Source organism: Aotus nancymaae, unplaced genomic scaffold, assembly GCF_030222135.1.
Source record: "Aotus nancymaae isolate 86718 unplaced genomic scaffold, 86718_ANA_hifiasm-v0.15.2.pri h1tg000018l, whole genome shotgun sequence".
In the NCBI taxonomy this organism is placed as follows: Eukaryota; Metazoa; Chordata; class Mammalia; order Primates; family Aotidae; genus Aotus; species Aotus nancymaae.
In genome coordinates, this window is record NW_026988430.1 from 8,639,858 (window position 1) to 8,700,805 (window position 60,948).

The following is a 60,948-nucleotide window of genomic DNA, read 5'->3' on the forward strand; positions in this document are numbered from 1 at the left end:
TATTTGAATAATGTCATTATCAGAGGAAAGTAGAGGCTGAGTCTAGGGTAGATCATTAAACTTATGTGTGTAATATGTCTATTATATATGTTATATAAATGGTATGTATCTGTATATTATATATGTATATAGTTCTAATATATGCCTTTGGAAAAAGTTATTTTTATGTCCGATGGAAGAACTGCAACTGAACGTATTAATGAAAGAGCTAAACACACTGAAGCCAGAAGATTACATGACTTGTCCAAGTTCACACAGTAAGTAAATGCAGATATTTTAATGGCAGGAGACTGAGATTCTTATCACTTATCCCAAGAAAGAAATTACCTTTCCAAGAATTTTTGTGTTTGAACCATACTCATCACCATCTGTACTATTTCAGCAGGTTCTTGTTGGAGAAAGTGTTAAAAGAGGCCACAACCCTCATCCATGTACTGAATTCACTAGGCCTTGCTAGTTTCACACATACTTAAAAGATTAAAAATATGTTTGCTTGTTTAAGCCAAGGTCATCAGAAATGGCAATCTGGTTCGTGTGTGATTCAGCTCTGATTGCTGATGGAGTCCTTTTTTTTTTTTTTTTTTTTTTTTTAAGAGACGGTGTCTCATTATGTTGCCTAGGCTGGAGTGCAGTGGCTATTCACAGGCGTGATCCCACTACTGATCAGCATGGGAGTTTTGACCTGTTCCGTTTCCTACCTGGGTCGGTTCACTCCTCCTTAGACAACCTGGTGGTCCCCCCCTCCCGGGAGATCACCATATTGATGCCGAACTTAGTGTGGACACGCGATCAGCATAGCGCGCTACAGCCCAGAACCCCTGCGCTCAAGGGAGCCTCCCACGTCAGCCTCCCAAGTAGCTGGGACTACAGCACGCGCCACCGCGCCCGGTGCTAATGGAGTCTTTAGGGCAGTATTAGTGGTGGGAGAGAAGACCTGAACTACCAGAGGCCTCTGTACCTCGCGTTCATGACTTCCAGGAGGCAGCCATGTGATCCACATTCCAATTTAAAGTATGTTTCCTTCCCTCCTGCCAATTGTTCTAATTGTGAATGCTTCCTACGCTCTACTCATCCCCCTTTATCTGCAATTTTGTTTTCTATTGTTTCAGTTATCCATGGAACACTACAAGATATTTTGAGAGAGATCACATTCATTAGGTTATATCGTTATAATTGTTTATTATGACTTTTTAAAAAATCTCTTACTGTGCCTAATTTATAAATTTACTTTCTGATACATATGGATGTATAGGAACATTCATAGAATATATAGCGTTTGTTATTATCTGTGGTTTCAGGCATCCTCTGGGGGTCTTGGGATGTATCTTCCATGGATATGGGGAAACCACTGTATATAAAAGTAGGTAAAATGGCAAATAGAAGGGAAAAGCAGACATCATTTTATATATGCTGAAGAAGGCTAGTCATGGGCTGAATCCATCCTTCATTACTCAGGTCCTTCACTCACAGGATTCGAGTCCACAGGTGATGACAATGTTTTTATTATTTTAGGTCTTCCTTTACTGTATAGCCAAATGTTGATACTTTCTATGCCTTCTTTTCTGTCTCTCCGTTTCTAAAGCCCACCACCAGTTCCAGATTTCTGCAAGCCTGGCCATCTTTTTCCTCCAGTGCACGTGGTCTGTTCCCTCTTGGCCTCATGCTGCCTCTTCCATCTAGAAGACTTCATTCCCCTCCATTTCATTTATTCAACTTCATTCCCTTTATCGTGTTCCTAATCTGAATGCATGTCTGTTGTTTTTGCTGAAATTATGGAGATGAGACAAGTTACTAAAAATGTTTGATTCAAAATTTATTTGGTGGAAGAGACACAATAAGAAATATACCAAAAGGAGCAATAAAAAGAGAGAGAAAACATAAAATAAGTTGTGTAATTTATTAGAAGGCAATAAGTGCTTTGGAGACAGAAGCTCCTGCTGGTTTGCGGAACTTGGTGCAATTTTAAATAGGATATTGAAGGAAGACTTCATTGTGAAGTTAATATTTGAGAGAAGATATAAATGATACGAGGAGTGAGTTGTAAAAATATCTGCAAGAGACTGCTACAGCTGAAGGAGGACAGGGTACAAAATTCCTATAGCTGAAAAGTGCTGAGAAGGAAACTTCAAGAAGGCCAGCATAACTTCAGTGGAGAAAGCAAAGTGGAAAAAAGCAGCAGGAGAAATAGCTGGAAAGGTACTGAGCACTGTATCATAATGGACTTTGCAGGCCATTTTAAGGATTCCAATTTTCAGTTGAAGTACGATTAAGAGCTGCTGGAAGGTTGTGAGCAGAGGAGTAATACGATTTGACATGTATCTTTAAAGGAACATTCTGGCTGCCAGACTGAGTGACTGCAAGCATTAATGGGAGGCAAAAGCAGACACAATAGGGTCAGTTGGAGGCAATTGCTGTAATCCAGTCAAAGACTGTGCTAGTTCCAGCCAGGTAAGTATCAGGGACAGGGGATACGTTTAGATTAAAATTAATAATCAAAATTATAATTAAAACCAAATTAACATGCACAATTGAAATACCAAAAGTAAAATAGAACTTAGAGTCTGATGCAATTAGTATATTTGTTGGAAATAACTTACCTTCATTTATGACCAGATTAAATGTCTCCAGTACAAGAATACAGGGAAAAAGCTAGGCCAATAACTACATCACATGAGAACAATTAGATTTAATTGGCAATTCAGGTTAACTGTGTAACATGAAAATGATCATTATGTGCTTTCACTGAATCATCTTTTTGTTTGAACAGGGTAACATCTCTTTGTCAATCTGTCCATTGTTACTCAGAGGCGTTAAGTTTTCTGGGATAAGTTATGGAGTCTAAGTGAGAGTGAAGTTTATTGCATAAGTAATTGCAGGGTGGGTGGAAAAAAGTTTCTAAAAGTTAAGGAAAAAGCAAAATGGTGCCATTGTGGATTAATGAGGTGGCAGACACACCCTTCTCTCTCACACACATCTGCATTTTGGTCACCACGGCTCCCTCAATGTTTGTTAAGTTGTGTATGTGTATTTTTCATCTTGACAACAAATAACACACTCCTACTAGAAAGATAAGTCATGGATGTAATATTCAACTAAAAGAATAAAGGCATAATTTTAAGAAAAGCAAGGCAAATATTAGTGCAACCCAATCGTGTCTGATAAAAATAAATGCTTGATAGAAAATTACCTTTAAAGGAATATGTTAGGGTTCTCTGGAGAAATAAGTGATGCAGATGATACAGCTTAGATACAGGTATAGATACATACAATCATCGGAGCTAGTCCCTTAAAAGTCCAAAAGACTATAGGGTAGGCCAGCAGGCTGGAGACCCAGGGAAGAGTTGCTGTTTGTGACCAAAGCAGTCTGTCGGCACAATCCCTTCTGGGCTTGGGAGAAGTCAGTCTTCATTCTGTCAAAACTTTCAGCCGATTGGATGAGGCACACACACAGAATGGAAGGTCATCTGCTTTACACAGAGTCTACCAAGTTAAATGTTAATTTCATCCAAAAAACACATTCACAGAAAAATCTGCAATAATGTTTGACCAAGTATCTGGGCACTGGGCCCACCCAAGTTAATACATTAAACTTTACTGTCACAGGCATAAGGCTTGTGAAATCTTCATATGCAAATAGGACAGAAATAAAATACTATGCTTTATAGAAGGCATACTATGCAAATAGGACAGAAATAAAATACTATGCTTTATAGAAGGTCCATTCCCGGGCTCGCTGCTGGAAAAACACCTTGGCCCACCGGAAGGGCAGGCACATGGGCATAGGTAAGCGTAAGGCTACAGCCAATGCCCGAATGCCAGAGAGGGTCACATGGATGAGGAGAATGAGGATTCTGCGCCGGCTGCTCAGAAGATACCGGGAATCTAAGAAAACTGATCGCCACATGTATCACAGCCTGTACCTGAAGGTGAAGGGGAATGTGTTCAAAAACAAGCGGATTCTCCTGGAACACATCCACAAGCTGAAGGCAGACGAGGCCCGCAAGAAGCTCCTGGCTGACCAGGCTGAGACCCGCAGGTCTAAGACCAAGGAAGCACGCAAGCGCCGTGAAGAGCGCCTCCAGGCCAAAAAGGAGATCATCAAGACTTTGTCCAAGGAGGAAGAAACCAAGGAATAAAAGCTTCCCCTTTGTCTGTACCTACTGGCCTCCGTGATTACACAGATCAGCCATTAAAATAAAACGAGCCTTTATCTGCTAAAAAAGAAAAAAAAAAGAACTTATTCCTGTCAATTTATTTCTTTTCTAATTGTTTTGTGGTCTTCCTTGTTTCCTTCTATGTCTTCCTCTAGTGAAAGTGATTTTCTCTGATTATATTATTTATTTTTATTTTTTGTGTACCCATTGTATGTTTTTTGGTTTGAGGCTACCATGAGGCTTGCAAATACTATCTTATAAACCATTATTATACTCTGATAACAACTTAACACTATTTTCATAAACAAACAAGTGAAAAGAAACCAATAAACTCTACATCTTAACTTCATCCCCATTTTTAAACTTTTGTTATTTCTATCTTATTTTATAGTCTATGCCTTGAAAAGTTGTCATAGTTATTATTTTTGATTGGTTCATCATTTAGTCTTTCTGCTTAGCACAAGTAGTTTCTACACCACAGTTACAGTGTTATAATGTTCTGTGTTTTTCTATTATCTTTATCAAAATCACTATTACCAGTGATTTTGTACCTTCAGATGATTTCTCATTGCTCATTAATGTCTTTTTCTTTCTCACTGAAGACTCCCTTTAGCATTTCTTGAAGGACAGGTCTGGTGTTGAAATTCCTCAGTTTTTGTCAGGGAAACCTTTACTTATCCTCTACCTTTGGGAGTTTGACTATTAAATGCCTTAAATAGTCTTCTTTCAGTTAAATCTGCTTGGTGTTCTATAACTTTCTTGTACTTGGATATTGATATCTTTCTCTACGTTTGGGGGATTCTCAGTTTTTATCCCTTTGAATAAACTTTCTACCCTTATCTCTTTCTCCACCTCCTCTGTAAGGTCAATAACTCTTAGATTTGCCCTTTTGAGGCTATTTTCTAGATCCTGTAGGCATGCTTCATTGTTTTTTATTCGTTCTTGTCTCCTCTGTGTATTTTCTTTTTCTTTCTTTTTTTTTTTTTTTTTTGAGTTGGAGTTTTGCTCTTGTTGTCCAGGCTGGAGTGCGATGGTGTGATCTCGGCTCACCACAACCTCAGCCTCCCAGGTTCAAGCAATTCTCCTGCCTCAGCCTTCCAAGTAGCTGGGATTACAGGCATGTGCCATCACGCCCAGCTAATTTTGTATTTTTAGTTGAGACAGGTTTTCTCCATGTTGCTCAGGCTGGTCTTGAACTCCCGACCTCAGGTGATCTGCCCACCTCAGCCTCCCAAAGTGCTGGGATTACAGGCATGAGCCACTGCGCCCAGCCTGACTGTGTATTTTCAAATAGCTGGTCTCAGGCTCACTAATTCTTTCTTCTGCTTGAACAATTCTGCTATTACAAGACTCTGGGCTGGGTGTGGTGCCTCACACCTGTAATCCCAGAACTTTGAGAGGCTGAGGCAGATAGATCATTTGAACCCAGGAGTTCAAGACCAGCCTGGACAACACAGCAAAACCCTATCTCTCCAAAAAAATACAAGCCATGCATGGTGGTGTATGTACACCTTTAGTCTTAGCTACTCAAGGGACTGAGGTGGGAGGACTGCCTACACCTGTGAGGTTGAGGCTGCAGTGAGCTGACATCATGTCACTGCACTCCAGCCTGGGTAACAGAGTGTGACCTTGTCTCAAAAAAAAAAAGATTCTGATGCATTCTTCAGTATGCTAATTACATTTTTCAGTTCCAGAATTTCTGCTTCTTTTTAATTATTTCAATTTATTTGTTAAGTTTATCTGATAGAATTCTGAATTCCTTCCTTCTGTTATCTTGAATTTCTTTGAGTTTCTTCAACATGGCTATTTTGCATTCTCTGTCTGAAAGTTTATATATTTCTGTTTCTCCAGAATTGGTCTCTAGTGGCTTCTTTAGTTCATTTGGTTAAGTTATGTTTTCCTGGATGGTACTGATGCTAGTAGATGTTCTTTAGTGTCTGGGCATTGAAGAGTTGAGTATTATCAGAGTCTTCACTGTCTGGGCTTGTTTGTATTTGTCCTTCTCGGGAAGGCTTTCCAGATATTTCAAAGGACTTCAGTGCTGTGATCTAAGCTGTATCTGCTTTAGGGGGTATCCCAAGCCCAGTAGTGCTGTGTTCTTGCAGACTTGTAGAGGCACCACCTTGGTGTTCTTGGGTAAGATCCAAGGGAATTCCATGGATTACCAGGCAGAAACTCTTGTTCTCTTCCCTTACATTCCTTAAATACGCGAAGTCTCTCTCTCTGTGCTAAGCTGTCTGGAGCTGGTGGAGGGGGTAGGCGGGGTTTACTCCAAACCCAGTAACACTGTAGTTCTTTGAAGTTCTTGCAGACTCTTACAACCTTGATGGTCAAGGACAGCATCTGGGAGAAATTCTCTGGATTACCAGAGACTCTTGTACTCTTACCTTACTTTCTCCCCAACGAATGGAATTTCTCTCTGTCCTGAGCCACATAAAGCTGGTAGTGGAGTGACAGAAGTACCCCTGTGGCCACCACCACTATGACTGCACTGGGTTAGAGCTGAAGCCAACATAGCATTGGGTCTCACCCAAGACCTGCTGTAACCACTCCCTGGCTACTGCCTATGTTCACTCAAGACCCTGGGGCTCTACAATTAGCAGGTGGCAGAGCTAGCCAGGTGTTTGTCTTTCCCTTCAAGGTGGCAAGTTCCCCCAGGCCCTAGGTAGATCCAGACGTACTGTGCAGGAGTCAGGGACTAGAGTAAAAAATGTTAGAAGTCTACCTGGTGTTCTATGGTACTGCAGCTGAGCTGGCTCTCAAACCATAAGACACAGTCCTTTCTACTCTTCCTTTTCCTTTCCAAAGGGAGACTAGCCTCACTCTGTAGCCACCACCACCACCACAAGCCATGGGAAGTACTTGCCAGACTACTACCAATGTTTCCTTAAGGCCCAGGGGCTCTCAAGCCAGTGTGTGGTGAATGATGTCTGGCCAGAGACTCACCCGTCACGGCAGTGGGCTCTACTCTGGACCAGGGCAGGTCAGAAATGCCATTTAAGAGTCAAGACTTGGAATCAGGAACCCCAAGGGCCCACTTGGTGCTCTACCCCTCCGTGGCCATGCTGGTACCTGAAGCCAGCAAGTCTCAGAGGATCACCCAAGGTCCACAACGTAGTACCTGGGTATATCTGCCGGTTATTTAGGGCCCAAGGGCTTTTCAATTAGAAGGTGATGAATACTGCCAGGACTAAGTCCTTCTCAGGACCTCCTAGTCCATCACACACATCTGAATAACTTTCAATCTGAAAGCAGTGAAGAATGGATCAAGAGGCCCTTTCATCCAGAGTCCCCTTCATGACTACACACATTTTTTAATGTCTAACTCAGTGATACGGTTTGGCTCTGTGTCCCCAGCCACATCTCATCTTGAATTGTACTCTGATAATTGCCACGTGTTGTGGGAGGGACCCTTGCCACATGTTGTGGGAGGGACCCAGTGGGAGACCACTGAATCATGGGTGTGGTTTCTCCCATACTGTTCTCATAGTGGTGAATAAGTCTCACGAGATCTCATGATTTTATAAGGAGAAACCCCTTTCGCTTGCCTCTCTTTGCCTGCTGCCATTCACATAAGATGTGACTTGCTCCTCCTTGCCCTCTGCCATGATTGTGAGGCCTCCTCAGCCATGAGGAACTGTAAGCCCAATAAACCTCTTTCTTTAGTAAATCGCCGAGTCTCGGGTATGTCTTTATCAGCAGTGTGTAAATGGACTAATATACTCAGCATTTAAGGTTTACACAGCAATCAATATGTGTGTCTGACATACCTTTACCTGTTTACAGGACCTTACTACAGGTCCTGATTTAGCCAAAATGTCCAATAACATATGCATTCAATTTCAGGGGATTCATGGATCCCTTGAGGTAGGGTTGCTGGATAAAATACAGATGTCCAGTTAAATGTGAATTTCAGATGAACAACAAAGTTTTTTGTTGTTTTTTGACACAGGGTCTCATTCTGTCACCCAGGCTGGAGTGCAGTGGCATGATCATGGCTCACTGCAGCCTCAACATCCTGGGCTCAAGTAATCCTCCTGGCTCAGTCTCCTGAGTAGCTAGAACTACAGGTGCATGCCACCACACCTGGCTATTTTTAAATTTTTTTGTAGAGATGGCAGTCTTGCTATGTTGCTCAGGCTGGTCACAAATAAGTTTTTAGTATAAGCTTATCCCCTGTAATATTTGTAGAGATAATAGATAATTATTCTTTTTTTGTGGGGCAGGAATCCTGAGCTTCAAAAGCACCAGCGTCTAAGAAGTGATGAAGGATTTGCTGACTGAACTGAAGGCATGAGCCAAACTACTACATGGACCATACTTACATTTCAAAACTATTTGTTTATCTCACATTAAGGTGTGACTGGGCATTTGTATTTTTTTTACTTGCTAAATCTAGCAATCTGATCCTGAGGCCATTCACAGCTTTCCTATGTTCATAGATTATAGAGGAAGAATTTATATAGACTGAAGATTAAATGTGTTTCTTTTTTGTGGAATTATTTAACCATTTAACACTTAAGTACTAGGTGAAGGGTAAACCGAAAAAAACTCTTTCCGCTTCTTTTATCTCTAAATGTCAATGAGGACATTATTATCGCTGTTTTCAGGACTTACATTGTAAGAGTGACTATGAGTTTGATAGTCTCACCAACACTATGGCCAATAATTTCCATGTTAAATTCCTAGAACGGAAAGATGTTACATCAAATTCTTGAAATTGCAGACTTAGAAAATTAAGTTACAGAAACAGCAGATGTTCATGCTGGGAAGGAAAGAAGCTGAAACAAGTACTTCCAATTATTCAACAATCCCCTGAAGCCGCCACTGTAACTCTGGGAATTGGAATACCATTAAGTCCTATCACGGCCATCACTTAGCCTTTTTTCTCTTACTATTATTTGTAATTCCATAGTCAAGCTAGCCTTCCTACTAAGTTCTGGGGCAGGAGTTTTCTTTTTTCGGAAACTTTATTTGGATAAAGAAACATGGTCAAAAAGTTAAAACGGTGCAAATAATTATACAAAGAAAAGTAAGTCTCTCTTCTGTCGTTACCCCTAGTTCCTGGACCGTGGGTTCTTAACTTGGGTTAGGAATTGCAGTCTAATTCTAGAGTAATGTGAATTTTCTCAATGCACAATTTTTTTTTTTTTTTTTTTTTTTAAGAAAAAACATCTGTTATTTATTACACTGAACAACTCTGACCACCAGAGACAAATGGGGGGGCGGAAGAGAAGAACATTTTGCTTCTCAATAAACTCTCCTTCCTTGTTTTAACATTTTTGAGGATTCTTTCCCAACCTATTACATCTATATTATAATGGTTACAAATTTTCCAACTCTGCCACTCATTCCAGTGCATTATTTTTATTATCTTCATTAAAGGTGGAAAAAAAAATAGATCCCTACTTGTAGTAACAAAACAATGTAAGAAACTGTCATTAAATCAGGACAAGTGAAAAACAGATCTGTTCCCAGACTCACAGGATTATAAATTTAGGAAGTACACACACAAAAAAATAAAAATTATACTCAATAAGATACATTAAATATGTACAGCTTTTTGTATGTCAGTTACACCTAAGTAAGTAGTTTTAAAAAAAGTATGATCCAACCCACACCACCAACTAATAAAGAAAAAACAAATGAGTAATGCAAAAGAAAAATCGCGTTTCGGTTTACTCCTACTTTAAGAACACTAACAATAATTTGCATGCAGTGAATAAGGTTCCCTAAATACAACAGATGAATTATGTTCTATACATATTTATTTATGGAGAATTGGTTAATAAACACATTTTAAATTCAATATATTATGTATTTCTGAGTGGGGAAGCAATCTTAAACACTTTAAACACCAGAAATATACAAAATTTTAAGTGAAATAATACAAGTGCCTTGTGTTTTGATTCTGTAGTCACACCATAAAAATCTCAGATTAAGAGAACTCTGAAAAACATTGTTTTGAACACTAAGAATCATGTTTTGGGGGAGGGAGAGAATTAGCGGCCTTTCTTTGCCGTAAAATACTTTTTATGAAATGTTTTATGAAATTGCAATTGGAATGAAGCAGCTTCTAAAGTCGTCAGTGTCCAGAGGAGGAAAAATTGAGCACAGGAGCAAACTACTGTTTTACTCAACTCCTTCCAATGCTCAGCTGAAGAAGTTCTCACTTAAAAGAGCTGCTGAAAGCAGGCACAGTGGCTCATGCGCGTAATCCCAGCACTTTGGGAGGCTGAGGTAGGTGGATCACTCAAGGTCAGGAGTTTGAAACCAGCCTAGCAAACAAGGTGAAACCCCATCTCTACTAAAAATAGATAGCTGGGTATGGCGGCAGGCGCCTGTAACCCCAGCTACCCGGGAGGCTGAGGCAGGAGAATCACTTGAGCCCAGGAGGCGGAGTTTGCACCGAACTGAGATCGCACCACTGCACACCAGCCTGGACAACAGAGTGAGATACTGTCTCAAAAAAAAAGAAAAAAAAAAAACACAACAAAACAAAACAGCTGTTGAAGTCTTCTCTATTTTAGAAAGGTAGTATGAGTAAGTTTTTCTACATATTAACCACAATTTATGGTAATTTGTGAAATGTTTTTCCGTTTTTAAATGCAAGAGTCTATCTTATCTCTACTCACAAAGCAACAGGCACTGCTAGGGGTCTTAGGCTAAGATCTGCCACCCCAGCAATCTGCATGGCCCGTAAGCAGGTACGGAGAGGATCAAGTTCACCTGCCAGCAGCACCACGGAATCCGACTCTCCAGTCTTTCTGCCATTAATTACCATAGATACGGACTTTTTCCTGATATTCTATTCCCATTGGAGGCTTTTTATTAAGACCTTGTTCCTGTGAACACATTTGGGGCACAACATATTGTCTTCAAGGTGCGGGGGTGGAAAACTGGAGGCAGGAAGCAGGAAGAGCGCACTCACTCTCCCTTCTTGCTTTTCTGGAACTCAGGCTTGACCAGCATGAAACTGCAGGTGCACCCAACCATCTGTGTCTGCAGGGAGACTTTTCCCATGGACCACACACCACCTGACACCACTGGTTTCTTGTGGAGATTCCACTGCCTCTGGCGTCCTTGCCCTGGCTGAAATTCTTGCCCAGGAGGCCAGCACAGCCTCTGGGGCAGAAGTTGTCACCACAACTGTATTAAGTCCCTCAAGAGCAGTGGGCCCTTCCAGAGCAGGCAGCCCCTCCGCAGGGGGAAGGGCCACTTGAGGAGGCTGTGTCCCAGAACTCTGCAGGCACGTTTTGCCTTTTTCCACCTTTAATTTATTTTGCAATGACTTCCGGATTTTGGCCTCTTTTGCTGTGCTAGGGAAATCCTTTTGGTTTGGGTAGGCAAAGGCACACGAGTGCTTATATGCATCCAGTTTCTGGCCTCTGGTGCTCAGCTTTAATTGCTGACACCAGGCCCGCACGATGTCCCGGTGAATCAGATTAACAGGTGGCAGTTTAGAGGGTAAGGGAGGGATTGGTATCTTCTGAGGTCTGGGGTTATCATAGTCTGCCTTCTTCTTAGGGCAGAGCACTTTGTCACTTTTGACAGACGCTTTTCCTTTGGTTACCCCCTTTGCTGATGTTCCCGGCAAAGCCATCGTGTTTGGTTGATTAGAAACCTGCTGATCCTCTTCCCTCGCCTTCTCTGTGGAGGTCCCCTCCTTGCCTTTTACCTTCTCCATATTCGGACGGGAAGCGGAGCTTGGCCAGATGCTTCCAAAATGGTCCCTGGCCCAAGATTCTCAATGCACAATTTTCAATGTACAGATAATTTTGCTCGTTTGTGGGGAGACGATCCAAACTTTTACCTGAGCCCCAAGAGTCCGTGACGCAGAGAACCTGCTGAACTAACCGATGCGCCAGAATGACTCGGAACGGGGGGTGCAAATATCATGTAATAATTTGTCCCCTGTGTGAAAAGTCTACCCCTATCCACTCCACTCCACGCCACTCCCCGGCCACTAGGAAACGACGCTCTCCGTGGGAGGCATCCAGCTCTTCCTAAGTTTTCCGCCTGCCGCATTCCTCCCCTTCGGGGCGTCGGCGTGCGCTTACGTCATGACGCCTCACACGCAGCCCCGCCCCTGCAGAGATCGGCGGTGGGACGGAACCTGGGTTTCTCTCTAACCGGGACTGTGAGGCTTTGGCCTGGCCGGCCGCTGTTCTCGGTACCACTTTTTACCCGGGGCTGCGTCTGCTGCCGCCGTCCCTCAGTTCGCCCCCGGAGGCAGGGCAGCCGTGCCTTCTGCCGTGCGCCCGCGTGGCTGCCACCGCCCCTCCGAATCCTCCGGGGCCGCAGAGGGGTTCGCTACGGAGAGGTGGGGACCTTCGGGAGGAGGCGGAGGAGGCGGAGGAGGAGGGAAGGAAGATGGCGGCCGTGGAACTAGAGTGGATCCCAGAGACTCTATAACACCGCCGTCTCCGCTGTCGTGGACAACTACATCCGCTCCCGCCGAGACATCCGCTCCTTGCCCGAGAACATCCAGTTCGATGTTTACTACAAGGTATGCGCCGTGGGCCTGCTCTCTGCTCTCCGCCCACAACCCCGGGGTCCGCACCCCCTTCCACGTCTGCGAACCCCCGCAGTTAACCCCTCACCCCTCGCAGTAGGCTTGCTTCCCAAAACGTCTGATGCGGTGTCCGCGTTGCCAGTTGAGAAGCACCTTGTCTCCCCATGCCCTGTCTGTTAAGCTTTGGGGCCTTGAAATGATCTTCCTGAGGAGTCTTGCCCCCTTTTGGTGTTGCCTTCTACACAGTGACCCTCTTGGGTAGGCCGTTTGCGTGGACTTCCTCTATCGCGCCCCTGCCCCACCTAGCCCTTTCCTTCTAGCCTGTATCTTCAGGATATTTTCCACCCTCTCCTTCCTATTAAGTGTCAGCATCAGCTAGACTTTTTTCCCTGCTCCTCCCCCGACCCCTTCCTACTTTCTTATCTCACCGCCTTCCTTCCCCTAGTGTTTTGGTTTTTTGCCTCGTGTTCCTTCGTTTCTCCTTTCTTTTCCCAATTGGGAAGGAGTTGGGGATTATTGGAAATAATCTGTGTGTTTTATTTGCATATTCTTTAAAGCTTTGATTTTTTTTGTGGGAGAGGAAAAGGTTTATACTTGCAGTTAAATTGGGAGTTTTTGAAGATGGGAGTGCAGATCAACTGTTTGAAGAGGACAGGGAGAGATCAAAAAAATACTTTCGATAATGTTCCTGTGTTTGAAAGTTGCAATTTTGCAGCATTCTTAAATTGCTCCCTCTCAAAAATCTGAACAGAAAGTCTCCAAGCCACTCTCCAAGGAGTTTCAAGGGTAAATGTCCTTAGATGTGGACTATTTTTGCACTGTTTTGAGAGTGTGGAGAACTTCATGAACTCAGAGCCTGCCTCTTCTCTCCCCCACATTTGAATGTGAACACTGGATTTATTATTCAGTCCTCCTTGTCTTGAATCCGCGTCCATAACTCTTAGTCTCGAGTAGCCACCCATGCAAAATGTGACCAGAAGTAGCACGTAATTTATTTTTTAGATCTTAAATACTTCTTCTTGATCTGTAGTTTGGCTTTAGCAGTGTAAACTGATATTTTAACAGATGTGTATGTTCTTATGTAGGTACAGTTTATGGCAGTTGTTTTATTGGGAAGATTGCCTGCTTTCTCCACCCCTAGAAAATATATATATATATATATTTTCAGAATTAGCAGTTGATGGGCTGCATTCTGCTAAATCCAGCTGCTTTGCACCAATTCTAACAATTAAAGTGGAGTTTCCCCCCTAAATACTTGGAGAAGATTCGTTTAGGTCATGCATATTATTATTTTGGATTTAGGAAAAAAGCTTCCTTTATTCTTAATCCCTTTGATACATTGATTTTCTTCTGTGTATATCTAAGGAAATTTTGTTCATTCAAGGTACAGTCCCCTGCAGGAAGGACAAATTAGATTTGTCTTTCTCAGTCTGGGAGACTGCAACTTTGTGTGTGCTCTCTGTCCATTTTATTAAATCATATGTTATCTTGTACCTCATATGTAATCTCTTCAGAAGAAATTATTGGGAATGTGATCAAAGTATAGTTGAATTCGTTCAAAATACTTGAATGTCTTCTAGTAACTTTCACCTCTAATTGAAGCTTTTCATTTGAAGATTGTTAGTACAAACAGACGGTGCTTTTGTCAGAATTTCTGTTTGACGTAGTTCACACAGTTTTAATATCGCTCCTTTTTGGTACACTTTTACTTCTTAATAGTTGTATGCTTATTGGGAGTATGGCACTGTGCTAAGATGAAGGAAGTATTACATGTGCCTGTAACTGTGTTAAGTGCTTTTATATATGTTATCTTGTTTAATCTTCAGAATTAAACTGTACTTCTGAAGTAGAGTACAGTATTACCCTGCTTTATTGGTGAGAAAGTTCAGTAATTTAATTAAGGTCTTAAGCCTGATATTTAGTTCCTGAGTTCCTTGCTTTTTTACTTAGGTACCTATCTTAACATAGTAGATTATTTTTGTGAAAGATATTATAACACTAATTTTTTATTAGCTTCCATAGAAATAGAGTGAAAGTCAATCCCAGGAATCTATTCTAATCTTTAGTGGAGATATAAGAAGAAGTTATTCTTCTTATTAAAATTAAAAAAAAAAAGAGAGAGAGAGATGGGGGCCTCACTATTTTGCCCAGGCTTGGGATCTTGAGCTCCTGGACTCAAGCTATCCTCCTGCCTCAGCCTACAGGCATGTGCCACCACACCTGGCTTTTCTTCCTTTTAAACACTGTATTAACACATAAGTATAAGAAACTTTTTTTGTATGGAGACAAGATCTTGCTCTGTTGCCCAGGCTGGAGTGTGGTGGTGATCATAGCTCACTGCAACCTTGAACCCCTGGGTTTAAGCAATTTTCCCATCTCAGCCTCCTGAGTAGCTGGGACTACAGGTTCATGCCACCCACACCTAGCTAATTTTTATTTATTTATTTATTTTTAGTATAGATGAGGTCTTGCTACATTGCCCAGGCTGGAGAAAGTTTTTAAAGCAGTATAATCGCACACATAAATATAATACACTAATCCTCTGCCCAACTCGTGAAAATTTTAGGAAGGTTTACTATTTACAGTTGCCATTTTTCTCCACTTTAAAGCCAAGGAGAAACTCATCACTACATCTCTCTTGCAGTCCAAATTTCCATCAGTAGGCATAGTCATAGACAAAATTGTAGTATTTGTGGAGTCAAAAATTTCCCCATTCTGCTTGTTTGGTGTAGTACAGTATGACTGTGTTAATTTTTGTAATAGCTTCAGATAAAGGCACAGTCATAAAGCATTAGGAGATGGGGTTATGAAATGAATGGAAGGTAAAGAAGTAGGAATGTTGACTGCTCCATAAGCAGGGAAGGGAGAGAGGAGTTGATAAATAGGGTAAAATATGAAGTATTTTATCTTTTTTTTTTTTTTTTAAAGAATGGAAGACATTACAATATATTTGTTGGCTGAATGGCAGAAACCAAGAGAGTGAGCTTGAATATCCAAGTGAGATGGGAAATAAGTTATGGAGCAAGGTCCCTGAGCAGGACCATGAGTTGATGTGTCTTGCCCATTTTTGGTCTTTCCTCCTTCATGATACCTAAATTAAGGTATTATCCTTATATTGGAGTTGGGGAAAGAATTTTTCTTCTAAGATCAGAAGGAAATAATTAAAGATATAAAGGCACGGGGCTCACACCTGTAATCCCAACACTTGGAAGGCTGAAGCAGGAGGATCACTTGAGCCCAGGAGTTCAAGACCAGCCTAGGCAACATAGTGAGACCCCGTCTCTAAAAAAAAAAGTAGAAAAAATTATCCAGGTATGATGGTGCATGCCTGTCATCCCAGCTACTTGGAGGCTGAGGTGAGAGGATTGTTTGAGTCCAGGAGGTCAGAGCAGGCAGTAAAGTTTGATTGTGCTACTGCACTCCAGCCTGGGCAACAAAGGGAGACCCTACCTCAAAACAAGTCATGAATATAGATAAGTTTGTAAGAATGATTGTAACGAATTAGGAGGTGAGTTCATTTGCTGAGGGTGAGTGGTAGGAGTGGTAGCTTTTATGTAGGAAGTCTAAACAGAAGTTGGGAATGGCTACTGAGATGTATGAGAAGGAAAGGTGACTAAAAATATGTAAAAGAATTGACAGTTCAATAAAAATCAGTACCCTACAAAATACAGTCATGTGTTGCTTAATGACAGGGATACGTTCTGAGAAATGCATTGTTAGGCAATTTCATGCTTGTGGGAACATCGGGAATGTCAGAGAGTATACTTACACAAGCCTAGATATGTAAGCCTAGATGGTAAAGTCTACTGCACACCTAGGTTATATGGGATAGCCTATTGCTGTTAGGCTACAAACTTGTACAGTGTTCTTACTTTACTGAGTACTGTAGGCAGTTGTAACATAGTAGTAAGTATGTCTGTATCTAAACCAGGAGTGTCCAATCTTTTGGCTTCCCTGGGCCATGTTGGAAGAAGATAAATTGTCTTGGGCCACACATAAAATACACTAACGATAGCTGATAAGCTGAGGGGAAAGAAAAAAGGAAAAACAACTCATAATGTTTTAAGAAAGTTTATGGATTTCTGTTGGGTCGTATTCAAAGCTGTCCTCGGGGCCAGGTGTGATGGCTCATGCCTGTAATCACAGCTCTTCTGGAGACAGAGGCAGGAAGATAGCTTGAGCCCAGGAGTTTGAGACCTGCCTGGGTGAGATAGCGAGACCCCATTCTTCACAAAAAGGAAAAACAAAAAGTGTAACTGAAAGCTGTCCTGGGCCACATGTAGCCCGCTGGCTGTGTGTTGGGCAAGCTTGATCTAAACATAGAAAAGTTACAGTAAAAATGCAGTATAAAAGATAAGAAATGGTACACCTGTATGGGGCACTTAACATAAATGGAGCTTTTGGGACTGAAAGTTGCTTTGGTAAGTCAGTGAGTAGGTGGTGAGTGAATGTGAAGGCCTAGGACATCACTGTACACTACTGTAGATGTTATGAACAGTGTATACTTGGACTACTCTAAATTACTGTTAAAAGATAAAGTAATTGAACTGCAATGTCACTAGGCAATAGGAACTTTTCAGTTCTGTTAAAATCTTATGGGACCACCTTTGTATATGCAGTTGGTTGTTGACCAAAATGTTAGGTGGCATACGATTGTAGTGGCTTGGATTCTGAAAGTTTTCTCTCCAACCATTTTGGTATAAAAGCAGATAAGATGAAGTGAAAGAATTGTAAGCCAGATGCAGTGATACATGCCTGTAGTCCCATCCTAGCTACCGAGGAATCTGAGGCAGGAGGATGGTTTGAGCCCAGAAGTTGGAGGTTGTAGTGTGCTAGCTGTCGTTGTGCCTGTGAATACTGCACTTCAGCCTGGGCAACACAGTGAGACCTCGTCTCTTTAAAAAAGAATTGTAGAACTCTATACAGAGTGAAAGAAAATAGACAGGGGGCTGCATTCTTATTCTAAAGAATGAAGTTTATGGTCAGGCATGATAGCTCACACCTATAATCCCAGCAGTTTGAGAGGCTGAGCTGGGAGGGTCTCTTGAGTCCAAGAGTTCAAGACTGGCCGGGGCAATGTGGTAAGACTCCATCTCTTTAATAAAATGAAGTTTATGATCTTTTTATTTTAACTGCTGAAGGTCTATTTTGTGTTTTGTTCCAAATACAAAGTATGCCATGCAGTTAAGCTTTACCTAGGTGAAGTGTTTCAGTAATGTGTCCTATTTATTATGTTCACAATCTTGATTTTTTTAAAAAAACAGTCTCGCTCTGTTGCCTAGGCTGTAGTGCAGTGGCACAGTCTCGGCTCACTGCAACCTCCGCCTCCCGGGTTCAAGTGATTCTTCTGCCTCAACCTCCCGAGTAGCTGGTATTACAGGCACCTGCCACCATGCCCAGCTAATTTTTGCATTTTTAGTAGAGATGGGGGTTTCACCATGTTAGCTAGGCTGGTCTTGAACTCTTGACCTTAAGTGATCTGCCAGCCTTTGCTTCCCAAAGTGCTAGGATTACAGGAGTGAGCCACTGCACCCAGCCTCCTTAATGATTTTTTAAAAAATTATTTAAAGTATCATGCTGAAAAGAAAAAACAAAATAAAAATAAATATCATGCTGAAAACCGTACTAATTAGGTTCTGATTTAGGATAAGAGTTAATTTTTTTCTTTTTCTCTGTATTTGTATAGCTATATACAGCTTGAACCAACATTCTGTTTTCTGAGAATTTTAAAAAATTCACTGATGGCCAAGCATGGTGGCTCCTGTCTGTAATCTCAGCACTTTGGAGGCCATAGTGGGAGGATTTTGCTTGAGTCCAGGAGTTTGAGACCAGCCTGGGTAACATAGTGAGATCCCATCTCTACAAAAAAGAAAACATTAGCTGTGTGTGGTGTTGCATGCCTATAGTCTCAGCTACTCAGGAGCCTGAGGCAGTAGGATTGCTTGAGCCCAGGAGGCTGAGGTTGCAGTGAGCTGTCATTGCACCACCATACCCTAGCCTGGGTGACAGGGTGAGACCTTGTCTCAAAACAAAAAAAAAGATTAAATTTGGCTACTGAAATTATAAAAGTATCAAAAGAAATTATTGGGTCAATATTTTGGAATGGGAAATGACCAAAATTTCTTCTTTAGAGAAATTGTTTTTCTTTCTTTTTTAAGAGACAAGGCCTCCCTCTGTCTCCCAGGCTGTAGTGCAGTGGCATAATCATAACTTACTGCAGTGTTGAACTCCTGGCCCCAAATGATCCTTCTGCCTCATCCTCCTGAGTAGCTAGAACTACAGGTGTATGCCACCACACCTAGTTAATTAAAAAGTTTTTTTCTCCTTCTTGTAGGAGATAGCAACAAAAATACCTAAAAAAAATTTTTTTCATAGAGACCAATCATATCTCACTTTGTTCCCCAAACTGGTCTTGAACCCTAGCCTCAAGCAGTCTTCCCGCCTCAGCTCCTCAGAGTGTTAGGATTACAGGTGTGAGTCACTGCGCCTGGCCTAAAAAATTATTTTTAAGGTAATGTGCAAATTATGAAAATGTCAAACACTATAAAAATAAGTGGCCAGGAGCAGTGGCTCATACCTGTAATCCCAGCACTTTGGGAGACCAAGGCAGGAGAATTGCTTGAGCCCAAGAGTTCAACACCAGCCTGGGCAACATAGTGAGACACTGTCCTTACAAAAAAAAAAAAAAAAAAATTATTCAGGCTTGGTGGTGCATGTCTGTGGTCCCAGTTGCTTGAGAGGTTGAGGTGGAAGGATCATTTGAAGCTTGGAAAGTCAAGGCTACTCAATGACCTGTGATGATGCCATCACACGCTAGCCTGGGCAACACAGTGAGAACTTGTCTCAAAGGAAAAAAAAGTAATGTAAAAGTAATGTTAAAATCTATCTTTACCTCTTGTCTTATCATCTTGCCAACACTGGAATGCCATCTTGGCATGAAAAAGACTTTTCTAAGAATGAAACCTAAACCCAGAAGGAAAAAAAGAAATTGATGTGTTGGAATGCATTAAAAAGTAGAGAGCCAGGAGCAGTGGCTCACTCCTGTAATCTGAGAACTTTGGAAGGTCAAGCTGGGAGGATGGCTTGAAGCTAAGAGTTCTAGACCTGACTGGGAAACATAGGGAGACCCTGTCTCTACAAAAAAATTAAAACTTAGCCAGGCACTGTGGCATGCGCTCATGGTCCCAGTACTCGGGAGGATCACTTGGGCCTGGGAGGTTCAAGGCTGCAGTGAGTGGTGATCTTTTCACTCCACTGTCAGCCTGGCAGAGTGAGACTCTGTCTCTCACAAACCACGTACAGGGTGGGGATGGTAGCTCATGCCTATAATCCCAGCACTTGGAGAGGCCGAGGCAGGTAGATTGCCCAATCCTAGGAGTTCAAGACTAGCCTAGGTAACATGGCAAAATGCTGTCTCTACCAAAAAATAATAAAAAATTAGCCAGACACGGTGGCATATACCTGTAGTTCCAGTTACTTGGGAGGCTGAGGTGGGAGGATTGCTTGAGCCCAGGATGCGGAGGTTGTTGTGAGCCAAGATCATGCTATTGCACTGCAGATAAAACAAGACTGTCTCAAAAAAAAAGAAAGAAAGAAAGAAAGAAATTGTTAGCACACTTTAAAAAAAAACACTTTGCAAATGACAGCATTTGACAGATGAAGGGCATGTTTTCTAATACAGAAAGATCTAATTCTAATCAGTTTGAGAAAGGCAGCTAAGGCAACTAATTCATGTCCTGAAAACCTGAACAGCCAGCTTACAGAAGAGGAAATATGAATGGCCAATGAACATTAATGGATACTCAACTGAAATACAAATACAAATGCAAGATGAAGCCAAATGCAAGAGAATCATGATGATGAAGAAAGAAAATCTGGAGGAATTAAACTTAATTGTTACCTAGCTGTAACCATTAAGATAATATGGTATTGGCACATGGATTGACAAATAGACCAGTGGATCAAAATGGACAGTCCAGAAACTGACTGATACATATGCTATCATCAACATTATGATAAAGGTGATACAGCACTGTGATAGGGAAAGGAAAGTCAAATTAATGGTATTGGTCAATTAATTTCTGTATCAGGGAAGAAAGTATCTTGACTTTACCTCACACCACACACAAAATACATAATTATACAGTACTCTGTAGTACTTACCATGTTCCAGGTACTGTTCTAGGTGGTTTACAAATACCAATTTATAATGATTATATACAACTACTAAAGTATTTTTATATGAATTGTGAAATTTGTTAGTGTTACATTTCTTTTAAGCATCTTTCCTGAAATAAATCAAATTACATTTATCAAATATGATTAAAGTAAAAATAAAATTGTAGAATTTTAAAATCATAATTATTTGTTTTTTATTGCAGCTTTACCAACAGGGACGCTTATGTCAACTGGGCAGTGAATTTTGTGAATTGGAAGTTTTTGCTAAAGTACTGAGAGCTTTGGATAAAAGGTAAATTCTTTTTAAAAAAATTGTGGTAAAATATACATAACATAAAGCTTACCATTTTAACCAAATTCAGTGGCATTAAGTATAGTCACATTGTGCAACCATCAGCACCATTCATTTCCAGAACTTTTTCATTACCCTAAACAAAAACTCCTTACCTATTAAATAGTAACTTCCCATTCCCTCCTCCCCTTTTCCTGTGCAGCTGCCATTGTACTTGAGATGAGTTTGACTGCTCTGATATCCCATATAAGTGGAATCCTATAATGTTTATCCTTTTGTGTGTGTTGTATTTCATTTAGCATAATTTTTTTTTTTGAGACGGAGTTTCGCAACCTCCGCCTCCCGGGTTCAAGTGATTTTTCTGCCTCAGCCTCCCCAGTAACTAGGATTACAGACATGTGCCACCATGCCCAGCTAATTTTGTATTTTTCGTAGAGACAGGGTTTCTCCATGTTGGTCAGGCTGATCTCAAACTCCCGACCTCAGGTGATCTGCCTGCCTCGGCCTCCCAAAGTGCTGGGATTACAGGCATGAGCCACCGCACCTGCCCTCATTTAGCATAATGTTTTTAAGGGTCATCTATGTTGTAGTACAAGTCACAATTTCATTTCTTTTTGTGGCTAGATTATATTCCATTGTGTGCATATACCTCATTTTGTTTATTCATTTGTCATGTCAATGGATATTTGGGTTCTTTCTACCTTTTGGCTAGTGTGAATAATACTGCTGTGAACATGAGTGTAGAAATGACTTTTGAAGTCCCTGCCTTCGGTTATTTTGGTTATATACCCAGAAGTTGAATTGCTGGATTATATGTAATTCTATTTTTATTTGTTTATTTTTTAAGAGACTTAGTTTCACTATATTGTACAGGCTGGCCTCGAACTCCTGGGCTCAAGGGATTCTCCGTTCTCAACCTCCTGCTAGCCGGGACTACAGGTGCTATACCATTGCACCCAACTCCTGTTTCCAGTTTTTTTGAGTAACTGTCATACTGTTTTCCATTTTTTTTTTTTTTTGAGACATAGTCTTGCTCTTTTGCCTAGGTTGGAATTCAATGGCATGTTCATAGCCCACTGCAAACTCAAACTCTCCTTAGCTTAAAGCCGTCCTCCCACCTCAGCCTCCTGAGTAGCTGGGACTATAGGCACATGCTACCACACCCAACTAATTTTTTTTATTTTTAGTGAAGATAAGGTCTCTCTAGGTTGCCCAGGCTGGTCTCGAACTCCTGGGGCTCAAGTGATCCTCTTGCCTCAGTCTTCCAAAGTGCTGGGACATAAATATAAATTCTTTTTTCTTTTTTTTTTTTTTTTTGATACAGAGTCTCACTGTGTCACCAGGCTAGAGTGCAGTGACACAATGTCGGCTCACTGCAACCTCCACCTCCTGGGTTCAAGCAATTCTCCTGCCTAAGCCTCCCGAGTAGCTGGGATTACAGGCATGCGCCACCACACCCGGCTAATTTTTGTATTTTTAGTAGAGACAGGGTTTCACCATGTTGACCAGGACAGTCTTGATCTCTTGACCTCATGATCTGCCTACCTTGGCCTCCCAGAGTGCTGGAATTACAGGCATGAGCCACCGTGCCCAGCCAAATTCATTTTTAAGTTATTATTTTTTTTTAATTCCACTACAGCTTTTTTTTTTTAAATTTATTTATTTAACTTTAGGTGCATACTGTATCTGGCATTTCTCCCCATGTTATCCCTCCCCACCCTCCCCTCCCCCCTGAATTTACATTTATCTTTGGCTAACGTCTTATGTGGTTTAGAAATTATTTCATAAATCTGATTATATCAGAAAATTTAGAATGGATAAAATAATTTTGCCTTGTAAGTGTAGAACCAATGTAAATCTATAAAATTGTTTCATTGAGAAATTGTTTCAATTGGTTTTTCCATATGTCTGGTATTATTTCACTATGAATTATGTTTATTCACACTTGTTACCAGAACCCCTGTCTTACACTTTTTTCCAGTCACTACTTCCCCTCCCCTAGGGTAACACTAGATTTCATTTTCTGTATTTTAGAACATATTAAATAAAATTATACGGTTTGTGCCCTTTCGTGTCTGGCTTTTTTTCTCCCCAGTATTGATAAGAGAATCACTTATGTGCAGTTACAGTATGTTCATTCTCACTGCTGTATATATATGGTGTTTTATTATATGAATATATTTTTATTTATTCATTCTATTGTTGATGGACATTTGGGCTCTTTCCAGTTTTTAGCTATTATATCTAATGCTGCCCTGAACATTCTTGTAAATGTTTTTTGGTGAACATATGTATGCGTATCTATAGATACATACCTAGAAGTAGAATTTGAAACAATTTAAGACAACTCAAGGAGTTTTTGCCAGCATCGTAGAGAATATAGTAAAAATACTGTGGCAGTAATTATACAGCACCAAACAGAAGCTTGGTGACAAAGAGAAGATAATTTGTTCTGCCTGCTTCTATCCCCTTTGGAAAGTTAACATTTTGGCAGTTTAGCTTTTTGAGTTCAAAAAGAGGGAGATTGAATTCATCTTCCTGTTGTAAATATCATCATGTAGAAGTAGCTACAGATCTGGCTTTTCATTGCACTTGCTGTTGTCTTTTTTTTTTTTTTTTTTTTTTTGGAGACAGGGTCTCACTTTCATTACCCATCCTGGAGTACGGTGGCAAGATCATGCTCACTGTAGCCTTGACTTCCAGGGCCCAGGTGATTCCCCTACCTTAACCTCCCAAGTGGCTGGGAATATAGGCATGCACCACCACACCTGGCTAATTTTTTGTAGTTTTAGTAGAGATGGGGTTTTGCCATGTTGCCCACACTGGTGTCAAATTCCTGAGCTCAAGCCATCCACCTGCTTTGGCCTCCCAGATTGCTGGGATTACAGGTGTGAGCCACCATGCCTGACCTACTTGCTGTTCTCTTTAGTGTTCTTTGCTAAGTTTAACTGCCATTTCCTTTCCTAACCCGAATTTCTAGGAAAATATGAGTATAGCTTCACAAAATACTGCTGATCTCTAATCAGAATCTTACAAAGTTGTTGGCATTTATTCAACAGATTAAATAAATACTTGTTGAGTGTTAATATGCTTCAGGTACTGTTTTGTTTTATTTTTATATTTTTTGTGTTTTTATGGGCTACATAAGATACTTTGATAAAAGCATGCAATGTGTAATAATCACATCAAGGTAAATTAGGTATTCGTCACCTCAAGCATTTATCCTTTGTGTTACAGACAATTCAGTTCTATTATTTTTGTTATTAAGATGTAGAATTAAATTTTTTTTACTATAATCCTGTTGTGTTAGCAAATACTAGATTTTATTTATTCTGTCTATTTTTTTGTACCCATTAACCATCTTCATTTGCCCTCTTCTCCCCAGTTACCCTTCCCAGCCTCTGGTAACCATCCTTCTCCTATCTCCATGAATGCAATTATTTTAATTTTTAGCTCCCACAAATAAGTGACTACATGCAAAGTTGTTCTTTCCTTGGCTAGCTTTATTTTACCTACCATATAGTTCCATCCATGTTATTGAAAATGATGGGATCTCATTCTTTGTTTTGTTTTTGTTTGTTTGTTTGTTTGTTTGTTTTGAGACAGAGTTTCACTCTTGTTGCCCAGGCTGGAGTGCGATAGCGTGATCTCAGCTCACCGCAACTGCCACCTCCTAGGTTCAAGTAATTCTCCTGCCTCAGCCTCCCGAGTAGCTGGGATTACAGGCATGTACCACCACGCCTGGCTAATTTTGTATTTTTAGTAGAGACAGGGTTTCTCCATGTTGGTCAGGCTGGTCTAGAACTCCTGACCTCAGGTTATCTGCCCACCTCGGCCTCCCAAAGGGCTGGGATTACAGACGTAAGCCACTACGCTCGGCAAGGATCTCATTCTTTTTTTAATGTCCGAATAGTAGACCATTGTGTATATTTAATACATTTTCCAGATACTGTTTTAGATCCTGGGGCCATAGCAGTGAATGTGATCCACAAGGTCCCTTCCTCATGCAGTGTGTATTTTAGAGAGGGATGATAAGATAATAAACAAGTAAGTTGGCTGGGCACAGTGGCTCACGCCTGTAATCCCAGCACTTTGGGAGGCCAAGGCGGGTGGATCACTGGAGATCAGGAGTTCAGCCTGGCCAACATGGTGCAACCTTGTCTGTACTAAAAATACAAAACTTAGCCAGGCTTGGTGGTGGGCACCTGTAATCCCAGCTACTCGGCAGGCTGAGGGAGGAGAATCTCTTGAACCTGGGAGGGAGAGGTTGTGCTGAGCTGAGATCGTGCCACTGTACTCCAGCCTGGGTGACAGTGAGACACCATCTTATAAATAAATAAATAAATGAGTAAGTAAACAAGTAAGCAAATAGCATGATTTCAGGGTTTAAGGATAACTTTGAAATGTGGCCTATGTACTAAAACTATAGAGAGACTTTCTTGATTAGTTGATTAAAGTTAGTCTGTAAGAAAAACTAATAAATGAGAACTTATTTAGGTGAAAGAAGACTAGAAAAACTTTAAAAAATATTCCTGACTCTAAGGAAAAAGTTAGCTTTCAGGGATTTGAATCTCTCTAGGTAGTTTGAAACATGGCTGTTGTAAAGATTTAGTGGAATACCTCTCTTTCATCTCTTAGGTTATCTTTCACCAAGTCCAAATCCTTTGGTAAGTGTTTTATGTATTTGTGAAACTAAAAGCATGTAAATTGACCTTTTCTTCCTTTATCCAAATCAGTGACTTTGTTGTTTACAATTTTGTTTAAAATTTTTTTTTCTATTGAAACATAATTCACACACTGTAAAATTCACCAGTTTAAATGCTACCATTCAACTATTCACAAGATTTTGCAACCATCACCACTATCTAATTCTAGAAAATTTGATCACCACAGAAAGAAATCATTAACAGTCACTCCATCTCCTCTTACTCTGGCTTACCATTTCCTTAGTTAACAGTCACTCTATTTTCTCAGTTACTAGGTGACCATTAATCTACTTTCTGTTTCTATGGATTTGTCTATTCTAGATATTATATATAAATGGAGTCTTATATGATCTTTTGTGACTGACACTTTCACTTAGCATAACATTTTCAGGGTTCATTCATGTTCTTGCTTGCATCAGTACTACTTTTTTTTTTTTTATGGCTGAATACTTTCCCATTGTAAGGATAATACTGCATTTTGCTTATCCAGTCCTCTGTTGATGAATGCTTGAGTTGTTTCCACCTTTTGACTATTATGAATAATGCTTCTGTGAATGTGGTTGAACAATATTTTGTGTGTATATAGTCTCAATTCTCTTGAGTATATACCTAGGTTGTATAATATGGTAACCCAACTTTTTGAGGAACCACTAAATTGTTTTTTGCAGCAGCCGTACCATTTTATATTCCCACCACCAATGTATGAGAGTTCCTGTTTTTTTTTTTTAACCACGTGACCACTTCAAAAAATAATAGCAAGGTGTAGTGATGGGTGTCCATAGTCCCAGCTACTCTGGAGGCTGAAGCTGGAAGATCTTAATTGAGACCAGGAGTTCAAGGCTATAGTGAGCTGTGGTCATGCCACTTCTCTGCAGTCTGGGTGACAGAGCAGGACCTTGTCTCTAGAACCTAAATAAATAAATAAATATATTTTTAAATTCTATTGGGTTTAAAGTGTTATCTCATCATGATTTTGATTTGCATTTCCCTAATCATTAATGATGTTGAACTTCTTATTTTGTGTTTATTGGCGTTTGTGTATCTTTTGTGGAGAAATAGCTGTTCGTATCTTCATTACCTTTTAAGAATTGGGTTATGTACCTTTTTATTGTGGATTATAATTTGGTTTTTAGAGCCAATTTTAAAAGTTAGCTTCATCATTCCTTGTCATCGAGTTACACATTGTGTACTTTTCCTGAATGTTATGGGATCACTCAGTTATCCACTGAGTAAAGATATTAGGCTAAATTTTGAATTTTGGCCTCATAATTGATAAGGCAAAATGCTTTTTATCTTATTCCATCCTGGAAAATAATGATGCTATTATTTAAAAGAGAAGAGAAGCAGCACTTTCTAAAAGGAGAAAAATAAATTACCTCTATAAAATAAACTTTTTCTTTTCTTACAGACATTTGCTTCATCATTGTTTTCAGGCTTTGATGGATCATGGTGTTAAAGTTGCTTCAGTCTTGGCCTACTCATTCAGTAGGCGGTGCTCTTATATAGCAGAATCAGATGCTGCAGTAAAGGAAAAAGCCATTCAGGTTGGCTTTGTTTTAGGTAAGTAATGGTAAAACAGAAGTGTTTTGTCCTGTGATGGACTCAGAATTAAACCTGCTAACAAAGAATTCTTCCAGGATTTTTCCAAAGTCTACATAAGAAGATTGTAAGAAGAACATCAGAACCATTTAACTCTGTGCCAAAGCACTGTACTATATATTTGGATAGTATCTTTCTAAATCCTCATGACGTTCTAACTAAGTGTTGGTATTAATAGCATTTTACAAATGAGGAAACAGACTCAGAAAAGTTGAGTAACCGGCTCATGTCACATAGCTAGTAGAGCTAAGTTTAGAATCCTTTGTCTGTGTGATTCCAAAGTACTTATTTTTCTACCATGTCATGCTGCCACCAGCCTCTTTCACCTACATACTGTAGACTGTGGCAGGGAACTTCATCCTTTTAGAGCCTCAGTTTTCTCATCTCTAAAATGAGGATTATTCTTTATTTCCTCATGGGGATGTTATGAGGATAGTGAAAACAAATGTAAAAGCAACATTGAGACCTTAAAAATACATGATAGGGCCGGGTGTGGTGGCTCATGCCTGTAATTCCTAGTACTTTGGGGGACTGAGGCTGGTGGATCACTTGAGGTCAGGAGTTTGAGACCAGCCTGGCCAACATGGCGAAATCCCATCTCTACTAAAAATACAAAACTTAGTTGAGTGTGGTGACACGTGTCAGTAATCCCAGCTACTCAGGAGGCTGAGACATGAGAATCATTTGAACCTGGGAGGCAGAGGTTGCAGTGAGCCTAGATTGTGCCACTGCACTCCAGCCTGGGTGACAGGGAGACTCTGTTTCAGAAAAGAAAAATAAAAGGCTGGGTATGGTGGCTCTCACCTGTAATCCTAGCACTTTTGAAGACTGAGGTGGGAGGATCACTTGAGCCCAGGAGTTCAAGACCAGCCTGGGCAACATAGCGAGACCCCATCTCTAAAATAAATTTTAAAAATAAATAAATAAATGATAAATATAAAAGTAGAAAAAAGTTTTGTGTGCCATACATGTAGAAAAATCTGTTTAATGTTTGTAAAAAATTTTATATGGTTTTCACATATCTGTATAGATAAGCGTGTTTCAGGCAATTGCATATTAAAGTTCTTGCTACCTTTTTTGTTATTTTGTTTTATTATTTTATTTTGAAACAGGGTCTCACTCTGTCACCCAGGCTAGAGTGCAGTGGCACAATTGCATTAGTTCGTTTTCATGCTCCTAATGAAGACATTCCCAAGACTGGGTGATTTATAAAGCAAAAGGAGGTTTAATGGACTCATAGTTCCACATGAATGGGGAGGCCTCACAATGATGGCAGAAGGTGAAAGGCACGTCTTACATGGTGGCAGATGAGAGAATGAGAGCCAAGTGAAAGAGGAAACCCCTTATAAAACCATCAGCTCTCGTGAGACTTATTTGCTAGCATGAAATATGTATGAATGGCATGAAACAGTATGGGAGAACCGCCTCCATGTTTCAGTTATCTTTCACTGGTCCCTCCCACAACGTGGGAATTATGGGAACTACAAGATGAGATTGGGTGGGGACACAGCTAAATCATATCATTCTTCTCCTGGCCCCTCCAAAATCTCATGTACTCACATTCTAACACCAATCATGTCTTCCCAACGGTCCCTCAGAGTCTTAACTCATTTCAGCATTAACTCAAAGGTCCACAGTCCAAAGTCTCATCTGAGACAAGATAAGTCCCTTCTGCCTATGAGCCTGTAAAATCAAAAGCAAGTTAGTTTATTTCCTAGATACAGTGGGGGTACAGGCATTGGATAAATACAATGATTCCAAATGGGAGAAATTGGCTAAAATGAAGGGGCTAACGGCCCCATGCAAGTCTGAAATCCAGCAGAGCAGTCACATCTTAAAGCTCCAAAATGATCTCTTTTGACTCCATGTCTCTCATCCAGGTCATGCTGATGGAAGAGGTAGGTTCCTATGGTCTTGGGCAGCTCCACCCCCGTGGCTTTACAGGGTACAGCCTCCCTCTCAGCTGTTTTCACAGGCCAGCATTGAGTATCTGTGGCTTTTCAGGCACACGGTGCAAGCTTTCAGTGGATCTACCATTGGGATCTGGAGGACAGTGACCCCCTTTTCGGAGCTCCAGTAGGCAGTGCCCCAGTGGGGACTCTGTGTAAGGGCTTCAACCCAACATTTCCCTTCCACACTGTCCTAGCAGAGGTTTTTCATGAGGGCTCCACCCTGTAGCAGATTTCTTCCTGGACATCCAGGCGCTTCCATACATTCTGAAATCTAGGCAGAGGTTCCCAAATGTCAGTTCTTGACTTCTGTGTACCCACAGGTTCAACACCACCTGGGAGCTGCCAAGGCTTGGGACTTGCACCCTCTGAAACTATGGTCTGAGCTGTACTTTGGTCCCTTTTAACTATGGCTAGAGCAGCTGGAATACAGGGGACCAAGTCCCTAGGCTGCACACAGCAGGGGGGCCCTGGGCTCAGCCCACAAAACCACAAAAGCATTTTTTTCCTCCTAGGTCTCTGGGCCTATGATAGGAGGGGCTGCCACAGAGGTCTCTGAAATGCCCTGGAGACATTTTCTCCCTTGTCTTGGAGATTAACATTATGTGAATTTCTGTAGCCAGCTTGCATTTCTCCTCCAAAAATGGGTTTTTCTTTTCTGTCACATCCTCAGGCTATAGATTTTCCAAATTTTTATGCTCTTTTTTCCTTTTAAAACTGAATGCTGGCTAGGCGTGGAATCCCAGCACTTTGAGAGGCTGAGGCAGGCTGATCACCAGGTCAAGAGATTGAGACTATCCTGGCCAATATGGTGAAACCCTGTCTCTACTAAAAATACAAAAATTAGCTGGGTATGGTGGCACGTGCCTGTAGTCCCAGCTGCTGAGGAGGCTGAGGCAGGAGAATCGCTTGAACCCAGGAGGTGGAGGTGGCAGTGAGCTGAGATTGCGCTACTGCACTCCAGCCTGGCAACAGAGTGAGACTCCATTAAAAAAACAAAACAAAACTGAATGCTGGCCAAGCGCAGTGGTTCATGCCTCTAATCCCAGCAGTTTGAGAGGCTGAGACGGGTGGATTACTTGATATCAGGAGTTCAAGACCAGCCTGGCCAACATGGTGAAATCCTGTCTCTACTAAAAATACAAAAACTAGCCAGGCATGGTGGTGGGAGCCTGTAATCCCAGCTACTCAGGAGGCTGGCTGAGGCAGGAGAATCACTTGAACCTGAAAAGTAGAAGTTGCAGTGAGTTGATAACGCCCCACTGCAGGCTGAGATCGCCTCGCCGCACTCCAGCCTGGGTGACAAAGTGAGACTTCATCTCAAAAAATAAAAATAAATGAAACAAGGGCCTGGCACGGTGGTTCACACCTGTAATCCCAGAACTTTGGAAGGCTGAGGCAGGCAGATCATGAGGTCAGGAGTTTGAGACCAGCCTGGCCAACATGGTGAAACCCAGTCTCTACTAAAAAATACAAAAATTAGGCATGATGGTGAGTGCCTGTAGTCCCAGCTACTTGGGAGGCTGAGGCAGGAGAATCACTTGAACCTGGGAAACGGAGGTTACAGTGAGCCAAGATCGCACCATTGCACTCCAGCGTGGGCAAAAGAGCGAAACTCTGTTTCAATAAATAAATAAGTAAAGCTTTTAACAGCACCCAGGTCACCTCTTAAATGCTTTGCTGATTAGAAATTTCTTCTGCCAGATACCCCAAATCATCTCTCTCAAGTTCAGAGTTCCACAAATCTCTGAGGCAGGGACAAAATGTCACCAGTCTCTTGGCTAAGACATAGCAAGAGTCACCTTTACTTCAGTTTCCAACAAGTTACTCATCTCCATCTGAGACCACCTCAGCTGGATTTCACTGTCCATATCATTATCAGCATTTTGGTCAAAGACAATGAAGAAGTCTCTAGGAAGTTCCAAACTTTCCCACATTTTTCTGTCTTCTTCTGGGCCCTCCAAACTTCCAAACTTTACCTGTTAACCAGTTCCAAAGTTGGTTCCACGTTTTCAGGTATCTTAATAGCAGCTCCCCACTCTACTGGCACCAGTTTACTCTATTAGTTCATTTTCATGCTGCTGATAAAGACATACCTGAGACTGGATAATTTATAAAGAAAAAGGAGGCTTAATGGACTCACAGTTTCATGTGGCTGAGGAGGCCTCATAATCATGGTGGAAGGTGAAAGGCACATCTTATGTGGCAGCAGGCAAGAGAGAATGAGCCAACTGAGAGGGGAAACCCCTTATAAAACCATCAGATCTTGTGAGACTTACTCACTACCATGAGAACAGTATTGACGAGACCATCCCTATGATTTAATTCTCTCCCACCAGGTCCCTCCTACAAAACATGGGAATTATGGGAACTATAATTCACGATGAGATTTGGTGGGGACAGTCCAGCCATATCAACAATCATAGCTCACTGTAACTGCACACTGGGGCTCAAGCAGTCTTTGTGCCTCAACTTCCCAAGTAGCTAGGACAACAGGCATGTGCCACCACATCCAGCTATTTTATTTTTGTTGAGACAAGGTCTTGCTATGTTTTCCAGGCTGGTCTTGAACTCCTGGGCTCAAGCGTTCCTCCCATACTACTGGAATTATAGGCATGAGCCACTACACTTCGCTCTTTTTTTCTTTATTAGACAAATTTTTTTGAAGTGACTAGATTCATAGGAAGCTGCAAAAGAGTACCCAGAATTCTTTGAACCACTCCTCCAGCTTCCCCCAGTGGTCACATATTATATAACTGTAGGTCAATATCAAAACCAAGAAATTGACACTGGTATTATACCATTAACTAGACTCCTGGCCCTATTTAGTTTTCACCAGTTTTTACATGCACTCATTTGTGTGTGTATGTGTCTGTGCGGCTGATTCATGTAAAGAGTCATATAACCACCATCACTATCAGGATGCAGTACAATTTGATCACCACAAACTACTTTTGTTTTTGGGGGTGTTTTTTGTTTGTTTTTTTGAGATGGAGTCTGACTCTGTCACCCAGGCTGGAGTGCAATGGTGTGATTTTGGCTCACTGCAACCCCCGCCTCCTGGGTTCAAGCAATTCTTTTGCCTCAGCCTCCCAAGTAGCTGGGATTACAGGTATGCACCACCACGCCCAACTAATTTTTGTATTTTAAGTAGAGACGGGGGTTCACCATATTGGCCAGGCTGGTCTTGAACTCCTGACCTCAAGTGGTCTACCCATCTTGGCGACCAAAAGTGTTGGGATTACAACTGTGAGCCACTGCACCCAACCCTATTTTTGATTTTAACTTCTCCCATTACTGTGTGCATATGCTGTGTGTTTTCTGCCTTACAAGTGTACACACATATACATACACATCTTTCCCAGCAAATTTTAATAGTCATTTTCTTATAATATTTTTTTTTTCTTTGAGACAGGCTCATTCTGTCGCCCAGCCTGGAGTGTAGTGGCACGATCTCAGCTAACTGCAATCTCTGCCTCCCGGGTTCAAGTAATTCTCTTGCCTCAGCCTCCTGGGTAGCTGGTACTACAGGCGTGCGTCACCACGTCCAGCAAATTTTTGTATTTTTAGTAGAAATAGGGTCTCACCATGTTGGCCAGGCTGGTCTCAATTTCCTGACCTCAGGTGATCCGTCTGCCTCAGCCTCCCAAAGTGTTGGGATTACAGGCGTGAGCCACTACATTCTTTGTAGTAGTCAAAGACAGCTTGCTGAAGGAACTTCAGAGCATATTTTTTTGAAAGGGATCCTCAGCATTTATTTTTTAGTCTTAGGAATGTCAGTAGCGACAAAGAATTGTCCAAAGAAAGTCTAAAAACTTGTGATCTTGACTGATGTTAAGGATGATACCCCTTTAGTTCGAGATAATCATATAAAAATGTGTGCATGAGGGCTGGGTGCGGTGACTCACGCCTATAATCCCAGCCCTTTGGGAGGCCGAGGCGGGTGGATCACGAGGTCAAGAGATCAGAGACCATCCTGGTCAACAAGGTGAAACCTTGTCTCTACTAAAAAATACAAAAATTAGCTGGGCATGGTGGTGCACGCCTGTAGTCCCAGCTACTCAGGAGGCTGAGGCAGGAGAATTGCTTGAACCCAGGAGGCGGAGGTTGCGGTGAGCCGAGACTGCGCCATTGCACTCCAGCCTGGGTAACAAGAGCGAAACTCCGTCTCAAAAAAAAAATCTGTGCATGAGAGAAATTTAGTATCAAAGAAGATGAAAGGAAGACTAGTGTTCATTGAGGTTCTCAGTCATCTCCACATTTACTTGTGCCAATCTGGCCATTGTAATGACCCAGATAGACAGATACCTTGGAGGGAGAACCAAGTCCTGGCAAACTTATAGTTAGCAGTCTTAATCCTGAAATTACCCAGAGAGTGAAAAAAGTCATACCAGAAGTGTTCTGCATACATCACCACAATAAGTTTAGAACATTATTACCACCCCAAAAAGAAAACAGTACCCATTAGCACTCACTTCCATTTCCCTCCAACACCAGGCAAATATCATTCATTTTCTATCTCTAGATTTGCCTGTTCTGGACATTTTATGTAAATGGACTCTTGAAGTATACGGTCTTTGGCTGGGCGCAGTGGCTCACACCTTGTAATCCCAGCACTTTGGGAGACTGAGGCGGGTGTATCACAAGGTCAGGAGTGTGAGACCAGCCTGGTCAACATGGTGAAACCCCATCTCTACCAAAAATACAAAAAAATTAGCTGGACATAGTGGCATGAGCCTGTAATTCCAGCTACTCGGGAGGCTGAGGCAGGAGAATTACTGAACACGGAAGGCAGAGGTTGCAGTAAGCCGAGATTAGGCCACTGCACTCTACCCTGGGTGGCAGAGCAAGACTCCATCTTGGTGGGAAAAAAAAAAAAAAGAAAAAGAAATATATGGTCTCTGTGACTGGCTTATTTTATTTAGCATAATATTTTCAAAATCCATCCATGTTCTAGAGATATAATTTAATATAAAGAATGTTTGTTTATTTAAGAGACAGGGTCTCGCTGTGTTACCCAGGCTGGTCTTGAACTTTTGGCCTCAATTGATCCTTCCACCTCAGCCTCTAAAAGTGCTGGAATTACAGGCATGAGCCACTATATCTGGCCTAATACAAATCATTTGTAACCAGATATTAGAGAACTAAAAAGGTAAAAGGGAACAGTAGAGTATTAGGGACACAACAGTAGAGTATTAGGAACAGTAGAGTATTGTGAAAACTGGCTACCATACCTATGGCTTGGGGAACCAAGGGAAGAGGTTGGAATTAAAAATTAGAAATTGTAGGGGTTTGCCCTATAAAGCTGGGATGCTGTTAGGCTGTTACTGGTGCCTCAGAGGTCTGAAAAGAGGGTTGTGGGTCTAGCTAGACCTCTAGGAGGGACAATCTGGGTGACTGTTGCTGGTGTTTGATGGAGTGCTGTGAAACTGGTTTTTCAAGCATTGGAAAACTGCAACTGTATTGACTATTACTTAATGGAATGAACTACTACTACCAGAGTCAAGAAGCAAACCCCGGGGTGTTTTTGTCAGCAGGAACCTCACTAACACAAAGAGGAAGGAAAGTGTCCTTTGCTCTTGCAGTCTTGCAGCCCTTTCTCCAGTGCCTCCTATTGGCTGAGCCTAACAAGAAGCCAGCTAGCAAAGGAGAAATGTGGTTTGCAGAGTCCTTGCTCAGCGTCCTCAAACATACTCTAGTAGTGTGAATTTGAAGCTGAAAGAAAATATTCTAATAACCAACCCAATACACAATATGCTGGGACGATAAATAGAATATTGCTTAGTATGAATATGAATAATAACCTCATTATTCTGCTCAACTTGATGAGGAATCTAGAAAGTTCTAAAGCACAGTTCTCTCCAGTTAATCCAGTTAATTTTTAAAATTGCTTAATTACCTATAGATTTAATTAAATATAAAATGTGAATTGAAGCAAAATACAGTATTTTGTTGACTCAGACATTAATACTATTGAGACACACCGTATTTTTTGTGTGTACCAAGAAAAAAAAATGCGGCCAATTATTGTAATATTACTGTCAGTTTTATCATGTACTCTACTTTCAGAGGGTTTTTTTGTTGTTTTTTTTTTTTTTTTTTTTTGAGACCGAGTCTCGCTCTGTTTCACAGGCTGGAGTACAGTGGTATGATCTCCGCTCACTGCAGCCGCTGCCTCCCAGGCTAAAGCCATTCTCCCACCCCAGCCTCCTGAGTAGCTGGGACTACAGGCACTTGCCACCACACCTGGCTGGCTTTTGTATCTTTTGTAGAGACAGGATTTTGCCATATCACCCAGGCTGGTCTCAGATGATTTCAGAGATTTTTTTTAATGTGCAAAAAAACGTGTTTTAGAACATACCATGATGGTATGTTACTTTGTGTTTTCTGTTTATTGTAACTAATCCTGAATAGCACTAAGAAATTATTCCTTAATAACTAATGTAGTATAGGGACTACAGACTTAGCCTCTGAAGTCAGATTGTGTGGATTTGAATCTTTTCACTTGCTGAATTATAAGTGTTGGTTTTTCTGTGACTCAAGTTTTTTCATTTATTAAATTGAGGCAGTTATTTCATTTAAGTTGAAGGTGTGTTATGAAAGTTAAATGAGTGAGTTCACGTAGAGTAGTTACCACAATACAAGATGTTTTACATGGTGTAGTAACAGTGTATTAAATGTTAGTCATTTTTAGGGGTGAAATTCCTCAAAAAGATAATATTCTGAGTAAATAACATCCAGAACAGTAATTTCTTGCTAAAAAAAAAAAATAAGATAATTAAGCATCACAGTATTTTTTTTAAATCTGTATATCCTCCATTATGTGCTGCTTACTAATAAGATTAAGTATATTCAGATTTATCTTCTTTGGGATTTCGTATTGGGAGATGCTAAAGTTATATGTACACTGCAAGATGAAAAGAGTAAAATAATTCAGTTAACTCATTAGCTGGAAAATTACAACTCTTAGGCCATGGAGTGAGTATTCTTAGAGAGTTGAAACTTTGACTTCTTATTCAAAGTCTTAGTCTTAATCCTCATTCCCCTAGTTCAAAGTCTTTTTATAAAAATCTTACAATTCATATCTGTGTTAAACACAAGACTTTAATATCATGGGTTTTTTTTAATTTAGGCAATATTCACTGTCAGCATGTCATTTCAGCTTTCAGGCTATTTATCGAATGATGTTTCTTGTTTTTTAGGTGGCTTTCTTTCAGATGCAGGCTGGTACAGTGATGCTGAGAAAGTTTTTCTGTCCTGCCTTCAGTTGTGTACTCTACATGATGAGATGCTTCATTGGTTTTGTGCGGTAGAATGTTGTGTGAGGTAAGTTGGAACATATCCTGTAATTATGTGCTATCATGGTATTTAGTAGCTTTTACAGTTTTAACTCTTCTAAGTATATGCCAACATTTGGGTAACTCTCTGAGATGATACTTATATGTCATAGCTTTACTAGTCTGGCCTCCTCTCTCTCATCTCTAAAATAGTTAATCTGCTATAGGCAACTTAGGTTAGATTTGTGTATTATGAACCAGAATGTGTTTCTTTTTTTTTGAAATGGCATCTGGCTCTGTCACCCAGGCTGGAGTGCAGTGGCGCGATCTTGGCTCACTGCAACCTCCACCTCCTGGGTTCAAGTTACTCTCTTGTATCCACCTCCTGAGTAGCTGGGATTACCGGCATGCATCACCATGCCCGGCTAATTTTTTGTATTTTTAGTAGAGATGGGGTTTCACCATGTTGGTCAGACTGGCTCAAACTCCTGATCTCAGGTGATCCACCTGCCTTGGCCTCCCAAAGTGCAGGGATTACAGGCTTGAGCCACGCACCTGGCCCAGAATGTGTTTCTATATATCTTTTTGCTTTGTCATAGCGCTTGTTTATTCATTCAAGAAGTATTTATTGAATAGTTATTAGTACTAGGAACTATGGTAGACACTGAATGCTAGGAAACTCCAGAAATGTACAGAAATGTACTTTTTCTTGGGTGTTACTTTTGTACCCCTGCTTTGTTTATATTTCCATAATTGTGCATAACAAGATTAGTGCTTTGCTTATGAAAAACTTTTCTTTGAAGATACATTTATATTTATTACTTTTTTACAGATATTCTTAAAGTCAAGCAAATCTAAAAGTAACTCTGCTTTATTGTCCTTATTTTTGTCTGCACATGTTACATTTACCTTTAGCTATTTTCATACAGATTTTCTCTTTGTCTCCCAATTTGATTTGGCATTTCTTAAAAAGAATTTTTTATATAAAACTAAAAGAAAATAAAAATAAAGTCAAAAAATTAAACAGCAGAAATTCTTTATCCTAAGTTAATTAAAGTCCAGTCAATTTATTGAATATACAATCTTCTATTTTTATGGAATTAAGGTACATATTTCTAGGTATTTTTAGATGAGTTAATTAAATCTGAATCTCTTCAAAGCTGGAATAGTCTTTTATAAAACTATTGTATTTTTGTTTTGGGGTTTTTAAAATATATTTTTTACTTTATTTTTATTAGAGATGGGGTTTTGCTATGTTGTCCAGGCTGGTCTCCAACTCCTGGGCTCAAACAGTCCTCCTGCCTGGGCCTCCCAAAGTGCTGGGATTACAGGCATGAGCCATCACACCCAGCCAGATTACTGTTGATTTAAGCTAAAATTGAGTAAAACTGTCTCTTTTTTTTTTTCCAGTTGAATTTCAGTCTTTTGAGGCTGTCATTTTCCTTTTTTATACAACGTTTATCTATGTCACATAGACATTCAAATCATGAAGTTAATTTTGAAATATGCAATCTTAATTATAAATAATATTTTAGAAGGTTATGATAATTTCCCACATCTAATTTAGAAGTGTATGATAAATTATAGGAATATTTGTGTGCAGAAACTATCAAAGGACTGGTATTTAGCCCTATAATTTATAGTACTCATAAAAATAATCTCTCATTTTTCCCCCCTCTTCTGCCTATTCTATATTTAACTAGATTATCCCATATGGGATTTGGGAGGTTAGTTATATATTTCTATCTATATAAACTGGTTAATTGAGAACAGAAAAGGCATTTTGTATGATTTTATCATAGATTATTCACTGTAGCAGTCTTGACCAAAAGATAAAGCACTTTCTTTTTTGTATATGCTTTAGTTTTTTTATTCACATATTCAGATTTAGTTCATCCAATTACCTGTGTTTCTTCTGATTTTAAGGCTCCTGTATAAATTTGGCTTTAGCCTTACCAAAAGATTTAGTTTTCTCACAAGACAAATCAGTCTCCTTCTCTCCTTCCTAGTTTGTCATCTTTAGCAAGTAGCTCACATCATTATGGTTGTAGCAAGTGTTAATAGGCAGTGAGAAGAGGGGAGGGCAAAAAGTGCATGCCAGCTGAGTCTTCTTTTTTAAATCAGAAAAAAATATGCTTTCCCAGAAGTTTAACCCTATCTCTTTGATTACCTGTCTTTTAAACTGGAAACTGGAACACATTCAACATAACTTCTAATCTGTGTAATATAGTCTGAGAAGCAAAACATTTTTAATTGTGCATGAATGAATTTATGGATCTATATTAAGGAAGAAAACATGAGGAATATTGGATGATTTCTGATAACTGGCTGGGTGCAGTGGCTGACACCTATAATCCCAGCACTTTGGGAGGCCAAGATTTGAGGATTGCTTGAGCTTAGGAATTGGAGACCACAAAAAATTTTTAAATAAATAAAAAGTAATTAACAATTCAGAACTGGCTGTCCTTTCAGCAAGCACATGTGAAACTAGAATATTGTCTGGACCAAGGAACAAAGCCATTTATAATGCCAGCTCACTGCCTGTATACCAGGATATTTTGTCTTTATGAATTTGAAATTTCAAAATAAAATTTGCCTCTATTTAACTAACCTTGCTGCTGGGCATGGTGGCTTATGCCTATAATCCCAGCACTTTGGGAGACCGAGGCAGGCAGATCACCTGAGGTTGGGAGTTTGAGACCAGCCTGACCAACATGGAGAAACCCCATCTCAACTAAATATACAAAATTAGCTGGGCGTGGTGGCGCCTGCCTGTAGCTACTCAGGAGGCTGAGGCAGAAGAATTGCGTGAACCCAGGAGGCGGAGGTTGCACCATTGTACTCCAGCCTGGGCAACAAGAGCAAAACTCCATCTCAACTAACCTTGCCAAATTATTGGTCATTACAGGTGTATTTAATATAATTTATATATAATTAATTTTTTTATCTACTTAGTATTGTTTGAAAAGATTAAAATTTTATGACTTCGCTTATTTTTTTAAGGCAGAGAGAAATTTGGGATATTTAATATAATTTATATAATAAGTAATTTTTTTCATCTAAGTATTGTTTGAAAAGATTAAAATTTTATGACTAGCTTTTTTTTAAGGCATAGAGAAACTTGCGGTATTAATTGACCATGTGTTTAATTGAATTGGAAAAGAAGTGTTTTGCAGAACAGATACTAATCAAATCCTTTGGGCAATGCCAGGGGCTTTGAGCCTGATGCAAGAATAAAAGTATGTTTTTCAGTTTAATTTCACAAAACCAATTTCTAATCTGGGGCTAGCATCAGAACATTATAGAACAAAGGTCAGAGAACCTTCCTAGCCTTTCTTAATAGAAAGTAGTTAAACCTGATACCATTTTTCAGTCCTTTGTATTCTTTGAGGACCCTGCCTATTTCCATTTATTCATTTTCTATTTAATAGCTTTGTTTTTCTTGCTTATACATGTCTGTGGCCAAACACATCCGGAAATTACAAAAAGTAATAAGGAAGAAAATTGTTGCCTATAACGCTGCTGCTCAGAAATAACCACAGTTACTGAATTGGTCTGTTATTGGGAGATGACAAACTTAAAATCACACCCCCAACCCCCTTTTCAGTTTTTTTCTATGGAGTTAATCAATCCATGTGAGCATGGTTTGTCTGAGGTCAAGAATTCTCTAGAACCTCCAGATAAGAGAACAGAGATTGCCTTTGGGCTTGTCAGAGTTGGGCAGAACAAACTTTACATTTTATTTTAAATGCTTTTCTACTATTTATTATGTTTTTAAACCATTTACATATATTATGTTAGTAGTTTTTTTGAAAATGATAAGAACTTCTTGAACTACTGGATGGTGGAGTAGGGGTGTGTGTGTGTGTGTGTGTGTGTGTGTGTGTGTGTGTGTAAAGACTTGAATGTGGATTGAAAGAGAACCCTGGGCAGTTGAATTTCCTGAAATCCAAATATAAATAGAAATTAGAAGCTAGAAGTAAGTAGCAGTATCTCAGTTACTGAGAGAAAATACTGTACCTCACCAGTTTTAAGAGCAAAATAAATAATTTTCAAATATATAAAGACCCAGTATACCTCCATTTACCTTATCTGAGGGAAATAATCAAAGAACCTCTCTAACCAAATAGAAGTTCCGGCCAGGCATGGTACCTCATGCCTGTAATCCCAGAACTTGGAGGGGGTCATGACAGGAGGACTGCTTGAGCCCAGCTTGGGTAATATAATGAGACTGTCTTTATTTTATTTTAAAGTAAAATTTAGAAAATTTTTTTAAAAAAATTCTTATATTAATAATAACAAATTCTAAGGTAGGGGAAGATGATATAGAAACAGTGGTAAATAATGAATATTGTAATATATGTCTCACATGCAAATGGAGTAGGAAGAGAATGAAGAACAAATTGAGAATTTGTAATAGGCCTTAAATAAGGATTTTTTTTCAAACCAGAGATGAAAAAGAAATTTTAGAAATTACAAAAAACAAAAATTTTTAGTTACCATGTCAAATCTATTACGGGTTTAGTGTTCCTAATCCAAAAATTTGAAATTTGAAACATGATTGGTCCCAAACATTTCAAATAAGGATAGTCAACCTGTATTTTAAACAACAAAGTAGTATTTAGGAAAGAAATGTTAACCTGAAGCTTCAGTTAGTGTTAATACCAGGAAGCTTATAGAGACCACCTAGCAAAATTTTCTTTCTAAAGAACTAATGAGGCCAAGCGCGGTGGCTCTCACCAGTAATCCCAGCACTTTGGGAGGCCAAGGTGGGCAGATCGTTTGAGTTCAGGAGTTCAAGACCAGCCTGGCCAACGTGGCAAAACCCCATCTCTACTAAAAATACAAAAAAATAGCATTAGCACTAACATCTAAGCTCTTGTCACCTCCCCTTGGAATTCCTTTTTCAAATCTTTCTTAAGAATAGGGAGACTAGCTGGGCACAGTGGCTCATGCCTGTTAATCCCAGCACTTTGGGAGGCCAAGGTGGATGGATCACCTGAGGTAAGGAGTTCAAGACCAGCCTGGCCAACATGGTGAAACCCCATCTTTACTAAAAATACAAACAAATTAGCTGGGCATGGTGGTGGGTGCCTGTAATCCCAGCTACTTCACGAGGCTGAGGCAGGAGAATTGCTTGAATCTGGCAGGCAGAGGTTGCAGTGAGCCAAGATCACACCATTGCACTCCAGCCTGGGTGACAAGAACGAAATGGTCTCAAAAAAAGAAAAAAAAGTAATGGTATTTAACAGATTTAGAATTATTCTGGAGGTCATGACCTTATAGTTTTAAGAGTTGGATAATTTTATTAACTGGCTTTTTAAAGATTACTTTGAAAAGTGATGGAGTGAGTAGTTCAATTGTGGAGATTGTGGATGACTACTTGCCATAGGAGAAATTGAAAAGCCCTTCAGTCCTAATGCTTTGCAAATGGTTACTGGTAGCTTTGGATTAAATTTCCAGTGACATCAGAGGTTCAGAAGTACTGGTTTTCAAACAAGTGAAAATGTTTTACTCTAAAAAACTGTCATTCCAAAGAAGGATTTATTTATTTAAAAGATAAAAAATGTCAGATGACTGAAGAAATAACTATGGTGATGGTGAAGCTAAATGTTTAAGGTACATGTGAATAATTTGGATAAAGCAAATTGTGAAGAGGAAAAGTGATTTTTGAAAATTTAATTTAGATTTTAAATATGTATGTATAAGGAAAGATTTGAATGTTATAAATTTTTGTTCTTTCTGTTTTTAATAGAAACAAGACCTCAGGATGTTGCCCAGGCCGGTCTCAAACTCCTGGGCTCAAGTGATCCTCCTGCCTTGGCCTCCCAAAGTACTGGGATTATAGGCATAATCACCACACCTGGCCTTAAATATAAATTATAGGTGTTTTAATGTTATCACATATATCCCTGAAACTTGATATATATGAGTTGGTAAAAATATTGTTAGATGGAAAATGGAGGTTCACCTTACATTCAGGTTATTTTTTAATAGACATATAGCCTATTTTAAAAATGTACATTTGGAGCTGGGCACAGTAGCTCACACCTGTAGTCCCAGCACTTTTGGAGGCCAAGGTGAGTGGATCACAAGGTCAGGAGTTTGAGACCAGCCTGACCAACATGGAGAAACCCCATCTCTAAAAAAAAATAAAGTAAAATAAACATTTGGGAGCATGGAAAAGTAAAAGTGTTATAAAGTTCTCATCTTTGTGGGTAGAGTAGGAAAGGGCATCATTATTTAATGTTCAAACATTATCATTGCTAGAGCTGGGTATTTAAATGCCTCGTGTAATGGAAAAATGTGATAAAACTTCCATACTAGGTGGTACGCATATGAGTGAGAATAATTGGAAACTTGACCAAGCTAGATCATAAGCAAAGACAATAGAGGAAATAACTGATTATGACAAATGTTAAATAAGATGAAAAGGTTAGACCAAATATAATTATCATCATAATACATGTAAATGGGCTGAATTCTCCTACCTAAAGATGGCAGTTGCCAAGAGGGTTAAAAAATAAAAGCTAGTGCTATATCGTAAAAGAAAAACAATAATACCAACAGTAAACACTAACACCCCAAAACAATAATACTGACAATAAGGAAGAATTCAGGATTAAAATTGTTAAGTTGATAGGAAAGGGATATTGATAATAGAATGTATAATTCACAAAAAGATCATAAACTTATGTGTACCAAATAAGATTGGAGCCACCAACGTTGATAAGCAGTGCACCTTAAAAATACAAAAACTTTGATAAAAAGATAATCAGTACAATGTTAGGTGCCTCCAGGGTAGGTTAATTCTGAATATATAGAGGTTATTAATGAACTAGGTTCGTGCCATCTGTCTGCTAATTCTGTGTGTACCCATCTTTTCTTTGGCTAGCTCTCCACTGCTTGTAAGATTACTGCCATGGTTTGAGGTATCAGGTACAGATTCTACATTCTCTAGCAGAAGAAACACTCACATAGTGATGTCCTCCCTGACTTGAAATTAAAACCATACTAGACTAATAAAGAAAAAAAAGAAGACTTAAATAACTAAAATCAGAAATGGGACTTGGAACATTACTACCAATCTTCCACAAATAAGAGGATTTAAGGATACTCCTATGAACAGTTGAACACCAACTAATTAGGTAATATAGATAAAATTGACAAATCTCCTAGAAATGTACAAATTACCTAAATGCCCCAAGAAGAAATAGAAACTCTTACAAGACCTATAACAAGTAAAGAAATTAAATCCATAATCAAGAATCTTCCAACAAAGTCCAGGACCAGAAGACTTTACTAGTGAATTCTATCAAACATTTAAAGAATTAGCACTAGTTCTTAAACTCTTCCAGGAAATTGCAGAGAAAGAAACACTTCTTAACTCATTTTATTTTATTTTTATTTTTATTTTTATTTTCATTTTCATTTTATTTTATTTATTTATTTATATTTTATTTATTTATTTATTTTGAGGCAGAGTTTCGCTCTTGTTACCCAGGCTGGAGTGCAATGGCGTGATCTCGGCTCACCGCAACCTCCGCCTCCCGGGTTCAAGCAGTTCTCCTGCCTCAGCCTCCCGAGTAGCTGGGACTACAGGCACGCGCCACCATGCCCAGATAATTTTTGTATTTTTTTTAGTAGAGACGGGGTTTCACCTTGTTGACCAGGATGGTCTCGATCTCTTGAGCTTGTGATCCACCCACCTCGGCCTCCCACAGTGCTGGGATTATAGGCATGAGCCACCGCACCATTGTTTATTTTATTTTTGAGACTCACCCTATAGGCCTTTGTTTATTTTATTTTTGAGACAAGAGTCTCACCCTTTCGCCCAGGTTGGAGTGCAGTGGCACAATTTCACCTCACTGCAACCTCCACCTCCCAGGTTTAAGTAGCTGGGATTATAGGCGCCCCCACCAGGCCTGGCTAATTTTTGCATTTTTAGTAGAGACGGGGTTTCCCCATGTTGGCCAGGCTAGTCTCAAACTCCTGACCTCAGGTGATCTGCCCACCTTGGCCTCCCAAAGTGCTAGGATTACAGGTGTGAACCACTGCACCGAGCCCCAACTCATGTTAAAAGACCAACATTACCCTAATACCAAAGACCAAAAAACGACATCAAAGAAAAGACAATGTCAGACCAGTGTCTCTTACAAATATGGATGTAAAAATCCTCAACAAAATGCTAGCAAATCAAATCTAATAGAATATTAAAAGGATTTTACGCTATGACCAAGTGAGATTTATCCCAGGAATGCAAGGGTGGTTCAGTATAAGAACATCAATGTGATATACCATGTTAATAGGATAAAGGGAAAAAAAGAAAAACCCAGTCATCTTGGTTGACACAGAAAAGACACTTGGCAAAATCTAACACCTTTTCATGATAAAAAAGAAAAAAAAAGAATTCCTAGAAAGCTAGGAATAGAAAGGAACTTCCTCAATATGATAAAAAGTATTTATGAAAAACCTACATTTAACATCATAAGTCTATAGTGAAAGACTAGAAGCTTCCCCCATAGGATCAGGAACAAGATATAGATGCCTGCTTTCACTAGTGGTATTCAACATTGTACTAGAAGCTTTAGCAGAAGAAATTAGACAAGAAAAACAAAAAGCATCAGTATTGGAAAGGAAGAAGTAAAACTATTGATTTGTTGGACTTAATCAAAATAAAAAACTTCTGTACATCACAAAACGTCAAGAAAGTAAAAAGACAACCTATGGAATGGGAGAAAATAGTTGCAAATCATATGTCAGATAAGGTTCTAGTATTCAGAATATATCAAGAACTACAAACAATTTAAAAAATGAAGCTGTGTGTGGTGGTTCACACCTGTAATTCCAGCACTTTGGGAGTTTGAGGCAGACAAATCAGATGAGGTCAGGAGTTCAAGACCAGTCTGGCCAACATGGTAAAACTCTGTCTCTACTAAAACACACACACACACACACACACACACACACCCAAGTATGGTGGTGCACACCTGTAATCCCAGCTACTCGGGAGGCTGAGGAGGGGAATCACTTGAACCCAGGAGGCAGGAGTTCCAGTGAACTGAAATTGTGCCACTGCATTCCAGCCTGGGCGACAGAGCAAGACTTCATCTCAAAAAAAATAAAATCCAGCCTGGCCAACATGGTGAAACCCCGTCTGTACTAAAAATACGAAAATTAGCTAGGCATGGTGGCGGGTGCCTGTAATCCCAGCTACTCCAAAGGTTGAGGCAGGAGAATCACTTGAACCTAGGAGGCAGAGGTTGCAGTGAGCCAATCGTGCCACTGCATTCCAGCCTGGGCAACAAAAGCAAAACTATAAGTAAAAAAATAATTAATAAAATAAAGAGCAGGCTGGACATGGTGGGTCACACCTGTAATCCCAGCACTTTGGGAAGCTGAGGCAGAAGGATTTCTTGAGCCCAGGAGTTTGAGACCAGCCTGAGCTACATGGCAAGACCTTTTCTCTATTAAACATTTTTTAAAAGATCAGCCAGGTGTGGTAATGCAGGCCTGTAGTCTCAGCTACTTAGGAGGCCAAGGTGAGGGGATCCCTTAAGCCTAGGAGATCATGGCTGTAGTGAATTTGATCCACACCACTGCATTCCAGCCTGAGTGACAGAGTGAGTCTCTGTCTCAAAAAATAATAAAATAAAATAAAAAATTGGCAAAGGACTTGAATAGACATTTTCCCAAGGAATATATAAATGGCCAGTAAGCACGTGAAAAGATGCTGAGTGTCATTTGGCATTAGGGAAATACAAATCAAACATAATGAGGTACCACTTTATTCCTACCAAGGTGGGTGCAATTAAAAAACTAAAAACAACAGAAAGTAAGTGTTGGCAAGGATTGAAATCGAGTGATTGTGCTGAGAGAGCATTTGAAAAAAAAAGAAATTGGAAACTTTGTGCACTGTTGCTGGGGGTGTAAAATGGTGCAGCTGCTGTGGAGTACAGTTTGGCAGTTTGTCAAAAAGCTAAACATAGAATTACCGTATGACCCAGCAATTTCACTCCGTGGTATATGCCTAAAAGCATTGGAAGCATGGAATCAAAAGTTATTTGTGTGCTAGTGTTTATAGCAGAATTTTTCACAAGTCAAAAGATGGAAACAATCCAAGTATCCATCAACAGATAATAGATACACAAAATTTGGTATTTACATACATATACATACAGTGATTCCCTCACTTTTGATACATGCTACAACATGGATGAACCTTGAAAATTTTATCCTAAGTGAAATAAGTTAGACATAAAAGGACAAATACTGTATAGTTCCACTTACATGAAATATCTAAAATAGGCACATTTATAGAGACAGAAAGCAGATTAAAGGTTACCAGGGACTTAGGGGTAAGGCAAAAGGGGAAGCTATTGCTTATTGCTTATAGAATTTCCCTTTGGGGTGATGAAGTAGTTTTGGAAGTGGATAGTATTGATGGGTGCTTGACATAGTTAATATAATTAATGCCACTGAATTGTATACTTAAAAATGGCTCATATGGCAAAGTTTTATATATATTTCACCATAATAAAAAATATTTAAAAACCCATACTAGTCTTTATTTTCATTATGCAGCTCACTCCTTTCAAGCTCTCTCATTTATTTCCAAAAATTTAAACTGGTTCTAGAAAAAGACACTTAAAAAAAGAAGAGAAATTCTTTTCCTTTAGGTTCATTTTCAGTGTATTTTACTTTTAGCATGTCTGGCTGATGAGGCTCTTAACTAGTCATATTCAGTCTTAATGGTAAATATAGTAGTAAACTAATGACATCTACATTTGTATATTTTTCATTTCAAACAATGAATAGTTCAATCAAATAGTAGTTGCCCTTGACAATAGGTGTTGATCAGGTAGACATGATTTTATGTTACTAAGAAAGTAAAATACTGTGCTTACATGGTAGTGCCACATTTTGAGAGGCTGCCTTTTCCTTAGGCAGAATGTTGGTATAAAATTAGACCATAATAAGTTGGACCAAAAATTCCTTGGATTCAGTATACTGCTTAGTGTCAGCCCAGATGAACATCCAGACCTGAGGAGTCTCCATATGTTTAATTTGCCCTTTTGTTTAAATAGACATCCAGCAGGGCCTGGAGAAAATATCAAACTGTGCCTTTCTGGCATAGTGTTTATTTTGTTACCTCATCATGTGCCAATTACTAAATAATATCCACAGATTGTTATTTCATGAGAATACTTACTACAGTGAAGGTCTTACAGGAAGGAAATTCTTAGTATTGTGGAAATGAGAAGTTAAGCACTGTTCTTTTCATTCTCTAAATTTTCAACCTATGGTTTTCTCATTTTTTTCTTTTTCAACCATTTGGCCGTCAAATCTGTGTTTCAAATACTAATCCTTTTTTTCTCAAGGACTTTTTTTTCTAGACTATTACAATATCTTCTGCCTTAGTTGCTTTGCTTCCATTCTTGGCTTTGCTATAATCCGTTCTCCACACTGTGGCCAGAGCGTTCTTGATAGCGTTGCATTGTCCCATATGGCAGCCATTAACCATATGTGATTAAGTTTAAATTAATTAAACTTAAATTAATTAAAAGTAAAATGTGCCTGGGTCACACTAGGCACATTTCTAATACTCAGCCACTGTGGCTAGTGGTTACCAAATTGAGCAAGACAGCATAGAACTTTTCTGACATCTCAGGAAATTTGATAGTGTTCTAGAGCATTAAGTCAAATCACCTCCCTTACTGTTGCAACTGAAACTCCTTTCCTCGTCCGGCGAGGTGCTATAAAATCTTGCTTATCTCCCCCTTCTCATTTCTCTTTACATAACCCTTTATTCACTATAGTCTAGATGAATTGGCCTTCTTTCTGTTCCTTTGACTGTGCCCAGGATTTCCCCCCCATCCTTTCTCAGGGGCTATTTCTTCTGTTTTGGAACATGCTTCCCCACTAGATTTTTACGTGACTGGCTCCAGTGTCATCATTTAGGTATCAACTTAAATGTTATCACCTCAGGAGAATTCTTCCCTATCTCCCCTAAACACCTCCTTTAAGAATCTTTTGATCATATTACCTTACTTTTTATCATCTTTGTAGCATTTATCCTTAAATGAAAATCTCACTTATTTGTATATTTGTCTGCTTATGCTAATACCCTTCTCACCACTAGAACGTAAGCCTCTTACAGTAATAGATTTTGCAGATAACTGTATGGTATGTATTAGGAGGATACACACTGCCGTTGTATAGTATTCATCACTTTATTGATTAGTCCTGGTTCTTTTAAAGTTAATCTGTTTCTCTGACTATACAAGATTAAAAGATTGTCTGAATTTTTCTCATTATGGGTTATTAATCTGTTAATATTTATGGTATAGATGGAAAAAATAAATTTCATATATCTGTTGATTTGATGCTCCTGAAGAATACTTCCTAACCTCTCGATACTTGGTTTTCTTTTAAATAGCTTTTATACCTTTGTTCCTTCTCAGACTGAGCATTTTCAGAAAATTGTATTGGCTTGATACATGAACATAATGTTCTAGCTAGCATTTAATAAATAAATAAATAATTTAATAAATTTATATTTAATAAATAAATTTATGATAACCATTTAATTTAATTAATAATTTATTCATTAAATTTAATAATTATATAATTATTTATTATATATTATATAAACATAATATATATTTATATAATATATATTTATTTAATATATTTAAATTTATACATTTATAAAATATTTATAAAATATTTAAATTTATATAATATATAATATATATTATATATTTTTTGCATATATATTATATAATATATATTTATTAATATATTTATGTATATATATTACATTATGTTATAACATTATATTATATATAATATATATTATATTTTATATAATTATATAATATATAAATAATATAATTATATAAAATATATATTATATATAATGTAATATGTTATATAGTATAATATAATATATAATATATAAATATATATTAATAAATATAATATATAATATTTATATAATATATAAATAATTAATAATAAATAAATAATTTGTCCAGTCCTAACACTATTTGCCTATCTTTGTACAGTCTGTATAGATATACAGTCTATTGCTGTCAATACCAGTGTGATCTCTAAAGTATTGTATTATTTTGTCATATCATTAAATAGTCAGTATGGTTTCCAGTTACTTTGTGTAAAGAACTCTGTATTTCCACTATAGAGGATAAAGATTTTAAAATAAATAGTTGACACTATTGCTATTTTGAGTAAATTTGTTTTATTGGAAGGAAACAAAAATGAACATTTATGAAGCATCATGAAATAAGTAGTAACCCGATCAAGTGTTGCACAGACTATACTAAAATTAAGAATAAGAATAGAAGGTATTTTATGTTTATTTTATTTTCTTCATTATTTTCCAGGTTTCTTATACTGAGGCTTTATTACTTGTGGACTTGGAACAAAAAGAGTAAATGTCATTTTTTTAGATGCAGCACATGCTGAGTACACAAAATATATCATATATTTAGAGAAGATAAGGAGTCAGCAGTGATGAGATTAATTATAAGAAGCTTTCAGGAAAGAGCATGTACTTCTTTTTTGGGCATGAGGTCAACTCCAATTTGGGTCACACACTTATTTTCAGATGCTGCCTTGTAATTACATTTAATTACCTTAAGTCATTTAGGTGATTGGTAAGAGGTCCACCAAGCTGGAAATATCAAAAACAGAGCAATGGTATTTGTGTTTTATAGATTGCTTCATGTGTGAAATGGAAACTGCAAATATCATCTGGGTGAAGAAACATTTAAATTAGCTCAGACATATATGGATAAACTATCAACACATGACCAGCAAGCAAATTAAGCTGCACTCTATGGAGAACTGTGTGCACTCCTGTTTGCAAAAAGTCACTATGATGAGGTAAGTGTTTTAGGGTACATTTCATTGTGACCAATAAGTACTTATAAAAACAGAGGGTAAATCAAATAGTCTTCTCTTATTTTTCTTACAGATCTCATTTTTACATATTAGGTTTAAGGCAGTACACATTTGTAATGGAAAATTTAAATCAGACAAGCCGGGCACCGTGGCTCATACCTGTAATCCCAGGAGTTTGGGACCAGCCTGGGCAAGTGAGACCCTGCCTCTACAAAAAATTAGCCAGGTATGTAGCACATGCCTGTGATGGTCATCCTACATGGGAGGCTGAGGCAGGAGGATCCCTTGAGCCCAGTAGGTTGAGGCTGTAGTGAACCCTGTTTATACCACTGTACTTAAGCTTGGGTGACCAAGTGAGGCTCTGTCTCAAATTAAAGAAAAGTAAAATCAGACAAAAGGAGTATTTGTGAGATGAATTTGAAATATATAAATGTATAATTTAGAGCCCTTTCTTTTGTTGTTTTTCTTTTAATTTAACCAAAAGTATCTGCCTAAATTGTTTGGATGGGCGTCTTCTTGTAGTTTTTGAGACAGGGTCTTGCTTTGACTCCCAGGCTGGAGTGTAGTGGCACAATCTCAGCTCACCACAATCTCTGCTCCAGGACTCAGGTGATTCTCCCACCTCAGCCTCCCAAGTAGCTGAGACTACAGGCACACATCACCACACCTGCCTACTTTTTCTGTCTACTTTTCTTTGGTAGAGACAGGTTTTCACCATGTTGCCTGTGCTGAACTCAAACTCCTGGGCTCAAGTGATCCACCTTCCTCAGTTTCCTAAAGTTCTGGGATTACAGGCTTGAACCACCATGCCCAACCTGACAGTTATTTTCTTTCTGCATTTGGATTTAGGGGTTTATGCCTTATTCATGTATTTGCAACTCTCAGCACATTCATGAGGAATGTAGAAGTCTTGGATAATTTTTGACAGTTTAATTTTTTAGTGATGATAAATAAGCTTTTCACTGTTATTTACAGAAAAGTACACAAATCTTTAGGACATAGTTTGATGAATTAGCACCATGTTCTTGTGTTAGTCAGGATAGGCTAGGCTATGCAGAGGTCATATCAACCCCAGAATAGCTTGGAACAATGAAAGTTTCTTTCTAGCTCATAATATATCCCTGTCTTCAGATGGCTATGACTGTTCTTGACATTATATCTGTACTTCGATCAATACCCAGTATTGTTTTTGGGTCTATGTGGAACGTACCTATCTAGAACATTACCAGCCTGGGCACAGGGACAGAAACTTCATGGAGAAGTACTGCTGGCTCTTGGACTTTTCTTCCAGAAAAGCCACATTTCACTTCTCATATTTTAATTGTCGAAAGAAATCATATGGCCACACTTGTCTTTTTTTGTTTGTTTGTTTGTTTGTTTGTTTGAGACAGCATCTTACTCCATCAAGGCTGGAGTGCAGTGGCATGATCATGGCTCACCACAGCCTCCACCTTGGCCCCACCAAGTAGCTGGAACTACAGGTGCACATCACTACACCCAGCTAATTTTTTTAAATTTTTGATAGAGACAAAGTCTCACTGTGTGGTAACCCAGCCTGGTTTCTAACTCCTGAGCTGAAGCAGTCCTCCCACTTCAGTCTCTCAAAGTGCTGGGATTACAGGTATGCGCCACCACACCCAGCCTAAGATAATTTATTTTGCCTTTTTGATTTCTTCCACTAAGCACCAGGAGAGGAAGGACATTTGTTGTTTTGTTTCCCACTTCATACTTAGATACTAGCACATTGCCTGCCACTTAACCTCTCTATACCTCAGTTTCCCATAATAGTACGTATCTTACAGGACTGTTGTGTCAGGTAAATGTGTTAATGCACATAAAATACTTTGGACATTAGCTGGGACAAAGTAAGCACTCAACTAAACAGACAATTCAGATATAAAATAATAAATGTTATATATAGTAGGAGGATGGAAAGTATAGAAAAACTTATCTAGGGCTGAAACCTGCAAGACAGATGAGTTTTAAGGGGTTGGAGGAAGGGGGAAGGTATTTTAAGGCAGAGGGAACAGTATGTGCAAAGGCTTCTGGTCAAGAGAGAACATGCCTCTGATTTCCTGAAAATATGTCAAGTATCTACAAGGTCTGATTCAGACAAGCTATAGATATTAAGAGTAAAAATAATATAACAGGTTTATACTTTGAAGAAAGTTTAGCCTCAGAAAAATTTAACTGTAAATTTTGTGTGTATTCTTGTTTAAGTACTTAAAAGCTTGTAGAAAAATTCTGCAGTCATTTTGTTAAATATTGTCGATTTGATTTACCACAGTTGTGTCTCTTCTATAAATAATGATTTTTTTAGGCATACAAATGGTGCATTGAGGCAATGAAAGAAATTACAGCAGGCTTACCAGTGAAAGTTGTGGTGGATGTTTTAAGACAAGCTTCTAAGGTAAACATAATGTTAAAATTATTCAATGAATTATAGGATTTATCAGGCTTCAAGTTTCTTTTAATTAACCTATTATTTAACATTTTAGTTATTTGTACACTCCATACACATAGGTCTGTTTTATAAGCTTCTGTGCTCATTTTTAGAAATCTGGTTTCTAACTAAAACTATCACACATAGATTTTTAGCTAATTTTTCTTTAAGAAAACCAGTGAAAGAATACATTTTGATAATTGTTTTAGCATACTAAAGTACCGATCAAAGTAGTATTTGGGTGCTATTCTGGCTTGAGTTTGTTTTTGTTTTTCTTAAATATTTATAGCAGCCTGAATTCCTTATGCCAAAATACTGTGAACTTTGGTCACTTTTCTGCTAAAGGAGAGCCTGGTGTTAAATCTCTTTGTCATAGGATTGCAGTCTCACACAAGGCAGCTTGCTGTAAGACTGCAATCCTATGACAAAGAGATTGACCTGCTAGGCAATCCTTACTTGATTTTTCTCTGTTTTTCTTATTCTGTAAATAAATGCATTAAATCTTTTAAATTTTTATTTTATTTTAAATAGAGACAGGATCTCACTGTGTTGCCAGGCTGGTCTCAAGTGATTCTCCCACCCAAGCCTCCAAAAGTGCTAGGATTACAGTTGTGAGCCACCACACTTGGACTGCATTAACTCTTTGAGGACATTTAGTAGTATTTTAAAACTACTACTTTGGTGCAGTGAGGCCCTAAAGCGTTAATGCACTTTTCAGATACACTCTTCTACCCAGAAGTTTCTCAGATTTTAATATTTCATTTTGATTGATTTTACTTATGGAAATTTAACTAGAAGATTCCAAAATTATGGATCTGGGATAGTCCAAGATTTCTGTGAAATTTATTAAGTCAGTCATTTTTAAAGTAAGTAAACAGCATAAATATTCAAGTTATCAGAGCTAGAACAGGAATACTCTTTTTAATTAATTGAAGTAATTGAATATTCATTTAATATCAGGACAGCATAATATTTATGCAAGATATATTTCTATATGCAAATTGTATTTAGAGTTTTAAAGAATGACTAGCTATACTCATGGTTCAAAATATTTTAAGAAATAATTGGGAGCTGTGCACAATGGCACATGACTGTAACCAGGAGTTCAGGTCCAGCCTGGCAGCATAAAATTATCTCTTAAGAAAAGAAATAATAGGAAAACTTGAAATTCTATGCATTTAAAAATTATTAAATGAAAATGACAAGGGCCGGGCGCGGTGGCTCACGCCTGTAATCCCAGCACTTTGGGAGGCGGAGGCGGGTGGATCACGAGGTCAAGAGATCGAGACCATCCTGGTCAACATGGTGAAACCCCGTCTCTACTAAAAATACAAAAAATTAGCTGGGCGTGGTGGCGCGTGCCTGTAATCCCAGCTCCTCAGGAGGCTGAGGCAGGAGAATTGCCTGAACACAGGAGGCAGAGGTTGCAGTGAGCCGAGATCGCGCCATTGCACTTCAGCTGGGTAACAAGAGCGAAACTCCGTCTCAAAAAAAAAAAAAAAAAAAAAAAAAAAAAAAAAAAAAAAAGAAAAAGAAAATGACAAAAGGTTGTTGAAAGCCACTCCAGGACTAGGATATAAGGACCTTAGAAAATACTGTGGTAAATTCTGCCCCCATCGTTTTATTTTAATAATAGGGAATGATGGGAGTATACCAGCTTTGTTAGGTAACTTTGTTATGACAGATTTGTACCGAGAATGACTGTTAAAATTTTAAACTTTATAATTTTCCCAGCTTATATACAAATCTGTTTGTAATAGAATTTTTAAGTACTTGGAAGGAAAGAAATTATAAATAGAACCTTCGTATTTGTGTTTGGAGGGTTTTTTTCTTTAACTATTATAGCCAGAATATATAAACTCTACTTATTTTAGCACACTAATGAACGGTTTGAGAGTTTTTCCCTTTATCTTTAGGCTTGTGTAGTAAAACGTGAATTTAAGAAGGCAGAACAGTTAATTAAACATGCAGTGTATTTGGCACAGTGGGTGATTATTGTTAAAAATATCCTTTTAAATTGTCTGTATACTTTATATCCTAATAATTTTATTTCTTTCTATAGGGATCATTTTGGAGCCAAACATCCAAAATATTCTGATACACTGCTGGATTATGGGTTCTACTTATTCAATGTAGATAATATCTGTCAGTCTGTTGCAATTTATCAGGTATGTTAATGGTTACCCTTTCTTCTTTCAACCTATATTGACTTGCTGACTTGTATTTGTTTGTGGTGTATAAATCACCCTCTAAAAATGACTCTTTGACACCAACCCCACCCACCAATATAGGCTGCATCATTATTTTATTAAGTATTACCTAGAAGACATAGACGTTAATGCTTTGGGAATTAAAGAGAATCATTCAGGAAAGGAATTGTTGGGTTGCAAGCTCATATTTGGAAGTAGTTTTCCATTTTGTATTTACCCATGTAATGGATTGTCTTTGTTGTTGATTTAGCAAATGTCACTAAAACTGCCTTCGTAATAACAAGGATGGCTGATGATAATTATTTTAGGCCTTTCTTACTCATTCTCAGTAAATAATGTATTATGCCATTGCTCTAGACAAGGCATACTTGATTTTAAGGTTCACTTTTGAAGAAGGACATAGAGAAAAACATTCCCTATGTCTTGAGAATCAAGACATAGGAATGATTATTATTATTAAACCATTGCATTTTAAGTCAAACTCTGTCTTCAGAAATTCAGGCCTTCTAGGTGACTTTCATGTTCTGAGATTTAAATACAGCAGGACTTCTTTGCCTTCAAAATTTTATGGTGTTAGGTATATAGAATATATATTTAAATTACTAGGATGTTTAATTTAACTAGGTGGTATTTTCTACAGTATTGACAAATACTGTAGGTTAAGCATTGTTTACAGACAGCTCGGGAGATGACAGTGAGCAGTGGCACATAGAAGTGGCACCCCACTAGTGTTTCTAGTGCTGTTTTCCCATGTGAGTTTCTTGGTGGAACTGTTTTACAAACCTGAGGGCTATTACTTCAGGAAAAACTAATTTTCTGTTTGAGAACCTCCACCAGCCTTTTTTTTGTATAAGCTCCGTTTTCCTGAGCAAACCAGATCCTCTCATTTGGGGAGTAATTTGGCTTCTCTTTAGGCAAAGGTTCTGGGAGGAGAGGCATGGCAGTAGCTGCCTTCCTACCTACCGTGCTGGAAAGTAGAGTATTCATTGCTGCATGCCTAGCTTCTGCATTTGCTTTCCTGTTTCCTCTTGCCTCTAGGGTCCCACCTTTTTGATGGCCTTGGCAATATATAACAGCTATTTTCTTAGGATCCCATACTGCATCTAAAAGTTGTGGGATTTTTTCTGGATACCCTACACTTGTTTCTTGGGCAGTTAGGAGTCCTTTTTTCTTGTATATGCTCCCATGTACATGTAGCATAGCACAGGCATACTTTAAATTAGTATATATGTTGACTCTTTTACATTTGCTAACAGCAATGCCTGCGTTAAAGCTATTAGCTCTGTTCCGGGGGCTGGGGTTCCTGTTGGCAGGCTTTGGGCGTCTACCACTGAATTTAGAGTTAAAACTGCATATCCTGCCCGTCTGACTTCTTCTGTTACAAAGCTGCTACCAGCTGTAAAGTACTTGACATCTGGATTTTGGAGGGGCCGATCTGTAAGGTCCCTTCTACTTGAGAATACTTTATCTACTGTCTCTATACAGTTATATAAGGGAGCTTCTGTTTCCAGTGGGAGGAGGGAGGCAGGGTTTAGAGTGTTTATAGTTTCTAAGGTTATGTGGAGTTTTTACATAAAAGCCCTGATATTGGGTCATTCTAGAATTTGACAACCAATGGTGCATTCTTTGCTCCATTAGTGTTAAAACAGAGTGTGGTACCCATACAGTTAACTGCTTTCCCAGAGTTAATTTATCAGCACTTGTAGCAGCAAGAGCCTTGAAACAGGATGGCCGTCCTGAGCCGCCAAGTCCAGTTGCTTTGATAGGCAGGCTATTGGGTGATGCCATGATTCCAAGATTGGGTTAAAACTCTGATGACCATTCCCTTCTGCTCATGAACATACAGGAGAACGGGTTTAGTTATGTCTGGCAGTCCTAAAGCAGGTGCCTCAACTAGAGCCTTCATGATTGTATTAAATGCTTTTTGTTGCTCAGGCCCCCAGATAAAGGGTTTTCTTTTCCCCCCCTTTGTGGATTTATATAATTATTTTGCCATTAGTGAGAAATTTGGGATTTAAATATGGCAGAACCCTGTTGCCCCTAAGAACCCTGTGACTTGTTGCTGGGAGGTTGGGGTGAGAATTCTACAGACAGCTTCCTTGCATGCACTGCCTAACACACGCTGTCTGTCTGTGGCTTATGACAAACCCCAAGTATGTGACTCCTTTGCAGGAAATCTGGGCTTTTTTTTTTCTCCTTTTTATATACTTTATACCTTGCCTTCCACAGAAGGTGGATGTTTTGGGTTCCTTCATGGCAATTTTCGATAGTGCACGCTGCTAGGAGAAGGTCATTTTCATACTGCCAAAGGACACAGTTTTTATCTGGTGGGGTGTAAGCATTAAGGGCTGATGCTGGGGCCTCACTGAAAATTGTGGGGGAGTTTTTGAACCTTTGGGGAAGCTTGGTCCTAGTATACTGGAGATTTTCCCATTGAAGGGCGAAGATGGATCGACTGACTGGCATGGGGGCGAAAGCGGAAGAAAACATTCTTTTAGTTTAAAACAGTCAACAATACTGCATTGGAGGGAATTAGGGAGAGCAGAGTGTATGGGTTTGGAACTACTGGGTGAATAGTTACTGTTGCTTGGTTTACAGCTCGTAGGTTCCGCCCTGGCCTATAATTATCACAGGTATGGTACAATTTATTACTAGGCAGCCGTTTCTTTGATAAGGGTGGGACGTTCCAGGATGACTGGCATAGCTCCAAAATGCCATGTTTATTAGCCACTCTGGATGCTTTGCTATGCCTAAAACAGCCTCCTGTGGTATGGGATACTGGTGTAGCCGGACTGGGCTGACTCCCACTGTTAGTTCTACTACCACTGGAGCATGATTCATGGCTAGCTCAGGTGGATTGTTTTCATCCCATACCTCTGGGAATTTACTAATTAATTCTGACACTATAACTTCCTTCATTGTCCCCAAGTTTGCTTTATAGGTCCCTTCGTATCCCTAGCAAATAATTGCCACTCAGCTTGTGGTACCGTGAAGGCTAATACCATAGCCTTTGGTTACTTAAAATCTAAAGTCATGTTATCTTTAGGCTTAAAAGAAATTTGTACTTGTAGTTTTTGGAGCAGATTCCTCCCCAACAAAGGAACAGGGCAGCTCGGAAGATATAAGAACTTGTGCTGCACCTCTTGCCTTCCAGTGACATATTTTGACTGGCAAAAGGGTTTGTTTTTGTTTGTTTTTACCTGATATTCCTATAGCCCCAATAGTAGTAGTGTAAGACAGTGACCCACCAGTTTGGATAATATCCCACCACTAGGTATTGCATGGGGATAAACCCCATGATCTTTATAGACCGTTCTTTTGGGGCATGCATACTTTCAATGTCCTTTCTTTTTCCACACTGCACATTGATCTCTCTCCAGTCTGGGCCAGGTTTTAGACTCTGGTTTAGCTCTATTTTTTTCTTGCCCTCTTCCACGTCCTCCTCCACATCCTTTCATTATCCCAGCTTTTCTTTCAACTAAGGCAGCTGCTAGTCAATCTGCCTTTTCCTTTGCCTCACACCTTGCCCTTCTCTTAGCCCCGGTCTTGTGCAGGGAGGGCACAAAGCAGCAGAGTGTCTGCAGCCCACCTGCCACCTTTCCAACGCTACTACAAGATTTGCAAGAAGGAAGAAATGGTCATTTATGAGGAACCATCTTTATTAACAAAGATAAAATAGGGCAGCAGAGAAGTGCTGCAGGCTCCGACATTGCTCCAACATGGGCGTCTCACCCGACTCTTCCCTGCAGCCATTGGCATCCACTGTCATGTTTCAATGTTCCTGGACCTCAGGGCCTTCGTCCTCTCCAATCTAAACGCAGCGACATTTGACATGCACCCGTTTTGCAAAATGCAATACGTTCTTATTGACTCTGGTTACCCTGCTGTGCACAAGAGCCAAAATTAACTTCCCCTAGGGCAGGATAGGTGTAAAATTAACTTCCTCTAGGGCGTCTCACCTGACTCCTCCCTGCAGCCCTTGGCATCCACTGTCAGGTTTCAATGTTCCTGGACCTCAGGGCCTTCGTCCTCTCCAATCTAAACGCAGTGACATTTGACGTGCACCCGTTTTGCAAAATGCAATACGTTCTTATTGACTCTGGTTACCCTGCTGTGCACAAGAGCCAAAACCTCTTCCTCCTGTCTAGACTTTGGTCCTTTGACCGACACCCCCCATTCCCTCCCTCTGCCACCCTCTGGCCCCGGGTCACCATCCATCTACTGGCTACTTCAGTGGGGTCAACTTGTTCAGATCGACAGGTGGCCCCACCTACCTGATTTTCACCGCCCCACCTACCTGATTTTATCAGCCGCCCAACTATGTTGAGCGGCTTCTTCTCTTGGGTGGGCACAGGCAGAAGCATCTCATTAGTATTGAAATGCATCTTCTGGCAGCTCTGCGGCAGCCCCGGCTTCTTGTTGGCTGGGCCAACACAGCCTCGGGCTGCCTAGCTTGGAGGATGCTAGCTTCCTGTGATGACTGTTGAGCCAGGGTTCTCTGGGTGGTGCTCTGGGTGGAAGAGGCGGCCATGAGGTCATGCTGGAGGGCTTGTTGAGCCAAAGTTTCTAAATCTTCACTGCCCTTGGAGCACTTGATGGAGGCTGCGGCCACAAGGTCACGCTGGAGGGCTTGCTCAGCCAAGGTTTGTAAATCTCCACCACTGCCAATGGAGCTCCCGATGGAGGAAGCCACGCGGTCACGCTGGAGGCCTTGGTGAGACAGGGTTTCTAAATCCCCATCACTGCCGATGGAGTACTAGATGGAGGAGGCCACACGGTCACGCTGGAGGGCTTGCTCAGCCAAGGTTTCTAAATCCCCACCACTGCCGTTGGAGCTCCCGATGGAGGAGGCCACGCGGTCATGCTGGAGGGCTTGCTCAGCCAAGGTTTCTAAATCCCCACCACTGCCGATGGAGCTCCCGATGGAGGAGGCCACGCGGTCACGCTGGAGGGCTTGCACAGCCAAGGTTTGTAAATCCCCACCGCTGCTGATGGAGTACCAGATGGAGGAGGCCACGCGGTCACGCTGGAGGGCTTGCTCAGCCAAGGTTTCTAAATCCCCACCACTGCCGATGGAGCTCTCAATAGAGGAGGCCACGGAGTCATGCTGGAGGGCTTGTTGAGCTAAGGTTTCTAAATCTCCACAATTGCTGATGGAGCTCTTGATGGTCGGGGAGGCCATGGGGGCATGCTGGGGGTCTAGATTAAAAGTCTCTGCCTTCCTCTTCAGACCGGCAGGTGAACTGGAAACTTGCGGGCCGGCAGGTGAACTGGAAACTTGAGTGGATGGAGAACAGGTGGGATCCCCAGGAGCAAGGGACTGTAGTCTGTTAGTGGCTCGCTTTCTTATTCTATCAACAATAAGGTAGGTGGCCATGGGATAATTATATAAGTTGTTTTTAATTGCCTTGGAGACTTTCTTAGCCCTGAATCCCATGGCCACCAAGAGCTGGATTGTTTCAGGGTTTGGGTGTTCCAGGATTTGCTCTTCATGAGTTGTCAGAGGCAACTGCTGGCCGTTGTTGACCCACGGGTCCCTCAGAAGTTCCTGTACTGTGGGCCGCTCCCTGGGATCTGACATTAGTAGTTTTTTCATTAGACATTCAAGGCCTTTGGAAAAGGAGGCCGGGCAGACGTACCTTCCAGATTGAATTTTTTCTTTGAGGACCGTACTACTGTTTGAGAAGAAGGGCAGATCC

General features: G+C 39.7%; 2 protein-coding genes and 1 pseudogene across 2 annotated transcripts; 2 read left to right on the forward strand and 1 right to left on the reverse strand.

The window, feature by feature from the left end:
- Positions 1-2,392: 2,392 nt before the first annotated feature.
- LOC135275687 (large ribosomal subunit protein eL19-like) lies at positions 2,393-4,207 on the forward strand. Its single transcript, XM_064378025.1, has 2 exons — positions 2,393-2,448; positions 3,714-4,207. The coding sequence occupies exon 2, from the start codon at positions 3,774-3,776 to the stop codon at positions 4,134-4,136; it is 363 nt and encodes a 120-aa protein (XP_064234095.1). The 5' UTR covers positions 2,393-2,448; positions 3,714-3,773; the 3' UTR covers positions 4,137-4,207.
- A 4,883-nt stretch (positions 4,208-9,090) lies between these two features.
- LOC135275688 (developmental pluripotency-associated protein 4-like) lies at positions 9,091-12,209 on the reverse strand. Its single transcript, XM_064378026.1, has one exon. The coding sequence runs from the start codon at positions 11,839-11,841 to the stop codon at positions 11,110-11,112; it is 732 nt and encodes a 243-aa protein (XP_064234096.1). The 5' UTR covers positions 11,842-12,209; the 3' UTR covers positions 9,091-11,109.
- A 318-nt stretch (positions 12,210-12,527) lies between these two features.
- LOC110569117 (amyloid protein-binding protein 2-like) lies at positions 12,528-57,196 on the forward strand (annotated as a pseudogene).
- Positions 57,197-60,948: the final 3,752 nt, after the last annotated feature.

Coding starts and splice junctions, on each gene's coding strand:
- LOC135275687 (XM_064378025.1), top strand. CDS start 3,774: ATGGGCATAGGTAAGCGTAAGGCTACAGCCAATGCCCGAATGCCAGAG.
- LOC135275688 (XM_064378026.1), bottom strand. CDS start 11,841: ATGGAGAAGGTAAAAGGCAAGGAGGGGACCTCCACAGAGAAGGCGAGG.